This window comes from Rutilus rutilus (assembly GCF_951802725.1).
Source record: "Rutilus rutilus genome assembly, chromosome: 8".
NCBI lineage: Eukaryota > Metazoa > Chordata > Actinopteri > Cypriniformes > Leuciscidae > Rutilus > Rutilus rutilus.
In genome coordinates this window covers 260,001-314,382 of record NC_140222.1, presented here as the reverse complement: position 1 = coordinate 314,382, position 54,382 = coordinate 260,001, and the positions used below count along the sequence as shown (strand labels likewise).

Here is a 54,382-nt window from a genome sequence, read left to right as displayed (position 1 = left end):
GACGATGAGGTTGTGGGCCCCCGTAGTCTCTTGGTCGGATCATTAGCCATCAATGTTCAAGTCGTCCTTAGCTCCTGGCTAAGGTGCTGTAAGGTCACCGGCGGCTCTGGGCAGGAAGGCCACGCTCAGCCAGGCCTTTTTTTCTTTCTTAATAATCTTTCGTTCTTTCTTTCTACCTAATCTTTCTTTCTTTCTTTCTTTCTTTCTTTCTTTCTTTCTTTCTTTCTTTCTTTCTTTCTTTCTTTCTTTCTTTCTTTCTTTCTACCTAATCTTTCTTTCTTTCTTTCTTTCTTTCTTTCTTTCTTTCTTTCTTTCTTTCTTTCTACCTAATCTTTCTTTCTACCTAATCTTTCTTTCTTTCTTTCTTTCTTTCTTTCTTTCTTTCTTTCTTTCTTTCTACCTAATCTTTCTTTCTTTCTACCTAATCTTTCTTTCTTTCTTTCTTTCTTTCTTTCTTTCTTTCTTTCTTTCTTTCTTTCTTTCTTTCTTTCTACCTAATCTTTCTTTCTACCTAATCTTTCTTTCTTTCTTTCTTTCTTTCTTTCTTTCTTTCTTTCTTTCTTTCTTTCTTTCTTTCTTTCTTTCTTTCTACCTAATCTTTCTTTCTTTCTACCTAATCTTTCTTTCTTTCTTTCTTTCTTTCTTTCTTTCTTTCTTTCTTTCTTTCTTTCTTTCTTTCTACCTAATCTTTCTTTCTTTCTCCCTAATCTTTCTTTCTTTCTTTCTTTCTTTCTTTCTTTCTTTCTTTCTTTCTTTCTTTCTTTCTTTCTTTCTTTCTTTCTACCTAATCTTTCTTTCTTTCTCTTTCTTTCTTTCTTTCTTTCTTTCTTTCTTTCTTTCTTTCTTTCTTTCTTTCTTTCTTTCTTTCTTTCTTTCTTTCTTTCTACCTAATCTTTCTTTCTTTCTCCCTAATCTATCTTTCTTTCTTTCTTTCTTTCTTTCTTTCTTTCTACCTAATCTTTCTTTCTTTCTTTCTTTCTTTCTTTCTTTCTTTCTTTCTTTCTTTCTTTCTTTCTTTCTTTCTTTCTTTCTTTCTGGCCAATCGGGGTCATACTCAATTTGGTTGTCCCCAAATTGAGGCCTACCATCTGGCCAGGTTTCAAGTCTCTAGGCCTTACGGTTTGTCCTGCACGATGCGTTTTACGAATCCTTACAATTACAATAGGGTTTCAGCATTTCATGCTTGAACCCCTAATAAGAATGAAGGCTTTTTGCCAGTTATAGCGCCACCTATGGTCCGATCTCCATGAAACTCTGCATGCTTCCTCGCCATGTTCTGACACATATGCTCATCAATTTTTGTGAAGTTCTGAGTTTTCCTTTGGGATTTATAGGCTTTTGAGTGTATTTTGCCACACCCCTTTTCTAAATGACCCTGTTACAGCCACCCAAATGCCAAAGTTCAACTTTTTTTTTGATAATTATTGATCTAGAGAGTCCGGAGAATTGTCCTAGACTGGTCTGGTTCCGATCGGGCGAAAAACCAGGGACTAGTTCGCAAAAGTAGGTTTTGGACAAAATTCGACATAGCAGAAAATGTTCCCTGCCTACATCCAAATCGGAGATAGCCATTTTGTCCGCCTTTAGCCAAGGATTCCAGCGATATGAGACACTTGATCCTGGGACAAACGGTCTAAGAGTTATGAGCGATTTTGAACTTTTGGTTGCTGTAGCGGGCAATGGACATGGGCCAATCGGGGCCATTCCCCAAATTGAGGCCTACCATCTTGCCAGGTTTCAAGTCTCTAGGCCTTACGGTTGTCCTGCACGATGCGTTTTACGAATCCTTACAATTACAATAGGGTTTCAGCATTTCATGCTTGAACCCCTAATAAAAATCAGCACAATTACAATAGGGTTTCAGCACTTCGTGCTTGAACCCCTAATAATTAAAGCTGCAAGCAGCATTTATCGGGGTTCAAGCTATTAAGGCGTTTAAGGTTTTTAAGCACAAAAAGCATCAAAAGTTATTGAGTTTTATTTAGCAAGCATGCACTGACATCATAGATGGAAAATAACATGTTTTAGCATGATTTATCATGTTATAACACATTCTAGCATGATTTACCATGGCAAGGTAGTTATCATGTTTGATTTACCATGTTCTAGCATGATTTACCATAGTTTATCATGATTTACCATGTGTAACCATGATCTAGCATAGATTACCATGAATATATCTTACCTTGTATCTTAATAGTTTACCACATTCTAGCATGATTTACCATAGTTTATCATGATTTACCCTGTTCTAGCATGATTTACTATGATATACCACGGTCTAGAATGATTTACCAGGTTTCTAGCATGATACATGATACCTTGATACACCACATTTTAGTATTATTTTTAGTATTAGTACCATGTTTCTAGCGTGATTTAACCATGATTACCACATTACTAGCTATTATGTGAAGTGTCAGTGCAAATATGATTTTTGTTATAATAGTTATTGTTATATAAGTGATTTTTTAGTGTCCAAGTATTAATGTGAGCACATGTGAAAAGACTTCATTAATCCGTAGAATGCAGGGGGCAGTAAAAGACCACTTATTGGCTCACTTTCACTTTAAATTTCATTATTTTCACCAGTTTTCTGCACTATAGCAATTCAAAGTGCTTTACATAGAAGAAATTAAAATTAAAATTAATAAAAAGAAATAAGAATAATTAAAACAGTTTAGAAAAATTTAAAATAAAATACAGTACACTGTAAAAAGTTCAACTATTATTTACTGAAACATTTTTACACTCAAAAAAATTTAGTAAATTTTGAAGCTGTGAAATCAATTAAATATACTGCATGAATTGAGTAAATGCTAGTAAAAAATTAAGTAAATCTGAGTAACTGCATCTGGTACATTAACAAATAAAATTGAGTAGAAATAATGTAACATTTAAACATTTAAAAAAAACAATATTTATGAGTAATATTAACTTTTTTATTTTCTCTAAACCTTTGTAAAATAGTACTCCACACAACCACCAGTATATACATTGGCCTTTATTGTCAATGATGAAGCAATACAGCACATTTTACACTGTTTTTAACAATATTGTATACAATATTGCCTGCATTTAAACTCAGTTAGCAAACATTTTATAAGTAAAAATGAAATATTTAAACATTCAGGTAGCCTAATTCAAATGTAATCAACCAGTCTGGTATCCAATATCCACCGAATCTGCGCTGGTCCTCGTGCCGGAGACGGACTCGCCTCTCTGGGTGAACTTCAAACTTCATACCGCCGTCCTGCGTTTCACTCAGCCGAAAGATACTGCGAGCGACTGACATAACCTGCCAATAAACAAAAAGTGACTAGCGTGATTTACCACATTACTAGCAATTATGTGAAGTGTCAGTGCAAATGAAGTGATAAACATCAACAAATGTGACCCTGCCTGTAAAAACCCAGCTAAAGTCATTTTTTTGTGATTCAATGTTTTCTACATAAAATCATCCTACTTGTGTAAATGTAAAGAACATTCTGTGAAAATATAACCTTGATATCTTTAAAATTGACTGAGTAAGGCCATGTCAAAGATTTGCTAAAATTCGGGCTCAGAAAATCATATTTTTGAGAAATTCCAATTTAAAAATAAGTTATTTGTTAAAACTGCAACACATTTGATCCATAGTTATCCTGCATATGTGCCTTATATCACTAAAAAGGGGAGAATCTCAGCTTTAAAGTGTTATATGACACATCAGTGGAACATTTTTTAAAGTTTTGTAAAACACGTCTATTTATTATGATGTGCATGTCCAAAAAGCTAAAAGCATAAACACATTGAAATGAATGGGGGTTCAACAAGAGCTTTATCGTAGCAACAATTACCATATCAATTCAGTGGAATGATTTGTATAACTTTATTAGTAAAATGTAATATCAGTGAAATGTCAATAATATATAAATTAAATAACATAACATTTCTCATTCTCTGAAATTATCATTCTCTTACTGGCCCACGGTTAACTGAGTAAATCTAGAGTAAAAAATAAATAAATAAATAAATAAAATTTCAAGGGATAGTTTACCCAAAAACTACAATTCTGTCATCATTTACTCACCCTGATGTTTTTCCAAACCTGTATGAGTTTCTTTCTTCTGCTGAACACAACATAAGATATTTTAAAGAATGTTTGTAACCAGACAGTTGACAGCACCCATTGACTTCCATAGGTGCCGCCAACTGTCTGGTTACCAACATTCTTTAAAATATCTTATGTCCTATATACCTTATATCTTATCCTGAATATCTTATATCTATACCATCCACCTAACAGCCTACTCACCCTTACAGGCTCCGCGCCATTGGCCGAAGTCATGGGGGGGGGGGCGGGGCTGTCCACGGAGAGCCTATTTGTCCCCTTCCAGCCTAAATGTAACCAGAGGGCGGGGATTGATCCCAGAAATGCCCCCTGACCATGGACAGCCTATTACAGCCTATTTCCCTCCTACCCGCACCTGTGAGCTGTGGACAGTGTGATTTTATGCAAAATTTGCACAATTAATGGGTGAAATGTACACCAGTGTGTTGCATTGTGTCCCCTGAGTGGTGTACAGTAGGTTTGACCACATAAAAGCACTGTAGTTAGTTACAGGTGGCCAATCACCCTAACACTCACACGTATCTTTCTTAAAAATCACACGCTGAAAATGTCTAAGTCAAAAAAGGCATCCCACCTGCAACAGGGGCCCTGTGAGCTGTCCGTGGACAGTGTGATTTTATGCAAATTTTGCACAATTAATGGGTGAAATGTACACGCTCGTACAGTGTCCCCTGACTGGTGTTTGACCACATAAAAGCACTTTATTTATGAAATATGACCTTTTAATGCAATATTCGACAGGGCACCTGTAGGCTCCCCGTGGACAAGTTACAGATGGGACTTCAAAACATCCCACCGGCAACTTATTTGACAGGGCCCCTTTAGGCTGTCCGTGGACACTGTGATTTTATGCAAGTTTTGCACAATCAATGGGTGAAATGTACAGTACATCGTACAGTGCCCCCTGCTGGTGTACAGTAGGTTTGACCACATAGTAGCACTGTGGTTAGTCACAGATGGCCAATTACCCTAACACTCACACGAATCTTTCTTAAAAATCACACGCTGAAAATGTCTAAGTCAAAAACGGCATCCCACGTGCAACCTATTTGACAGGGCCCCTGTGAGCTGTCCGTGGACGGTGTGATTTTATGCAAATTTTTCACAATTAATGGGTGAAATGTACACCAGTGTATCGTACAGTGTCCCCTGAATAAAAAAAAACATATCACAGAGAAGAACAATCGTGGAAAAGAGAAATTACATTCAGGTTTGCATATTTCTTCAACCAATTCAGAGCTTGTCTGTTTTGCCATGTCATATTGCTGGTGCATTTTTAGCTGATGGCCTAAGGCATCCATTGCTTGATCTTAGTCTTAATTGTTCTGTTGTTTGTCAGAGCTAATCTGAGATGGTATGCCAAATCTTGGGATGACTTCTTTGGTTAACATTTTTTATCAGTTTCTGCTCCTTGGTCTGCTGAGGGTTCTGCTTCGACCCATATGCTAAATCTATCAATGAAAACTGTATCTGTATCTTTTTCCTCTTACTGATTTTATCATGTCCACACAGTCCATCACTAGATGTTTGAAGGGTCCCTCTGGAACTGGGATAGAGCCTATTGGAGTTGCTGTTCCTTTTCTGACATTATTTTGTGAATCTTTGTCTTTTTTATTTTTCTAATAATCTCCCCCCTTGCGCAATGGTCAAAACCATGCGCATCTGAAATTAAAATAGTAAAAAGAGTTGCTAGTGTAATTATCTGTCTGTTAATACCTCATTTGTCCAATAGTCTGAAGCTGAGGGTTTTGCTTATGTCTTCTTGACTAATGATAGACTTTATATTCAATTATCTATTCTAAATTCCAAGGTGCGAATACAACCAATTGTAAATTGGTAACACAACTCTGATGATAAAAGCTACTGAATGTAGGCAATGTGCCATTCCCCACGTGACAGTGTCTAAATGTTTTGAATAACACAGTTGGTCGATATCAGTTGCCATTTGATTGTGTTAACCACTGCCGTCATAAACGCCAAATTTTTCAATATCTAATAGATAAAAATTTCTGGTAGGTTAGGACACGCTGTCGTTTGAAAAAAGAAAACACTATAAATTTCTCTTATCTGATTTGTCATTCATCTGTTAATTTAATTTCTCTTCATAATCTTTTCTTCTGTTGCTTATGAGATGCTCTTTTAAATGACTGGAGATTTCAACATAATCTCGAATTCATGACCAGCAATATTAACATCGTGCAATCGTGTGTAGTCACTATTTTTATTTCTAAACCTAAAAATTTTTTTTAACTATTGACCAAGATGGAGTGACCAGCACCATAGCTTTATCATCTACATTTTTGTTGTTGAACATATTATGTCCTCTTTTTTCCCTGATAGAGAGCTCAGTATCACTCAAGCTTATGTGACCTCTGTGTAATGTCTCCTGCCTGATAGAATCTCTCAGACACCGTTAGGTTTGTGGTAACAGCAGGTTTATTCCACATCTGCATCTGCATTCATGACAAAGGATAACAATCGTAGTCATCTCATGTGGACAAACAGCGCATGCTCTATCTCAGGGAAAATCCTCCGTTGCTTTTTGGATTACCCATATGTAAGCTTTACACAAAAGTAAAGTACAGTTTGACACATTGATTTGATCGTATAGTGGATTTTAACTCATATAAACAAAAATAATTAAAACAAACCAAATTGTCCCTCTTAATCTTACAATGTGGAAATAACATAAAATTATGTAATTATACAGATTTCCTACAGTTACCTTTCCATTTTATGTTAACAGTTATGTGTAAACAATTATGTAACTTCATTACAATTCAACATACAAGAGGCAGATAAACAGCAGAAAATACCTCAATCTCATGTTCAAACATTACAACACTTTATAACAACATAATAACATACCTGCATTCATGACAAAGGATAACAATCGTAGTCATCTCATGCGCATGCTCTATCTGGAAAGACGGCATCATATTAAAGTTAGCTAGCTATACTGGAGAGACTTTCTATCGGCTATAAAACACATAACCAGATGGTTGACTTCTACAACACATATCATTTAATCAAAAAAATCTAGCTTAACTTTTACATGCTTTTCAAGTGAGTTAACATTGTTTAGTCCACGGACATTCACAGACACGTTACCTCAGGGAAAATCCTCCGTTGCTTTGAGGATTACCCATAATCCTTCGTCATTACTAGCGTTCGCTGCAGTTACACCTTTATGACAGCAGGTGGCACAATAATCCCATTTAGTAGGATTTAACATGAATCTTAACTATGTTACACTTATATCAGCTCTGTCTTGAAAGCAGAGCCCAAAAGCTCTCTGTTCAATGGATAACATCATCAATTATCTAATTATGCATTTACCCCTAGTTGGTTAATGCAGTAGTCCCTTACTATGCTGAGTCCAGCGTCAGTTGTAGTTAATTGAGTCATGATACAAACACTTCCCCTCCCATTTTTTAATGCTTACAGCTAGACTAATGTCTATTGAAAGAAAGCAAATAGAGAGTGTCAGCTTCACAGAATATAGAGAACTGCTGTTGGACCAGTGAATAATCAAAATACAATTAATATGGCCAATCAATGAAATTTGAAGCGGTCTCTTGTAGTGATCATTGAAAACGCATCACCTGTGCCCACTTAGTAAAGGATGAAGCCCTTCTGCTTGGACCAGCGATCAGTTGAACTGGTTGGGCTGCTGTCTGAGTTTTTCCCTTCTCATCCGATGCATTTGATCTGTCAGTCTTTGTTGGCATGCAAGGGTCTGGTGTCATGTTGGGACATAGTGGTTCGACTCTGGATGCTGTTGTCTCTCTGCCTCTCCTCAGTCTGGCTTTCAGCCAAGCCATGTAGAAGGCAATTTTGCATGATGGCAGGATGTTTTTCTTGGTTGTTTCTGCATCAACACTGTCTATGTCCATACCAGCCCCTCAGAAGTTTCAGCTTCCTCTTTCAGAGGGGATGAAGGCCCACCAACCAAACGCCTCTTCTTTTCTCTGCAGCCGTGTCCTTATGTTTCTTGCTCTCACTTGTTGCACAGTCCAGTTGCTGTTGTTTACGTTGGGGCAGCCGTCCCAAGAGCTGTCTGGTGTCATCTGGAAATTGAACACTCAGACATCCGTGTTAATCAAATTCATCCTTTATGAATTCTTCAACCATCTCTTTCAATTGTCCCTTAATTTCAGAAGTCTCATCTGGTTGATAACAGCAGTTTCCCATGCAATTTTAATAAAGTAAGTTCTTCTTTGCAGAAAAGAGCAAGCATCTTTTTCTTCTTTGCAGAATGCAGAAAATAGCAGTCTTTCAGTCTGTCTGAGTTGCCTTATTTTCAGTCACATATATAGTGTTTTTATCACTCGTTATATCTATCCCTACTCTCTCAAGCATTTTATGGTTAAATCAATGCTTAAATCAATCATTACTATGAAATGTGTATAATACAGTATGGCTGTTAAAAATGGTTTATGGTCACCCAATCCTGCTCATTCAACACAATGCACAAGTTATTTTAAGTAACATGATCCAAAGATCTCAATTTCTGCAATGGCTCAAATCTAAAACGGTCTCCCAGGGACAACAAGATGCAAACATCATAGGCTACGTCTTTATATAACAGATCAGTCATACCCACATCTAGCATGTCTCTCTCTATATAAATATTTTATCTCTAAATGTCAGATATTTCTATAAACCTTTTTATCCATTATTTGATTTTTCCTCTGGGAACTACACAAAGCACTTATACTAAGGAGAAAACTCCAGTGTTTTTGATGGCCACAGTTTGCGCAATCCTCCATATCAATCCCTGTTAGGCCTGCTTATTAATTTAACTCCCCCATAGACCGGTCAACTAACATTTAAGCAATTGTTATATTTTCCTTCAGGTTAATTTCTTATCAATTATTCTATTGGTGTTTTCTTGGTATTTGTGAAATTAGTCTACTTTTAATTCTGACTGGATTAGCAAATTAACCAATCTTACTTGATCTTTTTTTACAAATATTTCAGTGTCTCTGCACATAGCCACATCTAATGTTCCCTCAGCTGGTCATTTTGTTTTTAGGCTTCTTTCCCCATTTTTGGAGGGTTGTCCTATATTACCTCTGCAAAATTAATAGTTTGATCTTGGTATCTCTACAGGTGTTGATGCCATTATAATCTTGATTATTATCGGTGTGTTTCACTCATTTTTAGTGTACCCTACTAACCCCAGCTTGCATCTATTCTTAACTAGTTTTCAGACATTGGTGGTCATATTTATTAAGATATCTGATTAGTCTTTCTCAGGTATTTTAACTCTATTACAGGTCCACTGGTGGGGATGACAGTTCCAAATAAAATCTCTCAATGTGTTGTTCAAAGTGTATGTTGGAAATAGTTACTCACTTTCTAGTTTATATGCTAGTCAGAACTAGAAAAGGTGAACTCTTTCTCTCTGTCTCCCTCCTTTCCTTCCTCACACACACACATGCAGTCTCACTTTCTTCTTGCAGCTCCTCCTCTCTCTGTCAGAGGCAGTCCCTCCTTTCTGCCCCTCTTTTTCATATCATAGTCACCATTTACTTCTGCTATATGAGAGAGAATGAGAAACATTCACAATTCTAGTTTTTCTCTAAATTAATATCGTTCTTTTTCAAACAGTCATAATCTGTGCATTTTACGTGCACACAAACACACTTTTTACTTATTTTTTCTTGCAACAATGAAGAGGCAAAGCCAAATTATTTCTAATTAATTATTATTTTTTTTTGTTTAAGATTTGTCTCCCCGTTTCCTCTCCTGCCCCTCCTATTTGTCTATCGTTGAAACATTCTCAGTTGTTACTGACTGCTCTTTTTTGACAACTGACTGCACTTCTGTCTTTTTCATGAATTTCTACCAGCATATGACTGGTATGGTTGGGGTTGCTCCTCAAAACTACCACTACCACCAGTTTTCCCAGTGTCCAAGTACCAGAGAATCTACCTGTGCTGGTCTGATTTCTCCTCCCTGTCCGACTTTAACGATTGTGTCACTTTCCCACTTTATTTCATAGAGGTTTTGCAATATTGTTGCTCCTCCCAACCCCTGAGGCCAATCCATCCATGCACTTCTTTTCAGGTATGGGACATACACTGGTTTTAGTTTTATATCTGATGTAGCTAGCAGTGACTCCAAAATGAGAGATTTAGGGAGGCAAAATTTGTTCAGATGTGGCCTTTGGGCTTCAAAAGTTATTTGGCTTTTTACTATTTTAATCCAATCTACCAAAGGCCACTCTGTCTCAAGTTGGTCAAGATTTGTGATTTTTGTGACACCCTGTAAGAGTTCATCTCTCTTTTGATTAGTCAGTTCCTGTTTTTGCCCTTCTTCATTTATGAATTCCTTTTCCAACCAAAAATGATTTCTTATGCCTTTTGTTAATTCTAGTGCCTGCCTTAATTTTTCCTCTTCTCGTTGCCTTCTACTCCACCTCTTATATCTATCTTCTTCACTGTCGGTACGTCCGTTCCACATTTATCCTCTTTTAACTTTTAGACTTCTTAAAGAGAAAAAACTTTATCAGTTGTCTGTATTTCCTTATTCCCTTCTATCTTCCATGGTTCTTTACTTCACATACTACTGTGCTTATTTTATTTCACTCCTCATTCATACACCCGGGATTTCAATCACACACTCTCATTCATTCATGTGATATTTTATTATAAATACAAAAACAATGCTTGTTTGCTCAGTTCCTGCCTAGCAAAGGCTGTGTTTCTCTGTTTGGATCGCACCACCTGCAGTCTGGCGAATGGCCAAACAGTCGACAAAACCAACTTCTTGGAATATTTTTTGTTCTTTGATATTTGTATCTTTGTACTCTTTTTTTACTAATCTGGTTCTCACCATCCATTCAATTTTAGTTTTATCCTTATATTATTTTCTAAATCAAATTCTTCTGCTTGGTTTTTGCTAAATTCGATTTTCACTAGCAGCTCAACACACTATAAATTTTATGGCTAATTAAATGCCTTTTTGGTAACACGCCCAGAATAAAGTTGATAGCTTGCCCAGAATAAATTTGGCAGTTGGCCCGGAATAAGCTGGCAGCTAGCCCAGAATAGATTGACAACTGACTCGGACCAGATTGACAACTAACCCAGAATAGATTGACAACCTGCCCAGAATAAATTGACAACCTGCCCAGGATAAATTGACAACTGGCACAGAATAAATTGACGGCTTGCCCAGAATAAATTGGTAAAACCAAAATAAACGGATAGCACATCAAAATAGACTGACAGCCGGCAAAGTAAACAGACAGCTGGCAAAGTAAACGGACAACTGGCAAAGTAAACAGACAGCCGGCAAAATAAACAGATAGCTGGCAAAATAGGCTGATAGCTGGCAAAATAAACCAGTAGCTGGCAGCACGCCCGGACCAGACAGCTTGGCCGTACGCCCGGACAGGACAACCTGGCCGTACGCCCGGACCGGACAACCGGTACTCCCTCCTTTCTTCTCCTTCAGATTCTTTTATAACTTAGTATAATAATAATGACAATTTTATGTCTTCCATTCAGTTTTATTTCAAATCACTTATTTCAGCTTTGTTCTTTATCTTCAATAAAAACTCATTAACAATTCCTACTTAAAACAACGCTCTTTTACATATTTATATATATATATTTAATACTCATTCAGTTTTAGCTCAAAACACTTATTTCAGCTTGTTTCTCTCTTTTTTTTTTTTTTATATAATAATAAAAAAAACTTATTAGGAATTCTTCCTTGAAACAATGCTCTCTTTATATATATGTATATATTTAATACTCTTTCTTTTGCGCTCTCTCTCTCTCTGCACTTCTCTCTGCACTACTCTCTGCACTACTGATAGCGCGCTAAAAATAACCTGGCAGCCCGCCCGGACCGGACAGCCAGAAGCGCGCGCCCAAGAGGGACAGACAGCACCCCTTCTCTCTCTAGTCTTTTCTTTCTGCACTTCTCTCAGATACTTTTCTAAAGACAAACAAACAAATAGTGTGCTTTTGCACCTTTTGACGCACTCAATTCGCACTTCTGCGTTTAAAACAAATAAACAAATATGTGACGCAATCTCCACGTCACTGTGACGCAATCTCCACGCCACTGTAGCGTACTTCTTACGCTACACGCACTTCTGCGTTTAAAACAAATAAACAAATATGTGACGCAATCTCCACGTCACTGTGACGCAATCTCCACGCCACTGTAGCGTACTTCTTACGCTACACGCACTTCTGCGTTTAAAACAAATAAACAAATATGTGACGCAATCTCCACGTCACTGTGACGCAATCTCCACGCCACTGTAGCGTACTTCTTACGCTACACACACTTCTGCGTTTAAAACAAATAAATATATATGTGACGCAATCTCCACGTCACTGTAGCGTACTTACGCTTACACGCGCTTCTCGCGTTTTAAGACAAACACAGTGCACTTCTCTCATCTCGTTATTCAAACACTCACAGACTTATACACTCACACACTCATAGCATGCATGCGTTTTCTCCCTAAGACCCAAAAATCAGACTCTAATTTCTAATTTATTTTATCCTTTCTAGGTTCTTTTGATGGAGGAGTATTTAAAATAATTAACCATGGTGATAGCTTACCAGCAGTGACCCCACAAAACAAAAATATAAGCAAAAACTGCTTACCTTCTATATTGGCCGGCCTTTTGTTTTGTGTGGTCTCCTCCTGGCTGGCGTTCGCCAATTATGTTGTGGCCAATTCTCTGTCTTTGGTTCAGGTCTTCAAAAAATCTTTCAGAGTCGAAGTTTCAGGTCTCAGGAGAAATAACTTTATTGACAAGCAACAAAGTGAGAAGCCGGCTGGCCATCCGGACATCTGATCTTACAATGGTTTACACTTGGGTCTTATACCTCTTTTTACGTCATGTAACGTCCACTTTGGTGTCCAATTAGCATTCATACAGTTATCTTTTTCTCTTTGCTCCTGCTTATCACTTCACCACGATTAGAAACACCTGCATTAATGTCTAATTTCTATTGGTGGCCATACTGGCGCATGCACTTTATTTAATATGATTTCATATATGGCTTGTTGGGTACTTTTCCACTCTTCTCTCCCCATTACCTTTCACCCAGTTTTTGTCTTGTCCTCACACAACCCTCCCCAGTTTTTGTCTCTACATACACTTTTTGACAGGTTCAGTGTTTCTCATCATTTTGTTCCCTTTGACCTGTTCTTCCTGTTTTCCATAATTTTAGGCCTCCCCTATCTTAGGCCTAGTTTCCTTTAACATTCATACATTTGGATTGGACTCACGTATGAGACAAATAAAATTCTCCAACATGGACTCATATATGAATTTCTCCAACAGAAGCCATAATCATCAAAATTATAACAAATAAAGGCTTGAGATATCTCACTTTGCATGTAATGAGTCTATAATATACAAGTTTCACTTTTTGAATGGAATAACTGAATTAAATCAACTTTTTGATGATATTCTAATTATATGACCAGCACCTATATTTCATAACAGCTGTCAATGTTACACACTCTTTCAGTTTTGAAAGACATTGTTTTATTATAATGGACCCCTGGAGTATATTGTTAATTTTTTTATATGGCAAATTCATATGCAACAATTATGCAAACGGGATGCCATCTAATCCCCTGTGATGATGGGCTAGGTTAATTACATCATCACTAGGGTGCCAGCCTAAAGTTTGTTGTATTTTGTGTGTTGACAATGGGTATGTTGATGGACAGTTCCAAGATCATGTGTTCCATGTGTTAATAACAATGTCTCTTGCCACCCAACTTGACAAAGGGTTTGTTGCCCCACTCAACCTGCAGCCTCCACATGCACCTCCTATTGGCCTGGAAGTACCGCTGCCACCATGTGTCATGTAGAGAAATGCCGAAAGGCCTGGGAGAAGATAGGAAGGCTCAGCACAAGGGAGTGGTTTTCAAAATACCAGACGTGATTTATTTTAGAAGTTGCATCTTCAAGAAGCAGTCCACAAGGTGCACAAAAAGAAACAAAGAAACAAAAAAAAAAACACTTAATGCAACAAACACTGGTGTTACAAAAACCAAAAATAAAATGCTGTGAGCAGCAAAAACTGGCACTAAACAATGCCTAGTGGCACATCCACATTGGTAACAGCATGTCTCACCTCAGACAAGTTCAAATGTTTGCACAGAATTCACAGGATGCAACCCCCTTTACTCTGCTCAGACCTTTGTTTAAATACACAAGTTTCCCGCCCAAACACTGGTGGATCAAACCATATGCACGGGGGGAACCTTTCTCCAAATCACACAACAGACTTTCACAGCAAAACATTTGTAGCTACCTAACTAATATACATTCTCATAAACTCATTTTTTCCTAAAGTAACCATAATACAAACATACATAACATGCATAACAAACACTCAAACATTAACACTTCATAGCACTCATGTCTCCCTCCATTTTGTAAAATGGTACGTTCCGGATATGCGCACTACCAGAACCAACCTCTAAACACTGGATTAGACAGACAAGATCTAATATGTGCTGTAAAATGCAAAATTACACAATAAATAATTTAACAAACAAGGACTCTTGTATCCTTTACCACATTAAGAAATGGAGCATAGTTAAATTTATAAAGTGGGGATGTCATGTAGAGAAATGCCGAAAGGCCTGGGAGAAGATAGGAAGGCTCAGCACAAGGGAGTGGTTTTCAAAATACCAGACGTGATTTATTTTAGAAGTTGCATCTTCAAGAAGCAGTCCACAAGGTGCACAAAAAGAAACAAAGAAACAAACAAAAAAAAAACACTTAATGCAACAAACACTGGTGTTACAAAAACCAAAAATAAAATGCTGTGAGCAGCAAAAACTGGCACTAAACAATGCCTAGTGGCACATCCACATTGGTAACAGCTAGTGATGTGACATTTGAACCGAGGCGTCGGAGCGTGTGTCGAGAAAAAGTGGGCGTGCCAGATGAAGCCGCAATTCGAGGCTTGTGTTGTTAACGTGAAAATCACGTGACTAATGACAAACGAGGCCTCGGTTTGTGTGGTTACGTCATCGGTTCGGTCTGAGTGTCGCTTCCGGATTTAAGCCGGTTCGAAACTCGCGCCACCTTGTGGGTGTTGTCAGCAGTAGTAGAAGCAGTTGTAGTAGTGTCAGAGAGTCAGAGAGTTAGAAAACTATCATTGTCATTGTCGTCATGTCTTTTTATTATTGCAAATGAAAGGTTACAGACATTAACAGTAAGTAGAAAATAAATAAATAAATAAATAAATACATATTTTTATTTATAATTATTATAAATAATATTTTGTTGTTTATAAAATTGGTGGTTGGAGGGTGGGGGGCGGATGCACTGGTTCAGAATGAATTCATTTGTCTGCTATTTCTTTTCACAGTAGCTAGGTGTCACTAGTGAGCAATGCTGAATGAAGCTTCGAGTAATGAACCTTTGGCTGAAGCAATGGGTTGCGAGGTCTCAGTGGTTCAGGAAGCCTCATTTTGCCATCACTAGTAACAGCATGTCTCACCTCAGACAAGTTCAAATGTTTGCACAGAATTCACAGGATGCAACCCCCTTTACTCTGCTCAGACCTTTGTTTAAATACACAAGTTTCCCGCCCAAACACTGGTGGATCAAACCATATGCACGGGGGGAACCTTTCTCCAAATCACACAACAGACTTTCACAGCAAAACATTTGTAGCTACCTAACTAATATACATTCTCATAAACTCATTTTTTCCTAAAGTAACCATAATACAAACATACATAACATGCATAACAAACACTCAAACATTAACACTTCATAGCACTCATGTCTCCCTCCATTTTGTAAAATGGTACGTTCCGGATATGCGCACTACCAGAACCAACCTCTAAACACTGGATTAGACAGACAAGATCTAATATGTGCTGTAAAATGCAAAATTACACAATAAATAATTTAACAAACATGGACTCTTGTATCCTTCACCACATTAACACATGGAACACATGATCTTGGAACTGTCCATCAACATACCCATTGTCAACACACAAAATACAACAAACTTTAGGCTGGCACCCTAGTGATGATGTAATTAACCTAGCCCATCATCACATACCCCCCTCCTCAAGACAGCCACTCTTCAAGAGAGGCGTGACAAAAAGTCTGCAATAATGTTCAATGGTCCCGCCCTATATTGGACTTTGAACTTAAAAGGTTGGAGAGAAAGATACCACCGTGTAACTCTTGCATTACTGTCTCTCATTTTATTGATCCATTGCAATGCCCTATGATCAGTCTCAAGAACAAAGTCTTTGCCAATCAAATAATACTTTAAAGTGTCCAGGGCCCATTTAATGGCCAACGCTTCTTTTTCAACCGTTGAATAGTTAGTCTCCCGAGGAAACAACTTTCTGCTAATGTACTGTACTGGGTGTCGGTCTTGTCCCTCCCCTTGTAACAGTACCGCACCCAATCCCAGTCCAGATGCATCGGTTTGAACAACAAAAGGAAGGTCAAAGTTTGGTCTCTGCAGGACGGGATCTTTACACAGGCAAGCCTTTAAATCTTGAAAAGCCTGCTCACACTCCGGGGTCCACTTGACCTTTATGGGGCTACTCTTCCTTGTGAGATTCGTTAATACTGCAGCTCTGCTGGCAAAATTTGGAACAAATCTCCTGTACCAGCCCACCAAGCCCAGAAACGATCGAACACTCTTCTTCGTTGTTGGGGGTACACACGACAAGATAGCTTGCACTTTATCCACTTGAGGCCTGATTGATCCTCCACCCACAACGTAGCCCAAATAAGAGACCTCCTGCTTGGCAATCTGGCACTTTTTGGCATTGACAACCAGACCTGCATGATGGATCTTATCGAACACTTCAGCAAGATGTTCCAGATGTTCTTCCCACGAATCGCTGTAAATGACTATGTCATCGATATAAGCTGCTGCAAAACTCTCCACTCCTCTCAGCACCTGATCCACCAAGCGCTGAAAAGTTGCTGCCGCCCCCTGCAGGCCAAAAGGCATAAATTTAAAATGATATAATCCAGAAGGAACACGGAAAGCAGTCAGTTCTTTAGCCGAGTCAGCCAATGGCACTTGCCAATATCCTTTGCATAAGTCGAGAGTTGTTAAATACTTAGCTTTGCCCAGTCGTTCAATTAGCTCATCAACTCTTGGCATTGGGTATGGATCAAAAGCAGACACTGCATTAAGCTTCGAGAAATCCACACAGAACCTGAGTGAACCATCCTTTTTTGGCACCAGCACCACTGGACTACACCATTCGCTCCTCGATGGGTCTATGATGTCTAAATCAAGCATCACTTTCACTTCCTCTTTCAAAGCGGGAATCAGGCGGGCGGGCACTCTACAATGAGTCTGCCTAATGGGATCTGTTGGCAGAAGGTGAATATCATGCCGTAGAAGATCTGTTTTTCCAGGCTGATCACTGAAAAGATTCTCTGGTACTCGTTTCAGGAACTCTCTCTGCTGTTTAGGTGTAAGATGATTTACTGATGGAACAGTTATTGACTTTTGATCCACTGGGAAGTATTGCTCCTCTAGTTCCTCTTCTTCGTCCACCTTTCTCGCCCACAACTGCTCAGACCATGAGCCTCTTCTCTCATGCCACGGTCTTAAGAGGTTAATATGAAAAACTTGAGACTTCTTCCTGCGATCTGGTAGAGAGATCTCATAGTTAGTAGCACTTAGTTTACGTAACACTTCATACGGCCCCTGCCACTTGGCCAGTAATGAACTGTCAGATGTGGGAAGGAGCAGTAACACCTTTTGACCTGGACTTAATGTTCTCTTCCTGCTTGACTGATCGTACCATTGTTTTTGATGTTGTTGCGCCTTAGTCATGTTGTCTCTTACCAACTCTGCCATCGAGTCCATCTTCTCCCTCATCTTAATGACATACGATAAGATATTCGTTTGTTCACTTGCATTGTCTCCTTCCCAGGCCTCCTTTAAGACATCCAAAGGCCCACGAACCTGACGTCCATAGAGCAGCTCAAAGGGTGAGTAGCCTGTAGATGATTGTGGAACTTCTCGATAGGCAAACATCAAGTACGGCAACCACTGGTCCCAGTCTGCACCTGTGTCAGACACAAACTTGCGCAACATTGATTTCAATGTCTGATTAAACCTTTCTACCATACCGTCAGTCTGAGGATGATAAGGAGTGGTCTTAATAGGATGTATATGCAACATTGAATACACTTGCTTAATTTGTCTGGACGTAAAATTGGTTCCCTGATCTGTAATTATCTCTTTGGGTAAGCCTACCCGTGAAAAGAGCTGAACAAGGGCATTGACAATTTGTCTCGTCTTTGTGTTTTTAAGAGGAAAAACCTCTGGATATCTAGTAGCATAATCTGCCACCACCAGAATATACCGATTTCCTGTTCTACTCTTTTCTAACGGACCCACTATATCCATAGCAATGCGAGAAAACGGGATGTCAATTATAGGGAGACTCACAAGAGGTGCTCTATCGCCCTTTCTAGCTGGACTCACCAGCTGACACTCTGGACAAGACTTACAAAAATCCATTACGTCCATATACAGTCTGGGCCAATAAAATCCTCTAGCAATTCTGGCCAGCGTTTTCTGCTGGCCCAAATGCCCTGCCCACGGTACAGAATGACCCAACTGCAATATCCTCAGTCTCATGGATTCAGGAACCACTAACCTCTCTCCCTCAGCACTTACCAGGTACAGCCTATCCTCTTTAATCACAAAACGATCTTTCTGCAGCAAAGCTGACTCAGTGTTTCCCTTGCAAACCTTCTCAAACAAGAGTTTCAGGGTTTTATCTTGCCTTTGAAGTTCCCCTATATCATGAGGAATGCATTCGATATCATCTGCATTAGGTTCAGGCAATTTTTCGACCATTTCTGTACCCTCAACTTTGTTCTGACGCCTCTCACGTCTAGATTTCCTAGTTTTAGGACCCCCATCAAAAGGTAACTCTTGTAGCAGCTGTTTACAGGTCTTATCATGCTTAGCCTGGGCTCTTGTTACCATCATGACTTCAGCCATCTCCCTGTCATTCTGCAAAAGATCTACAAGCACAGGCACATCTCTACCTAAAATAACTGGATAGGGCGCCTGGTCCATTACACCAACTAACAGACAATAAGCCTGACCGTTTATTTCAATGACAACCTCAGCTTTGGGGTATTCTTTTTCATCACCATGAAAGAGCAAACTCTCAATTTGTCCTGCATCAATGCGTTACCCTCCTCCAAACATTCAGTCCTTACTAACGTTTGGCTAGAACCAGAGTCCACTAAAGCTTTAAAGGATTTAGCCCCGATCTTTACCTCAATTACCGTGTCTGTGTTCGACTCCACCTCCCCTAACCCTAGAGAGGACCTCGGCACATAACAAAGGCGGGCATTCGTAACCTTCTGTAAAGGGCAATCTGCTTTCTTATGCCCTGACTGGCCACATCCATGACAAATAATCACCGCTTTACCCTTATACTGATTAACTGCCCCCTGCTGTTTCCCACTGTTAGTACCAGAACTAATCTGTGATGATACCCCGGTATTAACACCAAAATGACTGAGACCACTACCCCAACCATCCCCAGACTTACCGGTTGAGCTGTTGTTATAAGATCGCCATCGTCTTGGTTGATACGAAGATCGTCTTGCAGCCATAAAGGCCTCCGCCATCTCTGCTGCTTGTTTAGATGAGGTAGGGTTATTCTGTCTCACCCATGTTCTTGTCTCTGGATTGAGTAATTTAAGGAACTGTTCTAGCACAATCTGGTCACCGATCTCCTCCTTTGTTCGACTCTTAGGATTCATCCATTTCTCATATAAGTCTCTTAGTCTTACTTGCAACTCTCTTGGAGTCTCATCTTCCTGAGCATTATATGCTCTGAAACGCTGCCTATACATTTCCACATTTATTTCAAACTTGTCAAGAATAGCCTGTTTGACCAAGCCATAGTTTAGTGAATCATCTGGCTCCATAGCCACATAAGCTGCCCTCGCTTTACCAGATAAGAGAGGTAACAAATGCAACACCCAGTCTTGCCTTGGCCATCTGCATGCTTGAGCAATACGTTCAAAAGTTGTTAGATAGTGTTCTATGTCCTCATCATGGGTCCAAGGAAGCATTCTCGGAGTCTGTAAACGTGACATTGCAAGTCCTTGTCCCTCGGTTAGATTCTCACCTCCTGAAGCACAGTCATCGTCCTGTAAGGGTTGTCGACTTGAATGAATGGTTGAAGGCCAACGCACCGCCGTATCTGCTGGTACTGCCATCCCTGCCAGTGACTGTCGCTGTTGGTCTTGATGAACTTCAGACTGCAGCTGTGAAAACTGATGGTGTAGCACCTGCCATTTATGCTCTTGGCGCTGCGCCTCTCTTTCCAAGCGCTCTTCTCTCTGATGTTGCTTACGTAAAAACTTTTGCATCATATCCATAAGTTGGTCAGCTGTACTCCCAGCTACAACTTCACTTTGGTCTGGAACCGTGCATGTTGACACGGACTCACCTGGAACATTAGACTCGTCCCTTGCCTTTGCTGCATCTTGCTTCTTTGGTGGCATTTTTGCTTAACCCCCTGAGGTCGGCGGTATCGCCGGCGATACCAGCTCGCTTTTTTTTTATCAGTGTAAAAGAAACTCAGAAATTCTCTGTTGACTTTGATTTTCCATAGGAGTTTCATACATCAATCGATTCTGTTAAATGTGTATTATTTTTGTGTATACTCACAATAAAAACAAAGTGTGGTGCTTTTCGCCAAATAGAGAAAAAAAAAAACGAAGCGAGTTCTGCCTTCTCTCTGTCCGTGCAGTCCATTCTGAAACGCGTCCGAAAATGAATCATAACTCAGCGAATACTTCACACAGACACGTGAGATATGTCTTTATGAAGCTTGAAATCTCTTCTTTTAAATGAAGTAATTTATATAAAAAACAAATGTTTTCAACTCATGTAATCCGTTTGAAAGCAAGGAGATGTACCGTTTTTCCATCTCCCTTCATTATCTCTAAATGAGCTGACGCCGCCCCGCCCACCGGCACTATTCACATGTAAATAGTTTACGTGATCTATTTGCATCGCACACGCCCCCCGATCAATGCCATAAAAACACAGTTTCTTCATTTGACTTACTGATAGTTCATCGCGTTTTGAGTATGGCACGCTTCTCCGGCTTCTCCGCCCTTCAGATGATTCTGGACAGCAAGGAAGACTGCACCTTTTCCTCAGAGGAAGATGAAGACTCGGACGACGAACGGCTGCATTTTGAAGAGCGAATTGATCCCGCAGAGGACACAATTTCGGAGTAAGTTTTACTGTTATATAATAATTTTTCTGATAATTCAGACTATATCTGCTTAGTGTTGGCTAGCTTTTGGCCTCTTACATGAAAGAATGCATAACAATATCCCTTAACATTCGTGTATATGCTCAAGTGTAAACTTTTTCAATGTGATAGGTTATTACTCTCTAAACATATTTGTATATTAAATATATTTCACTCAGTTTTGATTAGCTTATAACACTGATTATCATGCTAAAATACTGCCGTATGTCTTATGTACTTTATTTGTGAATATCTGCTTAAGTGTAATGTGATTTAGTCTAAATATATTTCAGCCTCCGGTAAAATATGTGATAGCCTAGGCCTACTGTCTAAATACTAGACATTATTTATATATATATATATATATATATATATATATATATATATATATATATATATATATATATAATATGTGTGTGTGTGTGTGTGTGTGGTTTATGGTTAGACTATGACACTGCTTATCATGCTTCAATACTGCCTTATGCACAGATGTTTGTGAATACAGGTGTAAATGTTTGAAATGTAGTGATGTGTCGTTCGCGAACGATCCGTTCATTGCGTGCGTCACTAAATGAGTGCGGTCTTTATGGCTCATCAACAGATACTCGCGGTGATATTTCTCTGTCCTATGGACCATCAACAGATATATACATAGATTGTGCGTCCATAACAATTAATTGCCCATCAGTTTGCTTTGGATAATGTATGCTAAATATTTTTTTTGTTGTTGTTGTTTTTTAGGAATATGACTGCAGCTAGCTCTCCTTCTCCAGCACCCCGTAGAGGGGCACGCAGTTCACGCAGTTCAGTTCTCAGTGTGATAGAGAATCTTCCCGAGTAAGTCCACAGACGTAATATTTACAGATGAAATATAATTGTTTACATCATCATAATATAAAAGTACATATTCTTGTGTGATATTACAAAAACTGTTGTCTTTTTTTATCCATGGCCGTTAGTGATCGATAATGATAATAATACAGTGTCTTTGATTGTGTTATCAGTATGCTCACAGTGTGTTTTGTTTTTTTACAGATGTGACAATGAACTTGTCCAAGCACCTGTCCCGAAGAGAGCCAAGGCTAACCAGCAGGCAAGCAACAGGCAGTCCACTCTGGCATGGAAAACAGAGACTGATGTTGACATGGTTCCACAGACTGTGCGATTCCGTCCTGCACGGGTAACTGGACCGCAACTGAGCCCTGTAGACTCACATTCGCCCATGAGTCTATTCAAACAATTTTTTTCAGAAAGTGCTGTGTCAACTCTGTGCCACAACACAAATGCTCAAGCTGCTAAGGCAACTGCAAAGGGCTGCAAATATAAATGGACAGATATCAGCATCAGTGAGATGTACCGTTACATTGGGCTGCTGTTCTACATGGCCATGGTGAAGGTCAGCTCCATCAGCAACTACTGGCGGCAAAGCAGTGTTTTCTCTGTACCCTTTCCAGCTACAGTTATGTCCCGGGACAGATACCGCATCATTTCATGGAATGTGCACATGAGTCACCCAGATGCAGATATGGATAATGACAGAAAGAGGGGCACACGTGAACATGACCGTCTTTTCAGGGTCAAACCTCTAATGGAGACTATTCGTCAGGCTTGTAAATCCCTCTATCATCCTAGAAGAAACTTAGCTGTGGATGAAAGAATGGTGGCATGCAAAGCACACACAGGTATGACGCAGTACATGAAAGCCAAGCCAACCAGATGGGGTTTCAAGTTGTTTGTTCTTGCAGACTCATCAAATGGATACACTGTGGACTTTTCTGTGTACACAGGAAAGAACAACTTTCCCACAGGCCATGGACTGTCATATGATGCTGTAACATCTCTTTTAGACAACACATTTTTGGGTTCTGGGTACCATGTGTACATGGACAATTTTTATACAAGTCCAAAGCTCCTAAAAGACTTGTTTGCAATGAAGTTTGGTGCATGTGGGACTTACAGGGACAACAGGAAGGACTGCCCTCGGAATGCAGCTAATTCACTCTCTAAAAAATCTGCCAGAGGATCCATCAGGTGGGTTCGGGATGGACCGCTTGTATTTGTGAAGTGGATGGACACACGCGAGGTATCTGTCTGTTCTACCATCCATCCTGCTTATTCAGGAGACACTGCACAGAGGAGGGTGAAAACACAAGATACATGGAGGACAAAGACATTTCCATGTCCTGCACCTGTGACTGCCTACAACAAACACATGGGTGGTGTGGATCTGTCAGATCAGCTGATACAGTACTACACAACACAGCACAAAACCATGAAGTGGTACAGAAAGATCTTTCTACACTTCTTGGACATTGCTTCCACCAACTCTTTCATTGTGCACAAAGAGCTACATGGTAACTTGTCCCATAAAGAGTTTATGGAGCAGCTTATAACAGAGCTCTGTGGTGTGTCACTGGAAACAGCACCAAAACGGACCGATAGTGACCATGTACCGGTTCCAGGAGCTGAGCTGGCATCAGATGACAGGGATGTTGCCACAGTTGGTCGCCGCTCATGTGTTCATTGCAAAGCAGTGCGTGGTAAAAAGCAGTTAACACCATGGAAATGCCAGGCATGCAATGTTCACTTATGTCTTCAGTTAAACAGGAACTGTTTTCAGGAGTGGCATAAAGATGTGTGACTGTGTTCAGATGTGTGTGCTCTGCTGACCACCTTCCACTAACCATCAGCCTTCAGAAATCATTCTGATATGATGACTATTTTTTAAAATCAATGTTGGAAACTGTTGTGCTGCTTAATATATATTTTTTATAACCTCTGTGATAGTTTTTTCAGGATTCTTTATTTTGCTCACATTTGATTTACTTGTAGCCCGCATATAAACGGGGCACAGGAATTTACTGTGAGATACCTGCCTTTGCTTTTGTTTATCGCTCACAATTGCTTTGTTTATAGCAGACTGATTAATTTATTTTGCTCACATTTGATTTACTTGTAGCCCGCATATAAACGGGGCACAGGAATTTACTGTGAGATACCTGCCTTTACTTTTGTTTATCGCTCACAATTGCTTTGTTTAAAGCAGACTGATTAATTTATTTTGCTCACATTTTATTTTATTTGCTTAGAGCAAATTTAGAACATTTAGTTCCTCCACATAGAGGAATTACAATAAAACAGATTGAAAAACAAAACCTTTGAATCTCCTCTTTGTTCAGGCACTTGATGGCCAATTAGCCACTGGAAGAGTGTATGTCACGCCTCTGGTCTGAATCTCATTAATATTGATGAGCCATTGGGCCATTAATATTGATGGGCCACCCCTCCCATGCATAAACCTCTTCTGACAAAAAAAATGTTTTAGAAAGTTCAAATCAATGTACTGTTTTATGAGAATAATAAGGCAGGATGATTTTCACATAATTTTGAAGCCAGAACTCGAAGCTACACAATTCATTAGTCAAAAGTCTTATTTACACATATTTAGTATGTGTTTTGTGGTCTTATTTCTGCAACTTTCATTTTTATTTTTTCCAATAACCACGCATAAACATTATTCTCTTAAAAATTCAAACATATACATGCATGTTGATCAGATATTTTGGTAGCCCTGTTTGTGCTATATAGAATGAATTTACACCTTTGCCATTAACATGTTTATAAATAACTGAAAAAAGCACAAATGTCAGAGCATGTCAGAACACCTCCAGGGCCCAGAAAACAGCTCAGACTCCAGAGGGTTAAAGCTCTTTTTTTTATTTGAAGAATAATAAATCCTAAGATTCCTTCAATATTCCAAAAGAAATCCATGTATTTGGAAGATTTGCTAGTCAATGTTAGAGCATGTTAGTGAATTGCAGTGTCTGTGTCCTTGTCATGTCATTATAAATAACTTAAGGTTTCTTTTATTAAGTAATTTGTAACTATTCTTAATTTGTGGTAAGTGCTGGATATCAGATGTTAAATATCCAAAGTTCGTCAGAGTTGTAGAAACTTGATGGCGTGTCTGATTAAAACACGGGACAAATACCAGTCCTTTGCTCTCTTTTATTTTCAGTTCAAGATGATTAAGTCTTGGGTAATTCACATGGCATAAAGATCATGGATTGCAGATTCACATGTTGTAAATAGACAGATGCCAACAGATGGACAGGATGGATTGGATGTACAAGATGGTTTTAAGTCACTACAAACGATACAATAAAGGAAATCAAACTCATATAATTCATCAAACATAACATGTATATACTCAAACCAAACAATTGAAATAAATAAATTCAAACAATACAATTGGCAAAAACAAACTTACTTAACGCATCTTAAGGAAAGGATTCAAAGGACATGGTTGGGTCTCCATTCAAACGCCCACACCTCACCAATGCAAAAAAGAAACAAAGGAAGGAAGTGAGGCCTACTTATAGACCTTAGCCAGGGGGTGTATGGGTAATGTAGTGTACTCAATTTAGTAGTGTAATTTACTTGGGATTGTGGGATATGTAGTACATATGTATATGGGGGGAAAAAAGAAAGAAAGAAAATTAAAGAAAAGGCCAAATTCACAACAGTAAGATGTGTCAATTATGTAGAAATTATGTATTATTTTATTTTGTGTGTGTATTTGTATGTATTGCCAATCCTTTTCTTTTACATCTACCAATATGTACTAATGTTATTGTTATTCAAGGATTAATAAAAAATTCAACTCCAGCACAGTAGGTGGCGCTACTAAGGCCTACAACCTTTGTTTGTTTGCTAATCATCAGTAATCGCATAAAAGCAGAAGAAATGTGGACAAACGCAAAATGGATCAACAGCAGGAACTGCACCCCGAACATCCCGTCAGCGCTGTGTTCACCGTCGGCCAGAGGACGGGCAAGGAGGTGGCCTTCGTTAAAGAAGGCTACACAGGGCCTCCGCACGCGCCCAGGTAACGTTAACACATCTAGTGAGGAACTCTCTCAGCCGCTGCTGTTTCTGTGAGTTTACTACTGTAATTACATCAGTGCAGTGAATCTTGAACCGGTAACACTAGTGTTGAGGCTCTCGACTGCATTGTCCAGTCACTCGGGTTTGCTTGTGTTGGCATGACATGTTTAGCCTCAGATTGTGTATATTTTAAATGTAGAAGACATGATATATACATATGAAATGTAGAGCAGTATTTCTCCACTGGTGGGTCGTGGAGTGTGCCGTCTCAGAAACTGCAACAAATGTTTATTTTGTTTGTTGGCAATAAACGTAATGGTCTAGTTGCAGCCATGTTGGATTTCCGGTCAGCGAGTGTAGAGATAGACACTTCCGGTTTCACTTTACGCCGGTGCAGGAGATGCCCAGATTATCTTTTACTCTTTCTCCTGTTGATTCTGTGGTTCAGCGATTAGTGAAATCTCTTCTTTCATATAAAACACTCAAGTGTGTAATATAGATTTCCTGATTATGTTCTGATTGCTGATGGACTCAATGGCTCAAAAACTGCTTCTCTTTCTGAGTGTAACTCGACCCTCATCAATGTTTACTATTGTCAAGCCAAATATCGATCCTCATCAGAGATGTAGAAGCATAATAATGGAATATGGAACTATGGATGTGTGCTTTAGTAACTTTATTTGGTAACATTATTATTATTATTATTATTATTGCTAACCGGTTTTATTATTTAGTGAGTAATTTAAATTTCATATAATGTCCAGTGTATTTCATCTGTGCCTTTCTATTATTTACTGCATTTATTGTGTGCAAGTAGGATGAGCATCTGTTGCATAAATCATCATCTGGAGTTTATAAGCATCTCTGCTGTACATCTCTATAATAACACTAATCAAACTACAGTAGAAAACTCACTCGTTCTTCACTGAATAACTTTAACTATATTTGTAATGTATATTTTATTGATAAAGTGCAGTGTTATTTTACATTTGATTACAGTTTCTGAACCTGAATACTGAAAATCTTATTTCAATCGTATCTTTGTTCAGTTGTATCTGTTGCGATTGCTCATTAGTTTATTTGTTCTTTTATTACTGACTGTTTACTTGTCTTTAATAATGCTTGAAATGAATATTAGGCTAGATGTTTTTCTATGGTATTTTTAAACCAGTCAAACGTTCTGTAAGTGTTCTTTAACTTGTTGATATTAGTTTATGATATTCAGCTACAATTACATGTTTTGCAAGTGAATGATATCCACGTTTTTTTATTTTTGACCTTATTGGAACCGATAAAATGCAAACGTTACGGCGTCTGCGAAGTTCACATTTGCTGTCAGGAGAAACTCATATCTGAAACTTGGCTCGATATAATGACTGTTTTAATATGAAAGAGAAGATGGTGGTCTGTCAGAGACGAATGTGAGCCATTTCATCAGATGTGTAAGGTAAATCATTTGTAAACCTAAGCCAACACAGGAGAATACATCAATATGTTTCTAAATATATGCGAACTGTTCCTCGTGATTTCAGAATAAAAGTTTAAACCCTCGCTCTGAGTTTGCATGTTTTGAAGTCCACATGTTCTTGAAGAAATTACAGTGGCTGTAGCATTTCTATCGTAAAGAAGTGGGCAAATATTACAGATTAACTGAACGTGTAAATGAAATGTTTGTCCAGTATTTAAGGATTAGATCTGCTGTAGAGTGTAATAATCTGCAGGACAGCGGCGCCCTCTGCTGGCGTTAGTTATAAAACATGATGCACATAAGATGATTGTTTATATCATGTATTTTAACTGTGTTGTTCTATAAAACCATATGACTACTTGCTTTAGATACTTTATTTGAACTAAACATTATTACTAATTAAATTCAATTATTGTGATTCTCTCATGATGGACAGATGATCTGCGGTTACGTAATCACCTCGTCACCAAAGAGCGCTTGGGTTGAACTGGTTTTCAACAAAGACGACTGCAGCTGGAGAACTGAGATGTGTAGATTCCGCTATCGCGTCTGTTATAAAAGAAATCGACAGCGCATTCATTTTAAAAGACGAACAGAGAACCGCAATCAAGGCGTTTGTCCCTCACTGCGTTGCTCTGATTGGTTGTAGGTCTATCCAATTGAGTGCAGAGGTTTTTTTCTCCTGGTTCGGTTAAGACACGCCTCATAATCGAAGCCCTATGGAGCAGATCAGACTCAAACTCCATATTTGCAGACAGACAACTCTTACTGCATGAAGCCACGACACGAACCGCAATAGATTTTTTAAAAAGGGAGGTTAAAAATAAATAAAATGCGGCGTGGAGTCATCCAACCAAAATGCGGCGTGAACTCAACCAATCAGCTTGCAGCGCACAGGTCCCACCCCTGAAAGTTCCTGAACTTTGAAAAAGTACTACCTCATGAGCAGGGACTATCGGAGGGGGAAATATTGACCCGGAACTTCATTTAGACCCTGGTTCCTGCGGTGGAAACACAGAGTACCAGCCCAATGTTCTAGTTCCTGGGGAAAGTTCCTGCGGTGGAAACGCGGCTATACAAGCGTGTCAGGACTGATCACACACTGAGCTGTGTTTGTGTAGATGCTTTGTTCATGTACATGTTGTGCACAAAGAATACACTTATTATATTCTCCTTCCTCATCTTTCTCTCTGTCAGGTTCACGGTCCGGGTCCGCCTGGGGGACGAGGAGTTCCCGGAGGGGTCCGGGTGCAACAGGAAAGCGGCGAGGGAGGCAGCGGCCCGGCTGGCTCTGGAGGAGCTGAGGAGGAGAGGGCCGCTGCCTGAGAGGGTGAGAGAACGACTGAAACACAGAAAGAGTGTGATGACCGAGAGAGGAACAGGAACAAGAGAAAGTAGTCTCTAATATTAGGGATGAAACAGGGTCTATTAGGGCTGATAATTACGCCAACGGTCCCCTTCAGATGATACTCTATTAATCTGTGAACCGTCACCAGTGATTGTAATCTAGTCTCTGTGAAAGATGATTGACACTGACAGCTAGTGAAGAGCATGAGGGTTTAGTTCACAGCAGAGACTCGTTCAGAAACAGAGAAATGCACTAATAGTGCTAAAACTACTCCGACTAGTAGCCATCAGTGTCTGGGACTGTTTTCCATTGTTATTCCAGGTAAAACAGACGAGACGCACCGCAGTAAACCTGTAGCGACCCGTATGGCTTCTAGAGGAGACGCTTCAGCCGTTTAATACAGAACTAGAGTCAGACGTTCACTAACACACGCTTTCATTCCCATCTGCTTCATTTTCTGTGTGTCACATGATCTAATCTAAAGTTTCTCTCTGTCCTGGCAGAGACTCAGAGGACGGCCGCGGCTGCAGGACTGTCTGAACCGTCAGTCCCTCTCTGGCCTGCGGCAGTATGCGGCCGCTCATGGGGAGGACCTGCAGGTGGTGGAGCAGGAGAGAGGGGCCCCCAATACCAGGAGGTACACACAGACACAGACACAGACACACACACACACACACACACACGCTCTCTGACTGACACTCACACGCAATTTTTGTCTTTGTTAGTTGGGGACATTTAATATTCAACAATATTATTGATCTCCTGCATTGACAATTTCATACAAGAACTGAACTGAGCTGGACGATGACATCACGGTTTTCTCCAGAGCATATATATATATATATATGAATAATCTTTTTACCATCACTGAGCTTACTTAAGCTCCTTTGTTGCATTACTTTCCTGTTATCTCTGTAAAGCTGCTTTGGAACACTCTGTATTGTAAAATGTGCTATATAAATAAAGGAGACTTGACTCTCTCACACGCATCTGGACCTCATCTCATTGTGTCCTCACTGTCATGATCACGTTTCACACACCTGTCATCCTCTCTTCTCATGGTCTCTCTGTCTCTCAGGTTCCTCTCCTGGGTGATATTGGGGGCCCGCTCCTTCCCCCCCATGAGCGGCTCATCGAAGAGGCAGGCCAGAGAGGAGGCGGCCCAGGCAGCCGTGGCCATCCTCCTCGCCGAGGCTGAGAGGGAGGAGAGGAGGACAGCCTCTCAGGTACACACACGCGCACACGCACACGCGCACACACACACACACACACACACACACACACACACACACACACACACACACACACACGCGCACAATGTATCGTTTTAGCATTGATATCGCCGTGTGCGATGTCCAGAATAGGGATCGTAGTTGATCCGTTCAGGCCAGCTGCTCCCGTTCAGAACGCATGTGGTTTAAAATTTGCACAAGTTTTTAAGTTGAGTCAGGCATAAAGAGCAAGAAGACTCGTGCGCTGTTTTCTGTGTGCTGAGAGCACGTGAACGCCATATTCAGCTCTTTCTCTTGAGCTTTAACAGACACGTGCATGCAAAATTAAATCACAATGCCCGTCCCAGAGAGAATCCTCGTAAACAGCCGATATGTGCTGTAAACAATTGAGAAAGAAAAGATATATTGTCAACACCAGCATCAGCTATCAATATCAAGATGATTTAGCATTTCCAATTCATGTATTTTATTATTATTATTATTATTATTATTATTATTATTATTATTATTATTAGGGAAGGCCTGGGCTACTTTTATTATTAAATTGATAGGCTATTATAATTAATTTGCCACGCAAAAATTTCATAGCGCATCACCGCATAACCAACGCGCTGTGAGGAAACACTGAGTTTAGGGCAATCGGTTCGTAGCTGTGCTTCAGCTGTGCGATATAGTCACGAGGACCCTAACCCTAACCCTAACCGACCACAGTTTCTGACATGCCAGAAATTCATCCGACCATCCGATTGCTTGTCGTGAGAGGTTAATCGCCTCTCGTTTCCCCCGCACAAACACTGCACGACAAACGACGCACGGCAAAGCTGAAAATCGGCCCGATCCGTCGCACGAGTCAGAATTCTGCTCAAAATCGAACGAAAATCGCAGTGTATGCCATGGCCTTTAGTGTCACTGATGGTGATCTGACAACAAAAGAGAGAGATTTTGTAGCTTTAACAAAGATAATTCAAATTCTCTCACTCTCACACTCACGAAACAGTGATGTGTCATTGAACTGCACAGACGCTCAGCCACACACACACACGCTCTGCTAAAGCTTTTCTCTGTGTAAATGCTGAAATCTGCTGCATGTGTGTCATTCACTCCAGAAAGTTCAGTGTCATCTCAGACACGCGTCACATGGTAATGTTTTCCCCGTAGGAGCAAAAGTGCAGCTCACCTGTTCAGTCCACATGTGTTTATTTAGAGCAACAACTGCACACATCTGCATCACACTAACTACACCAACCCTGATCCTGAAGCTTTGAATCTGCTCTCAGAAACACATTTCACACTGAAGCTTGATTCCTTTCCCCATTAACACCTGGTCAAGTCAAGTCATCTTCATTTATATAGCGCTTTTAACAATGTAGATTATTTCAAAGCGGTTTTACGGTAATAAACGGATCATTTAAGGTACCAGAGATTGTTTTGGCTTTATAGCGGTTCTTGAATAATGTTATTTCCAGCTAAAGCTAGTTTTGATTGATTCACTTCTGGCGACATGATCATTTGTTATTAAATTAGAGGCCGCTAAGACGACTCCATTCTCTCTACACAGACTTTAAACGCGAACCTGGGATAAACGCTGATGGCGCTCACCCTGCGCATTAAGAATTAGTTCTATCGTTATGTGCGTTTGAATATATGTGCACAGGTTTGTAATTCCCTACAAACCAAGCCTTAAAATTCTGTATCAAAATGTTAAGGCCAGACAAGTAGTTTATCACTTCGGGGTAGATACGCGAAACCGAAATTATCCCCACAGCGCTTAATCTGTAGAGTGGTAAAGGGATCCTCCATAGGGAAAATTTCGGGATAAACAAAGACACTAATATTAGTGTAGATGCCATTCTTCTTATGATGTAACGAGTACTGGGAAGTGTTCCCGGTTCCGGCTGACCTAATCTATGCAGCCTAACATTGAATTATAGAAGTCTATAATGTATTATGTGAATGCTATGTCAAAGAGATGTCTTTAATCTAGCTTTGAACTGACAGTGTGTCTGCTTCCCGGACAATGGTAGGAAGACTGTTCCAGAGTTTTGGTGCTAAATAGGAAAAGGATCTACCGCCAGCAGTCGATTTTGATATTCTAGGTATTATCAACTGGCCGGAGTTTTGAGATCGCAATAGACGTGACGGACTATAATGCGTTAAGAGCTCGCTCAAGTACTGCGGAGCTAAACCATTTAGTGCTTTGTAAGTAATCAGCAATATTTTAAAATTGATACGATGTTTAATAGGGAGCCAGTGCAGTGTTGACAGAACCGGGCTAATATGGTCATACTTCCTGGTTCTGGTAAGAACTCGAGCTGCTGCGTTTTGGACCAGCTGTAGTTTGTTTATTAAGCGTGCAGGGCAACCACCCAGTAGAGCATTACAATAATCTAGCCTTGAGGTCATGAACGCATGAACTAATTGTTCTGCATTTGTCAATGAGAGCATATGGCGTAATTTAGATATATTTTTAAGATGGAAAAATACGGTTTTACAGATACTAGACACGTGACTTTCAAATGAGAGATTGGTATCAAAGAACACACACAGACACAGACACAGACACACAGACACAGGTTCCTAACCGACGACGAAGACTTAACAGAGCAGCCATCAAGTGTTAGACAGTATTCTAGGTTATTACGTGAGGACGTTTTTTGTCCAATAATTAGAATCTGTTTTTTCAGAATTTAGAAGTAGGAAATTATGAGTCATCCAATATTTTATATCAGCTATGCATTCTGTTAATTTAGTGAATTGGTAAGTTTCGTCAGGGAGTGAAGAAATATACAGCTGAGTATCGTCGGCATAACAGTGGAAGCTAATTCCATGTTTCCTAATGATATCTCCTAATGGTTGCATGTACAGAGTGAACTGCAGCGGTCCTAGTACTGAGCCTTGTGGTACGCCATACTGAACTTGTGATCGATGAGACATCTGACCGTTATCAGTTTGTAGCAGTAAATGAAGAGATAAGTATGATTTAAACCATGGAAGTGCAATTCCACTAATGCCAACATAATTTGAGTCTATTTAAAAGAATGTTGTGGGCAATAGTGTCAAATGCAGCACTAAGATCGAGTAACACTAATAGCGAGATACAACCACGATCGGATGATAAGAGCAAATCATTTGTGACTCTAACGAGAGCTGTCTCGGTACTATGGTACGGTCTAAATCCTGACGGAAAATCCTCGCAGATATCATTTATTTCTAGAAAGGAACATAGTTGTGAAGATACTGCCTTTTCTAATATCTTTGACAGAAAGGGTAGATTCGAGATCGGCCTGTGATTGACTAATTCTGTAGGATCAAGTTGCGTTTTTTAACAAGCGGTTTAATCATAGCCAGCTTAAAGGTTTTTGGTATGTATCTTAATATCATTAATTCGTCTTTGTCATTAAGAAGAGGATCTATGACCTCTGGAAGCATCTCTTTCAGTAGCTTAGTCGGTATAGGGTCTAACATACATGTTGTTGATTTAGATGATTTAACGAGTTTGCAAAATTCTTCCTCTCCTATAGCAATGAATGAACCTAATTTTTCCTCAGGGAGACTACGATGCACTGCCTGATGCGATACTGTAGTAGACGATTGCATTGAACAGGGATAAGATTGATAATATCAAGGACAAAATTATAAGTGAAGAAGTTCATAAAGTCATTACTACTGTGTTACTTGGAAACTTCCGGGTTTCTTTTTCGTTAGTTTAGCCACGGTTTCAAATAAATACCTAGGGTTATGTTTATATTCTTTTAATAGGGTTGAAAAATAAGCGGATCTAGCAGCTTTTAAAGCCTCTCTGTAAGCAATCGAGCTCTCCTTCCATGAAATGCGAAATACCTCTAGTTTTGTTTTCTTCCAGTATTGCTCCATCTCTCTGGCTTCTCTCTTAAGGGCCTGAGTGTGCTCGTTGTACCACGGCGTTGGACTATTTTCTTTAATCTTCTTTAAGCGCAACGGAGCAACTGTGTCTAAAGTGCTGGAAAAGAGAGAGTTAAACGTTTGTTGCAATATCGAGTTCTTCTAAGCTATCGAGTTTATCTAAGCTATCATGCTGAGATGATGAAACTGATCAGGAAGATTATTAATAAAGGAATCTTTAGTGGCAGAAGTGAAAGGTCTAACATATTTATAACACGGAGTCGGCTTTGCAGCCTTGGCTAAATGAAGTTTACACGAGACTAGATCTAATATTATCACACGGAATAGATGTTGATGCCGTTGAAATTCTGCAGTAGAGCGATGACATCTCAGATCATTATCTAGAGTATGATTACGATAATGAGTAGGTCCTGACACGTGTTGTCTAACTCCAATTGAGTTTACAATGTCTTTAAAAACCAATCCCAATGCATCTTTTTCATTATCTATGTGTATATTAAAATCACCAACAATTATGGCTTTATCTGCAGCCAGTGCTAACTCTGATAGAAAGTCTGCAAATTCTTTGATAAAGTCTGTGTGGTGCCCTGGTGGCCTGTATACAGTAGCCAGCACAAATCTCATAAGTGATTTATTGTTTACACTATATATTTTTACATTAAGCACCAACACTTCAAAAGAATTGAATTTAAAACTAGATTTCTTAGTGGTTTTGAAAATATTACTATAAATTACAGCAACACCTCATTTGCGTTTCAGACGAGGTTCATGTTTACAAGTAGTCAAGTTGTGGGGTGGACTCATTTAAAGTAATGTAATCGTTTGGTTTTAGCCAGGTTTCTGTCAAACACAGCACATCTAGGTTATAATCTGAAGTCATAGATCTATGATGTCCGCAGCTCCCGGCCCCCCAGCAGCACCCGGCCCCCCGGCAGCAGCTCCCGGCCCCCCAGCAGCACCCGGTCCCCCCACAGCACCCGGTCCCCCCACAGCACCCGGACCCCCCACAGCACCCGGACCCCCGGCACCAGCAGCACCCGGTCCCCCCGCAGCACCCGACCACTAGCAGCTCAAGGTTCAAGGTTATTATCATTAAGAATATTAATTTCATTCAGCAGAGTCTTGTATACTCAGAAACAAACTCATATGTTTGTTCATCCTGTGGTATGATTAATCTTCTGCTGTGCAAATTATTCACTTGTGTTTCAATTTAATTTTCAGATGGAGGATGAAGATTTTTATTTGTAAATAAAAAAATAAAAATAAAAATCTGTTTATACTTTTGTTTTCAATACTTTGTGAATTTGCTGAAGGAACCATTATATTTTTCTCATATATATATATATATATACACACACACACACACACACACACACACACACACACATACAGTGTGTGCAGAATTATTAGGCACGTTGATTTTCTGATCATATTTTATTTCCAGGCACATTTTGCCAATTCCAAACCATATTAATCTTAATAACTACTATTAATTTTGTATTTAATCATTTATAAGTGATGTATAATTGTTCATGAAGGTTGGAAATGATAAACACCTTATATTCATGCCGAATTATTAGGCAAGTTTTCATTTACAGATAAAATAAGCCAAAAAAGAGATTTAACTAAGACTGAAAAGTCAAAAATTATTAAATGCCCATGAGAAGAATGCAATAATAATGCAATACTAGAGATTGCAGTTAAGGCATGACCATTGGACAGTGAAATGCTCATTAGGTCAGCAGGGTCAGACAAATACAGGTGGAGAAGAAAAGACACATGTTAACTGCATTAGAATTAAGGTGAAGAGTTAAGTGTGAAACCATCAGGAACCCTTTAGTCTTCAGCATCACCATTTTCCAGAACTGAAACCTACCTGGAGTCTCCAGAAGAGCAAGGTGTCAGGGTCTCAGAGACTTGGGTTAGGTAAAGAATCCTAAAAATGACCCCCACTTAATGCCAAGATGAAATGTTGTGAAATACATGAAGACTCTTTTTTTTTTTTTTTTTTTTTTTTTTATAGGCTTTATAGACGGACTAAAAATTAACTCCCAAAACCTATTAAAACGTATTCTGGAAGATGAATACGAATAGTTCTTCAAATAGTGGTAGAAGAGGATGTGGTGCTGGTCCTTCAAGAGTCACTCTCAATCTGTCTGTATGTACGTACGTACGTATGTACCAGAGTTTCTGCTAGAAAAAAATGGTGCCGGTCAAAGTGACCGGCAGAGGCTTCGTTTTCCGGACATTTTGATGATATGCCGGTCAAATAGGCCTATCGCCTCTTAAATTAGTCAAGTTGAGGAAAACTGGAGGCAGGCTATGTAACTTAAATGACATAATCAGGCCGTATAGAATGCAACATGTTTATTAGCCTAACTTTCAAATAGACGGAATAAAAGCATGAACGACCGATTGGCATCAATGGCAATTGTTTTTACTATGGTTTCACATTCATAGTTAAACAAACCAATCCCCCTTGCCCACATAAAATATCTGAAGCCTATTGTTTTTACTCAAGCGAACTTCCAGTGTCTCTCCGCAACTTGCAATGCGCATAAGCCGCGTAACCTTGTTCTCCGCAAGGCGACTTTGCTGCTTCGTCTTGATCCGATTCTGCAGCGAGAACCCCTCTCTGCAGGAACACTCGAGACCGTACGTTTCTTCATTCGGATCTATTTGTGATCCATTCCATTCTAAACAAACAACGCAGTTTATATGGTTCGTCCTTGTTTCATTATTCATTAAGATAATGATTAATAAATGCACGCATAATTATCAGTGAACTTGATAAATGTTGCAGATATGTTTTGCTATGCACAAACAAAATGCCTTTCAACTTATGTGTGCAAAATTCAGAATAAAATTAATGTGCAGCAATTTGTACAAATAGAGTACGTCTATACGTGTTTTAGCCATGAAAGCTCATTTAGTTTAATATTTGTTAAAATATTATAATGTTATGTTTTAATTTGTTGATTATGAAAAGTAAACTGCACGCACGAGTAAGATAGGATGCGCAATATTGAGAGATGATTTTGACCACTTAATTAAGTTTTTTTGTTTTGTAGAAAGCCTTTTTTGAAGTGAATTTCGTTTTGTATAAATTGTATCTTAATTTTAATAATTTTTTTTAATCAACCAATTGCCTGGATTTTAGCAAGTAGACGATAGGCCTAATCATGACGGCGCCCGCGCGGTCACTTGCATTGCTGGAGCGCATCTCATCCTAATTTAATGAAACTCTAGCGTAGGCCTCACCCTCACAGACATGAAATAAGAAAGCTTGAAATGTCTTTTTAACAATTTAAAACGAAAAGAAATAGGCTACACTCTGATTATGTAATCCATGATGTGCATTTCTCTCTATAGGCGCGTTCAGAGATGGCAATCGTCAACTTCATCTTTACAGCTGTTGTTGCTGTTAATAAACTAAAAAAATAATAGGCCTATAATTTTATTAAACAATAAATTAAATGAAATTGTAATTGTATTAAAAAAGCAACTAAAAAACAAAACTCCTGTTTAAGTTTTTTTTTTAACCTATGCTAATATACGCATTAAATTCAGGTAGGCTACTGAGTCACTGTCCTCAGTGCCCAGAAAAGCGCTGAAACTGAGATGAAGGGGAACCCGTTTTTATTGATTTTTTTTTTTTTTGGCTTATTTTAACTGGCCCATCCAGTTTTCTGGAGGCCCACCTACAATCAAAATCCTGGCGCCGCTAGTGCTTCGCACTGATGGTCTGATATCAAGAAATAACAGACCGCATTCCACATTGGAATTCAACCAAGCCATGTAATAATGTTTAATAACTTTCAAACGGTAAAGCCTGTTGCTTTATAACATAGCCAAAGGTAGGTGTATTTTTGCTTTATACATTTTAGGCTTATTCTCAAATTCAGATTGTGTTAGGGGTGTGGGATTATTAGCCAATTTTAATCGGACAATTTGACCGGAGAGATTTAATTTTGTCGGACATTTCATTTTTTTTTTTGGCCAATGTCCGGCAAATACCGGACAACGGAAACCCTGGTATGTACGTAGCTGTTCCAATGTTGGCTATATTCAAACTAATGAATACATATGATAAAATGTAGGCCTATAGAAAGAGTACACTTGAAATATTGTTGAAATTGTAATTATTGTTGTAATTGTAACCTTTTTAATAAAATAGCAAAACATATTTACAAGATAGATGTAAGCAAAATCTTAAATGGTCAATATAAGTCTTCTAAATATGTCTTTTGTCCTTGCATTCATTCTTGTGGCTGAAATGAATGGCTCATTATGCATAATGGGTGGGACATTGTATTCTCAGGTGTAAACCACTCCTCGTTCACGCCCCCCTCGCATATTGGCTTTCCAAGCAAAACCTGTTTTACACAATTTAAATCAATGTATTGTTTTATTTGAACGATTAGGCAGGATGATTTTCACATCATTTTGAAGCCACACGACAACATTCATCAGTCAAAAGTCTTGATGACACATATTTAGTATGAGTTTTGTTGTCTTATTTCAACAACTTTCATTTTTATTTTTTTCAATAACCACGCATAAACATTATTCTCTTAAAAATTCAAACATATACATGCATGTTGATCACATATTATGGTAGCCCTGTTTGTGCTATATAGAGTGAATTTACACCTTTGCCATTAACATGTTTATAAATAACTGAAAAAAAAGCACAAATGTCAGAGCATGTCAGAACACCTCCAGGGCCCAGAAAACCCCTCAGACCCCAGAGGGTTAACGTGTCCAAGGAAAATGGATAACTTAACTCTCTACCCAGCAAAGAGGAGCCAACATCTTCTGTATGCAAGAATCCTGGATTGTGGACATGCTAGGCCGCCCCCAGGTAAACTTGATCAAACAGCATCTAGATCATTCCCCCGGGTTGTGAATCTTTTGATGATAATACTTCTGGCTGGTGATGTTGAGCAAAACCCTGGACCTGTTTTAAGTCCTGTGCTACAGCTACAGCTGTTCCCTGGGCTAATACCACCTCTGCTATCTGGGCTACAGCAGCTTCCCGGGCTAATACCACCACTGCTATCTGGGCTACAGCAGCTCTCTGGGCTAATACCACCACTGCTATCTGGGCTACAGCAGCTCCCTGGGCTAAGACCATCACTGCTATCTGGGCTACAGCAGCTTCCTAGGCTAAGGCAACCACTGCTATCTGGGCTACAGCAGCTCTCTGGGCTAATACCACCACTGCTATCTGGGCTACAGCAGCTTCCTGGGCTAATACCACCTCTGCTGCCTGGGCTACAGAAGCTCCCTGGGCTAATACCACCTCTGCTGCCTGGGCTACAGCAGCTCTCTGGGCTAACACCACCTGTGCTACCTGGGCTACAGCAGCTCCCTGGGCTAATACCACCTCTGCTGCCTGGGCTACAGTAGCTTCCTGGGCTACAGTAGCTTCCTGGGCTAAGACCATCACTGCTATCTGGGCTACAGCAGCTCCTTGGGCTAATACTACAGCAGCTCTCTGGGCTAAGGCAACCACTGCTATCTGGGCTACAGCAGCTCTCTGGGCTAATACCAACACTGCTATCTGGGCTACAGCAGCTTCCTGGGCTAACACCACTACTGCTACCTGGGCTACAGAAGCTCCCTGGGCTAATACCACCTCTGCTGCCTGGGCTACAGCAGCTCTCTGGGCTAACACCACCTCTGCTACCTGGGCTACAGTAGCTCCCTGGGCTAATACCACCTCTGCTGCCTGGGCTACAGTAGCTTCCTGGGTTACAGTAGCTTCCTGGGCTACAGTAGCTTCCTGGGCTAAGACCATCACTGCTATCTGGGCTACAGCAGTTTCCTGGGCTAAGACCACCACTGCTATCTGGGCTACAGCAGCTCTCTGGGCTAATACCACCTCTGCTGCCTGGGCTACAGCAGCTCCCTGTGCTAATACCACCTCTGCTGCCTGGGCTACAGTAGCTTCCTGGGCTAACACCACCTCTGCTACCTGGGCTACAGCAGCTCCCTGTGCTAACACCACCTCTGCTGCCTGGGCTACAGCAGCTCTCTGGGCTAATACCACCACTGCTACCTGGGCTACAGCAGCTTCCCGGGCTAATACCACCTCTGCTGCCTGGGCTACAGCAGCTCCCTGTGCTAACACCACCTCTGCTGCCTGGGCTACAGCAGCTCTCTGGGCTAATACCACCACTGCTACCTGGGCTACAGCAGCTCTCTGGGCTAATACCACCACTGCTACCTGGGCTACAGCAGCTTCCCGGGCTAATACCACCTCTGCTGCCTGGGCTACAGCAGCTCCCTGTGCTAACACCACCTCTGCTGCCTGGGCTACAGCAGCTCCCTGTGCTAACACCACCTCTGCTACCTGGGCTACAGCAGCTCCCTGTGCTAACACCACCTCTGCTACCTGGGCTACAGCAGCTCCCTGTGCTAACACCACCTCTGCTGCCTGGGCTACAGCAGCTCTCTGGGCTAATACCACCACTGCTACCTGGGCTGCAGCAGCTCCCTGGGCTAATACCACCACTGCTATCTGGACTACAGCAGCTCTCTGGGCTAACACCACCTCTGCTGCCTGGGCTACAGCAGCTCTCTGGGCTAACACCACCACTGCTATCTGGACTACAGCAGCTCCCTGGGCTAATACCACCTCTGTTGCCTGGGCTACAGCAGCTCCCTGGGCTAACACCACCACTGCTATCTGGACTACAGCAGCTCCCTGGGCTAATACCACCTCTGTTGCCTGGGCTACAGCAGCTCCCTGGGCTAACACCACTTCTGCTGCCTGGGCTACAGCAGCTCCTTGGGTTAACCCCCAGAGGTCGACGGTATCGCCGGCGATACCAGCTCGCTTTTTTTTTTTTTTTTTTATCAGTGTAAAAGAAACTCCAAAAGTTTTTCCATAAGAGTTTCATACATCAATCGATTCTGTTAAATGTGTATTATTTTTGTGTATACTCACAATAAAAACAGTGTTTTGCTTTTTGCCAAATAAAGAAAAATAAACACGAAGCGAGTTCTGCCTTCTCTCTGTCCGTGTAGTCCATTCTGAAACGCGTCCGAAAATGAACTGCAACTCAGCGAATACTCAGTCAAACAGAAATACAGACACGCAGGCATGAAGCTTGAATTCTCTTCTTTTAAATGAAGTAATTTATATAAAAAACAAATATTCACAGTTCATGTAATCTGTAAGAAAAGAGCGAGATGTCAGTCGTTCTCATCTCATCTAATTACTGTTAATGTGACTCCGCCCTCGAGCGCGCGCTATTCAAACGCAAATGGCTGAGGCGATCCGTGCACGGACTGTGAACGCCCTCATACCAGCTCGAGAAAACAAGTTGAATCAGATCATTGTAGCCTACTTGATTACACCGCCTCACAGCGCTGTGAGGAATAATAATAATGGAAAATGTCCCTCAGAAGTGCGGGTATATCGAGCGAGCTGAGCAATGGTGTAGTAAGTTTTTTTCTGTTTATGAATGAATGAACGGCATAGATGTGCGCTGTTTACCACAGCTCACAAAAAGACAGTTTAAATTTAAATGAATGATGTTTTAGCAAACTGTATTGCTATACTGAGATGAGTAAAATCGACTGAAATATGTTGAAATAAAATGTCTAGGTTTTGACATAAATGCAAATATAAATGTAATTTTACAAAATATTATCGATTTTCAAATACTGCTGTATTGAATGAACAGCTTTTAGCAAACTCTATTGCTATACTGAGATGAGGAAAAATATCAAAAATTATCAAAAATAAAGTAATCAAATAATACGTTTTGTATACTTTAGTTTTTAAAAAGAAAGATTACACTTGAATTGTTGTAATTGTAACCTTTTTAATAACAAATATATATTTATAAGGTAGATGTAAACAAGTAAATATAATTTTGTTCTTTAAATAATTTGTATTGTGTTTTATTAGTGACAAATTTGGGGAGAGGATAAATATTCCAAAACTGAAAATACAGTATGAGAATTAACTGCACAATTACTAGACATGTTTACCTTGGATATTATACAATTTGCAAGCACAATTTGTGAAAAAAATAAATAAATAAATTGCGATGCCTCCAACTGTGAACCAATTTGGTAGTGTGTATATATATATATATATATATATATATATATATATATATATATATATATATATATATATATATGTGTATGTGTGTGTGTGTGTGTGTATATATGAAGAGTTCAGATGCAAAAGCCTCTAAATGCCATCTGAAATTTTCTTCTAGAATTATCATTTTTATGAAGCTTGTATATTTAAGTTAGCAATAGGTGACTCACCTGAATGAATGGCTCATTAAGTATGCTGGGGATTGCAGGTGGTGTCTGTTCCTGTGCCGGTGGTGTCTGTTCCTGTTCCTGAGCCGGTGGTGTCTGTTCCTGTGCCGGTGGTGTCTGTTCCTGTTCCTGTGCCGGTGGTGTCTGTTCCTGAGCCGGTGGTGTCTGTTCCTGTTCCTGAGCCGGTGGTGTCTGTTCCTGAGCCGGTGGTGTCTGTTCCTGTTCCTGAGCCGGTGGTGTCTGTTCCTGTTCCTGAGCCGGTGGTGTCTGTTCCTGAGCCGGAACAGACTCCGTGACACAGTCAAGTCAAGTCAAGTCATTTTCATTTATATAGCGCTTTTAACAATGTAGATTGTCTCAAAGCAGCTTTACAGAGATAAATGTATAATTTAACGTAAGATTGTTTTGGCTTTATAGCGGTTCTTTAATAAAGTTATTTTCCAGCTAAAGTTAGTTTTGATTGATTCGCTTCCGTCGCAACGATCATTTGTTTTTAAATTAGGGCCGCCAAGACGACACCATTCTCTCTACACAGACTTTAAACGCGAACCTGTGAGAAACGCTGATGGCGTTCAGATGCGCATTAAGAACGGGTTCTATAGTTATGTGCGTTTGAATATATGTGTGCAGGTTTGGAATTCCCTACAAACCAAACCTAAACAAATTACTGGTGTTTCCTTATAGTTTTGATTCAGAATTTTATTTTATTTTATCAATTCGGGGTAGATACGCAAATTGAGTTTTCCCGACGACGCGTTATCTGTAGAGTGGGAAAGGGATCCTCCATAGGGAGAGACTAGTTGGCCCTTCAGCACTGCGTTGACACCGGGTCCAGGCGAAGGTCCTTCATCAGATCTGGAAACGGCCTGGATCCGGCAGGCTGCGGGAAAACCTTGGGATAAACAAAGACACTAAAATTAGCGTAGATGCCATTCTTCTCATGATGTAACAAGTACATCAGGATTTATGGGAAGTGTTCCCGGTTCCAGCTGACCTAATCTATGCAGCCTAATATTGAATTATAGAAGTCTATAATGTATTATGTGAACGCTATGTCAAAGAGATGTGTCTTTAATCTAGATTTGAACTGACAGAGTGTGTCTGCTTCCCGGACAATGGTAGGAAGGCTGTTCCAAAGTTTTGGTGCTAAATAGGAAAAGGATCTACCGCCAGCCATTGATTTTGATATTCTAGGTAACTGGCCGGAATTTTGAGATCGCAATAGACGTGAAGGAGTATAATGCGTTAAGAGCTCGCTCAAGTACTGCGGAGCTAAACCATTTAGTGCTTTGTAAGTAATCAGCAATATTTTAAAATTGATGCGATGTTTAATAGGGAGCCAGTGCAGTTTTGACAGAACTGGGCTAATATGGTCATACTTCCTGGTTCTGGTAAGAACTCGAGCTGCTGCGTTTTGAACTAGCTGTAGTTTGTTTATTAAGCGTGCAGGGCAACCACCCAGTAGAGCATTACAATAATCTAGCCTTGAGGTCATGAACGCATGGACTAATTGTTCCGCATTTGTCAATGAGAGCATATGACGTAATTTAGATATATTTTTAAGATGGAAAAATGCGGTTTTACAGATACTAGACACGTGACTTTCAAATGAAAGATTAGTATCAAAGAGCACACCCAGGTTCCTAACCGACGACGAAGACTTAACAGAGCAGCCATCGAGTGTTAGACAGTATTCTAGGTTATTACGTGAGGAAGTTTTTTGTCCAATAATTAGAATCTCTGTTTTTTCAGAATTTAGAAGTAGGAAATTACGAGTCATCCAATTTTTTATATCAGCTATGCATTCCGTTAATTTAGTGAATTGGTAAGTTTCGTTAGGTTTTGAAGAAATATAGAGCTGAGTATCGTCGGCATAACAGTGGAAGCTAATTCCATGTTTCCTAATGATATCTCCTAATGGCAGCATGTACAGAGTGAACAGCAGCGGTCCTAGTACTGAGCCCTGTGGTACGCCATACTGAACTTGTGATTGATAAGACATCTCTTCATTTACTGCTACAAACTGATAACGGTCAGATAAGTATGATTTAAACCATGCTAGTGCAATTCCACTAATGCCAACATAGTTTTCTAGTCTATTTAAAAGAATGTTGTGGTCAATGGTGTCAAACGCAGCACTAAGATCGAGTAACACTAATAGAGAGACACAACCACGATCGGATGATAAGAGCAAATCATTTGTTACTCTAACGAGAGCAGTCTCAGTACTATGGTATGGTCTAAATCCAGACTGAAAATCCTCGCAGATATCATTTCTTTCTAGAAAGGAACATAGTTGTGAAGATACTGCCGGTGCCGGTGGTGTTTGTTCCAGTTCCTGAGCCGGTGGTGTCTGTTCCTGAGCCGGTGGTGTCTGTTCCTGTTCCTGAGCCGGTGGTGTCTGTTCCTGTTCCTGAGCCGGTGGTGTCTGTTCCTGTTCCTGAGTCGGTGGTGTCTGTTCCTGTTCCTGAGCCGGTGGTGTTTGTTCCAGTTCCTGAGCCGGTGGTGTCTGTTCCTGTGCCGGTGGTGTCTGTTCCTGTTCCTGAGCCGGTGGTGTCTGTTCCTGAGCCGGTGGTGTCTGTTCCTGTTCCTGTGCCGGTGGTGTCTGTTCCTGCTCCTGAGCCGGTGGTGTCTGTTCCTGAGCCGGTGGTGTCTGTTCCTGTTCCTGAGCCGGTGGTGTCTGCTCCTGAGCCGGTGGTGTCTGTTCCTGTGCCGGTGGTGTCTGTTCCTGAGCCGGTGGTGTCTGTTCCTGTTCCTGAGCCGGTGGTGTCTGTTCCTGCTCCTGAGCCGGTGGTGTCTGTTCCTGAGCCGGTGGTGTCTGTTCCTGCTCCTGAGCCGGTGGTGTCTGTTCCTGTGCCGGTGGTGTCTGTTCCTGCTCCTGAGCCGGTGGTGTCTGTTCCTGAGCCGGTGGTGTCTGTTCCTGAGCCGGTGGTGTCTGTTCCTGAGCCGGTGGTGTCTGTTCCTGTTCCTGAGCCGGTGGTGTCTGTTCCTGTTCCTGAGTCGGTGGTGTCTGTTCCTGTTCCTGAGCCGGTGGTGTTTGTTCCAGTTCCTGAGCCGGTGGTGTCTGTTCCTGTTCCTGAGCCGGTGGTGTCTGTTCCTGAGCCGGTGGTGTCTGTTCCTGTTCCTGTGCCGGTGGTGTCTGTTCCTGCTCCTGAGCCGGTGGTGTCTGTTCCTGAGCCGGTGGTGTCTGTTCCTGTTCCTGAGCCGGTGGTGTCTGTTCCTGTGCCGGTGGTGTCTGTTCCTGTGCCGGTGGTGTCTGTTCCTGTTCCTGTGCTGGTGGTGTCTGTTCCTGCTCCTGAGCCGGTGGTGTCTGTTCCTGTGCCGGTGGTGTCTGTTCCTGAGCCGGTGGTGTCTGTTCCTGTTCCTGTGCCGGTGGTGTCTGTTCCTGCTACTGAGCCGGTGGTGTCTGTTCCTGAGCCGGTGGTGTCTGTTCCTGAGCCGGTGGTGTCTGTTCCTGCTCCTGAGCCGGTGGTGTCTGTTCCTGTTCCTGAGCCGGTGGTGTCTGTTCCTGTGCCGGTGGTGTCTGTTCCTGTTCCTGAGCCGGTGGTGTCTGTTCCTGCTCCTGAGCCGGTGGTGTGGTGGTGTCTGTTCCTGCTCCTGAGCCGGTGGTGTCTGTTCCTGTTCCTGAGCCGGTGGTGTCTGTTCCTGTTCCTGAGCCGGTGGTGTCTGTTCCTGTGCCTGAGCCGGTGGTGCCTGTTCCTGTGCCTTGGCCGCCCGAGGGAAAGTCTCCGCCCTGGCTGCCCGAGGGAAAGTCTCCACCCTGGCTGCCAGATGAACTGTCACTCCCTGTCACCGTTTCCCTCCATGGACCTGACCCCCCATCCCTCCCCCTGATCCTGCACCAGTCCACCTCCCGCCTGGACTCTTGTTTGTCTGTCACGTCTTGGAGCGTCTGGTAGCCGCTCCGTAGAGGGGGGGTTATGTCACAGTGTCTGGTTTATGTTCCTTGGGTCACCACTAGATGTCCTCCTTCCCCACGGTGTCCATCACACTCTTGAACTACATCCCCCATGATCCTTGTCTTTTCATTGCACTCAGCTGTCCCTTATCACTGATCATTGCACTCAGCCTGTTCCCCATTAGCATTGTCATTTCCCTGTGTATATAACCCTGTCTGTTTTAGAATGTGTCACGGAGTCCTTGTATTTCACACTACTTCTGAGTACTGTCGTTAGACCTGTTTGTTTGTTCTTGTGTTTGTTGGATTGCTACCTTGGTTTTGACCCCTGCCTGGACTGTTATGAGATTGGATTACCCTACATTAAAAACCACATACTGCAAATTGGATCTACCTCTCTTCTGTTCTTGTGTGGATCGTGACACATATGGCCTTCACATTCACTGTTCACTTTAACTGCAGCATGTTTGCATAATGAAATATTATACCTAATGTACTTGTGTTGCACTAAAGAAAGACATACAGGTTTAGATTGTATTATTCTAAACTAAATTGTGTCCAGTGCAAATCTTAAAGAAAAAAGTTTAGAAGAACTAATTACATTTATTCATTGAGCAGATGCTTTTATTCAAAGTGACTCAAATGTGGAACATCACAAGCAATGTCAATTCAACAACAGTCATATTACACAAGTAAGCAATAAGGTACGAGAGGCTGTGCTGTATCGTGAATAAGTCACGGCTGAAGGGCGTTGTTAGGCTCGACGCGAAGCGGAGTAACACCTTCAGCCGTGACTTATTCACGATACAGCACTTGCCTCAAGTACCTTATTGCTTTTATAAAAGGGTTACCACACAATATTAAAGTAAAAAAAAATGCATTAGTGCAACTTTCATGAAGTTAAATCAATAAAAGCATTCCTACAACAACGTTCCAATGTGTAATATGCATGAAAGCTCAAATAAAAACAACAAACCGTTCTCAAACTTTGTCTCATTCTTTTTCATAGGGCGCAGTGATAAATAGAGCCGTTGGGTGAAGCGGTCATAGCCGTGTTTTATCGTGAATAAAGCACAGCTATTGACCAATCAGAATCAAGGATTGGAACTAACCCTTTTATAATGCCAAGTAAAAGATGGATCATTACACAAGCTTTTTTAAATAAACAAATAAGTAAATCATAAAATAATTTAATTGTGAATTAGTTGTGTTTTTTTTTTCTGCCTTCACGTGGTATTGGAAATAATCACAAATACTAGTTTCCTAGTTAAGAAATTGGACATGAACAGCCTCAAGTTAAAATTTGAGTGTGATGAGCGAGTAATGATTGAAAGTTGTGATGGCCTCAGCAGAAGTGTTGAAGTTTCAGCTTATTATATCAGACAGGAACAGAATAGTGATGATCAACCAGGTGATGATTTTTCAGGGACCAGAAATAGTGGGAGGAAACCAGAAGGACTTCTGGAGTGATACTGGAAGCAGTAAGAGAAATAAGTTAGTTATGATCAGCAGTGTAAGTTACATGAGCTGTGTAAGAGTTTTAGCATCCATAAAGCTGGCAAACTACAACAGTTACTGACTAATCTTATACAGCACAAGTGCTAATGTTCCAGTGCACTATCATCAGCCAGTAAACATGAGCTCATATCAAAAGACCATCGAAAGGGGTTTGAGTGATTGATAATTAAAATCTTAACAGATCACAAAGATTTATTTAATGCTCCCTGTGTTATATTTCAATAACAATGCATTGTGGACATCCGAACACATGGTCAAAAGTCCCTTTATCAAATATATGAAGAAAGTAAGTATTAAGACCTACCTTTCATATAAATCCTGACAGAGGAAACACATGACGGACGAGCGACAGGTGAGTAATCAGGAGATGCAGGTGAATGGAAAAAAGACAAAAACAGCAGATCAAAGTCATTTGTTCCTTTTTACATTAAATCTTTCTAAATTTCAATTTAAGAGTAAAACTTACAGTCAGCTGAGCTTGGCTACTTTGCACAATTCCATAAAAACCAGCTCAAACAATCCACCGAAAGCAACATCATGCTCGTACTAGCTGAAAAACCAGAAGAGCTTATGCAATTCACTTTTATATCTTTGCTGTGGTGCATCATGGGAGGTGGGAGACACTGACTGACTGACTTGCTACCTTGGTGAAGGCAAAAGAGCTGATGGTGAACGGAGAGGGCTGAAGTAGTTTGTGCGAAGACTTCCTTGATGTGATTGGTGAAGGCTGATGACGAGGTGGTTACTGGAGCGTGGGACTGCCACAACGACTGTGCCCACTGTATCGCTCGACCGGAGAGAAGAGGAGAAATCATCAAGGCCACGGTCCGTGGGGGAGAGATGTGGCTGCGTTTCATAGTAGAGGGACTGAAGGAGAAACCCACTGCAATCCTCCGCCTCGCCGGTCTGATGTGGAAGTAAAGAGGGTTTATTTACAGAGCGTGAGCAGAACACAACAGGTGAAGGATGGTTTGCTGAATGAGACGTATAACTTCACCTCATTTTCAGTTGCGTTACAGTCAGCTGAGGAACGGATACACAGGGAGACAAAGAAGACCCGAAGACAGTGACGACGATCAGGAACAGGATTGCTGGGTAACTCTGGTGAGAGTTCAGGAAGAGTCTGTGTGTGACGACAGTGAACTGAAGGGAGAGCAGGCTTGATATAGTGAGGCTGATGAGGCTGAACAGGTGATGATGATGATGATGATGATGATGATGATGATGATGATGATGATGATGGGTGGAGCTGGTGCTGGTGTTGGAGTGGATGGTGTGAGTGACAATAATATCAACATTTGTCCATTTGGCCCAAATTTTGAACATATCAATTTTTGGTAATAGACTTCTCACATTTATTTCACGTTTACGAAACCAATACCTGATCTCTTCTGGGGTCCGTTCTTCGTACGTCGCTAACTCAGTTAGCTGGATTTGATTGTTGGCGATTTGGCAGATACCCAAATCTAGCCGTCTACCAGGACATGTTCACAGCACTTCATGCTGACTTCAGCAGACAAGCTTTATGGAGATGCTGACTTCATTCTCCAGCAGGATTAGCACCTGCCCACACTGCCAAAAGAGCCAAAACCTGGTTCAGTGACCATGGTATCACTGTGTAATTACTGTGTGATTTCATGTAATATTCTAATTTTCTGGGATTTTGATTTTGTGGTTTTCACAAGCTGGAAGCCATAATCATCAAAATTATAACAAATAAAGGCTTGAGATATCTCACTTTGCATGTAATGAGTCTATAATATACAAGTTTCACTTTTTGAATGGAATAACTGAATTAAATCAACTTTTTGATGATATTCTAATTATATGACCAGCACCTATATTTCATAACAGCTGTCAATATTACACACTCTTTCAGTTTTGAAAGACATTGTTTTATTATAATGGACCCCTGGAGTATATTGTTAATTTTTTTATATGGCAAATTCATATGCAACAATTATGCAAACGGGATGCCATCTAATCCCCACTTTATAAATTTAACTATACTCCATTTCTTAAAGCTCTTTTTTTATTTGAAGAATAATAAATCCTAAGATTCCTTAAATATTCCAAAAGAATTTATTTATGTATTTAGAAGATTTGCTAGTCAATGTTAGAGCATGTTAGTGAATTGCAGTGTCTGTGTCCTTGTCATGTCATTATAAATAACTTAAGGTTTCTTTTATTAAGTAATTTGTAACTATTCTTAATTTGTGGTAAGTGCTGGATATCAGATGTTAAATATCCAAAGTTCGTCAGAGTTGTAGAAACTTGATGGCGTGTCTGATTAAAACACGGGACAAATACCAGTCCTTTGCTCTCTTTTATTTTCAGTTCAAGATGATTAAGTCTTGGGTAATTCACATGGCATAAAGATCATGGATTGCAGATTCACATGTTGTAAATAGACAGATGCCAACAGATGGACAGGATGGATTGGATGTACAAGATGGTTTTAAGTCACTACAAACGATACAATAAAGGAAATCAAACTCATATAATTCATCAAACATAACATGTATATACTCAAACCAAACAATTGAAATAAATAAATTCAAACAATACAATTGGCAAAAACAAACTTACTTAACGCATCTTAAGGAAAGGATTCAAAGGACATGGTTGGGTCTCCATTCAAACGCCCACACCTCACCAATGCAAAAAAGAAACAAAGGAAGGAAGTGAGGCCTACTTATAGACCTTAGCCAGGGGGTGTATGGGTAATGTAGTGTACTCAATTTAGTAGTGTAATTTACTTGGGATTGTGGGATATGTAGTACATATGTATATGGGGGGAAAAAAGAAAGAAAGAAAATTAAAGAAAAGGCCAAATTCACAACAGTAAGATGTGTCAATTATGTAGAAATGATGTATTATTTTATTTTGTGTGTGTATTTGTATGTATTGCCAATCCTTTTCTTTTACATCTACCAATATGTACTAATGTTATTGTTATTCAAGGATTAATAAAAAATTCAACTCCAGCACAGTAGGTGGCGCTACTAAGGCCTACAACCTTTGTTTGTTTGCTAATCATCAATAATCGCATAAAAGCAGAAGAAATGTGGACAAACGCAAAATGGATCAACAGCAGGAACTGCACCCCGAGCATCCCGTCAGCGCTGTGTTCACCGTCGGCCAGAGGACGGGCAAGGAGGTGGCCTTCGTTAAAGAAGGCTACACAGGGTTCAATTCAGGTTAATACAGGTTAATAAAGCTAATTTAACACTCTGAAAGGGACTGAAAATTCTCTATACAAATATAAAATAATTCAAATAAACATAAAAAAAATACTGGTAACACTTTATAATAACATTCGATGAACTAATCATTTACAAAACATTCATAAATGATTAGCAAGTGATATACTAACATTTTATGTATTTTTTGTAAATTCCATTTACAAGTGATTAGCAAATGATTAACTAATTATTAACGAAACATGACTATGCGTTCATAAATGATTAAAAAGTGATGTTAATTATTGTATGTATGTTTTGTAGATTCAGTTATAAGTCATTTACATTTGATTAGTTAATGATTGACAAAACATGAATATGCGTTTCATAAATGTTTAATAAATTGTTATTTTTTTTGCATGTATGTAGCAATTAGAGGGTGCAGAAGCATAAGATCAACGAATCTTATCTACGAATGATGTGTAACACATTTTCCAAGTGATGAATAGTGTACACTTTAGAGGTGTTGTAAACGATTTATTCATGCGTTTACACATCATCTATAACAGGTGTTGAACACTGTAGTGTGTACTCACTGCAGTGTAAGTGCTGACTGGTGAGGGTATAGACAGCTGTCTTCTGTAGTGTGTAGTGTAGTGTGCACTGCAGTATATTCTCTGACACACATGGAGTCTTTAACCACTGTGCACCTGATGTGAGCAAAACATACAAAAAAAGTAACAATTTATTAATTGAGGGTGGCTCGCTGGAGGAGGGTGGCTCTATGGTAGAGGGTGGCTCGCTGGTGGAGGGTGGCTCGGGGTGGCTCGCTGGTGGAGGGTGGCTCGCTGGTGGAGGGTGGCTCGGGGTGGCTCGCTGGTGGAGGGTGGCTCGCTGGTGGAGGGTGGCTCGGGGTGGCTCGCTGGTGGAGGGTGGCTCGCTGGTGGAGGGTGGCTCGCTGGTGGAGAGTGGCTCGCTGGTGGAGAGTGGCTCGCTGGTGGAGGGTGGCTCAGAGGGTGGCTCGCTGATGGAGGGTGGCTCGCTGGTGGAGGGTGGCTCGGGGTGGCTCGCTGGTGGAGGGTTGGCTCGCTGGTGGAGGGTGGCTCGCTGGTGGAGGGTGGCTCGGGGTGGCTCGCTGGTGGAGGGTGGCTCGCTGGTGGAGGGTGGCTCGCTGGTGGAGAGTGGCTCGCTGGTGGAGAGTGGCTCGCTGGTGGAGGGTGGCTCAGAGGGTGGCTCGCTGATGGAGGGTGGCTCGCTGGTGGAGGGTGGCTCGGGGTGGCTCGCTGGTGGAGGGTTGGCTCGCTGGTGGAGAGTGGCTCGCTGGTGGAGGGTGGCTCGGAGGGTGAACGCCTTGCTCTCTCATGGGAGCAATGGCCGCCTCCGCGACTTTCGTGAAGACGCGGGGGGACAGGGCCAGCCCGAAGGGCCTGATACTGATACGCTCGACCCTCGAAAGCAAACCGAAGAAACTGTGACGAGGAAGAATCGAGACGTGAAAGTAGGCGTCCTTCAGGTCGATCGCTGCAAACCAATCCTGGGGATTTACTATATACTAGTAAAATACAGACGTCCGCACAGACATTGATAATGGTGCGGAGTAGAGCGAGCATTTTCAATGTATTCCTATGGATGTAGGAATTAACTAAAACATTTTATTTATGTTTTTGTGTCCACTGTTCAACCGCAACCGCGTCACACACACATTCCAGAATTGCAATCTTGACATTCATTATAGCCCTAATACAATATAATAATAAAAATAGTCAACCTAACATAAACGAATTACACTGCTCTGTTTAAATAGTCAGTAGTACAATCTGTACCATTCACAGTAAGCAGAGCTCCACTGTGATGTTTCCAAGCACATTTTTGCGCGCGTGAAGAGGATGATTTTTTCCATCGATATTGGAACACGAGTGAAGTACAAAGCCTATAATAAAGAATAGTTTAGCATCCAAATACATCGCAAAAAAAATATATAAATATACATCGCAAAATAAAATATATATATGTGTGTGTGTGTGTGTATATATATATATATATATATATATATATATATATATATATAAATATAGCTGCGAGCAGCGATGGAGGGCCAAAGCCGGTGGCACCGCCATCCCCGGTGCCTTTAGGTAACTAAAGGCACCGGGGTGGCGGTGCCACCGGCTTGGGCCCGCAATCGCTGCTCGCAGCTATATTTTATTATTATTATTATTTTGTCAACCTTTCGGGCACTTTTGGGGCCCTTAACATGCTCAAAAACTCTTGAAACGTTGCACACGGGTCAGAATCCGCGGCCATCAGGGCCGGACTGAAGCTGGTACCCGGGCGTGGCAGGGGGGCTCGACAGCGCCCCCTGGAATGGTGTCCGAAAACTTGGTCCATAAATCAAACATGCTTGCATATAATAATATGAAACTCAGTACACATATAGATCTCATCGGGCCGAACAACTTTCGTCCTCTAAGTTTTACGCTAGCTTTACGCTAGCCCAACAGGAAGTCGGCTATTATGGGTTGTTTGGAAACGCATGCTGTGGAATTTGAAATACTCCTCCTAGAAAATTCGTCCAATCGCAACCAAACTCGGTCAGCATGAAGTCAAGACATTGAGGATGCTAAATTGCGGACAGATTTTTGATATCTCAAACGGTTTGGCCGTGGCGAGGAAACGAATTTATGGCGAATAAGGGACACAGGAAGTGTATTATAACTTCAGCATACATTATCTGATCTTGATGAAACTTCAGCAGTGTATTCGTTGTAAGAGGCCGAACACAAGGATGTGACTATTGTGAGTCAAAGTTATAGCGCCACCAACTGGCAGCAGGAAGTGTGTCCCTTTCAAAATGCTTTGAAATCACTCTCTTATTTTTACCCGATTTGCTTCAAACTTTATGTGTATAATGTAGAAACACGGCAGATGTAGACATGTGAAAGGATTATTGATATCTTAGATACTGTTGCCGTGGCAACGCATCAAACTTTAATATTCTTTTTTGATGCTTTTGAGACTCTTAACATACTTGAAATTGCATGAAACTCGACAGACACATCACATTTATTAGCCAGTAGACATGTGCAAAGTTTCAGAAACGGGCGTGGTGAGGGGCTCAGTAGCGCCACCTTTAGTAAAAAATGGGGGCTTAGTTTTACATAGAGTCACTAAACTCGCTATGTATATTGTTCTCATCAAACCGGACAACTTTCTAATTCACACTTATTAGCTCAGAGCAACAGGAAGTCAGATA

General features: G+C 40.7%; 1 protein-coding gene and 2 long non-coding RNA genes across 5 annotated transcripts; 1 reads left to right on the top strand and 2 right to left on the bottom strand.

The window, feature by feature from the left end:
• Window positions 1-25,419: 25,419 nt before the first annotated feature.
• On the bottom strand, window positions 25,420-25,799 carry LOC311296227. The gene is made up of 2 exons (XR_014628534.1): window positions 25,696-25,799; window positions 25,420-25,572 (listed from the first exon to the last, which is right to left on the bottom strand). It is a non-coding gene; the product is annotated as an uncharacterized lncRNA (long non-coding RNA).
• A 389-nt stretch (window positions 25,800-26,188) lies between these two features.
• Window positions 26,189-29,554, top strand: LOC311294798 (double-stranded RNA-binding protein Staufen homolog 1-like; the record flags this gene model as incomplete). The annotated part of the gene is made up of 2 exons (XM_084415826.1): window positions 26,189-26,313; window positions 28,978-29,554. The coding sequence occupies 2 exons, from the start codon at window positions 26,189-26,191 to the stop codon at window positions 29,183-29,185; spliced, it is 333 nt and encodes a 110-aa protein (XP_084271952.1). The 3' UTR covers window positions 29,186-29,554.
• Window positions 29,555-47,063: 17,509 nt separating this feature from the next.
• On the bottom strand, window positions 47,064-50,777 carry LOC311295828. 3 transcript variants are annotated; one of them, XR_014628398.1, is made up of 6 exons: window positions 50,540-50,777; window positions 50,261-50,416; window positions 49,332-49,522; window positions 48,948-49,205; window positions 48,255-48,856; window positions 47,064-47,904 (listed from the first exon to the last, which is right to left on the bottom strand). It is a non-coding gene; the product is annotated as an uncharacterized lncRNA (long non-coding RNA). The 3 variants fall into 3 exon arrangements; XR_014628400.1 differs by lacking the exon at window positions 50,261-50,416 and having other exon boundaries at window positions 48,255-48,500; window positions 48,594-48,856; XR_014628399.1 differs by lacking the exon at window positions 50,261-50,416.
• Window positions 50,778-54,382: the final 3,605 nt, after the last annotated feature.